Source organism: Malus domestica, chromosome 14 (genome assembly GCF_042453785.1).
Source record: "Malus domestica chromosome 14, GDT2T_hap1".
Lineage (NCBI taxonomy): Eukaryota > Viridiplantae > Streptophyta > Magnoliopsida > Rosales > Rosaceae > Malus > Malus domestica.
Window position 1 is genome coordinate 17,745,097 of NC_091674.1, and position 62,089 is coordinate 17,807,185.

Genomic DNA, 62,089 nt, shown 5'->3' on the forward strand with positions numbered 1-62,089 from the left:
TTTTTAACTTTGTTTCTTTTTGTTTTTGAGTCAGTTTAGAGGTTTTAGCAAGCCCTCCTAATCCCCGGTTTAGAACGATCCCTACTTACATACTTTGCTACAATTGTCAAAAAGAGGGTTTAATTTGTGTGTCAAGTAATTTTTTCGCACCACTACGTACTTGTCTTGATGTCACACACACCAATGACTCGAGACTAGTCACTCTCCCTGAGAGAAGACACAGCACGTACTGATCTTAACGGACTGTCAATGCCCAATTGGCAATCCTATGATCAGGAACGTTTAGGATGTGTCTACGAAAGAATGGTCTCATGAATCTAACTTCTTTAGATTGCATTCTCCCAATCACATATTCCTTGGACTTATCGTTTAAGCATATAACATTTATATGAGACGGCTCAAACAATAATGTTTGCCCTTGATATTAAACTAGATTAGTTTCACATGTGAAATGTCCGTAAAGTATCATCATATGATTGGTTTTAGGGCACATTTCCAACAACAAGTTGAAGTTGTTTAGTTACCACCAGAGCCAAAAAGCCTTACCTTTTGCATATGTATTGTAGGTTTAACCCATTTGAGCCTTATTTAGCCTATTTTCTTTTTTAGCCACATTATCCTTACCTAGCCTAGAATAGGATTATCCATACCCTTGTTCTTGAAGTATAGTGGAGCATGACTTGTTGGAAATGTGCCCTAAAACCAATCATATGATGATACTTTACGGACATTTCACATGTTAAACTAATCTAGTTTAATATCAAGGGCATAGATTATTGTTTTAAGCCACCTCATATAAATGTTATATGCTTAAACGATAAGTCCAAGGAATATGTGATTGGGAGAATACGATCTAAAGAAGTTAGATTCATGAGACCATTCTTTCGTAGACACATCCTAAACGTTCCTGATCATAGGATTGCCAATTGGGCATTGACAGTCCGTTAAGATCAGTACGTGCTGTGTCTTCTCTCAGGGAGAGTGACTAGTCTCGAGTCATTGGTGTGTGTGACATCAAGACAAGTACGTAGGTGCTCAATAGAGAATGAGTTCACTGAACACGATCAACGAAGAGTTCTCATATTCATGTCACATGAGAACTCATGGTTGGGATAATGCAAAGTAGTCCTTTGACCTGAGGCATCACAGCTGTCTTGTGGTTAAGTCCTTGATCTTTGATTATGTCAAAGTCACCCCATCCGCGGGTGTCCACGGCATCGTTGGGGTTAAGCTACTTAGCCATGGAGGCAAGTGAATGCGCAACAAGGGATCTCTAACCTTCAAACCGTTTGAGGGAGAATACTCTATGATATGATTAAGAATCTTTGGCCAAAGTATGAATGAGATTTAGGAAGGCGTTCCAAATCACATTCAAGGTAATCATATAAGCACACAAATCACATTGGATAGTAGACATGAATAAACTATCAAACCAAACAATGTGGTCAAGAGTATTGTATTAGAGAAAGACCGTATTGCATTTGTAATCCTAAACTGAATAGGTTCTCCACCTCTTCTGATTAGCTTGGATAACCATGATATGCTGCTAGGTGTCACTCATGGTTTGTGGAAGCCCTAAACGTGTATAATCACTAAAGGGAGAATTGAAAGTAAGTTTCAATTCACAATCGATTTGAAAGAGTTTTAATCGCCCACTGCCTCGCTAAAAGGAGCCTAATGGATCGTACACCGTGTAAGGTGGAGATTGAAGAAACAATGGAGATGAGTAAGAATAATTAAAAGGTTTAATTATTTATGGCAAGGATTAATTAATATGTTAATTAATTAAACGAATAAGTTCGTTACAGACCTCGGGATAGTTTTGGACCTTAAGGCCCAATGGGCTTCGAACGTCAAGCCCATTGACTGAAGTTGTATGACAATTTAATGAATAAAGATTCACAAAAGCCCAAAAGCCCAAATCCCTAATTTGGCCGGCCATATGTGTTGAATTAGGGTTTTTTTGGTTCTTTAGGTCATTTATAGAAGTGACTATATAAAGAACTTTATAGCCTAAAATTCAAAAAGGGTTCTTTTGGAGAAAATTGGTGAGAACATGTCTCTCCTTTTTCTCTCTAGGAGGAAGGCCCCCTTGGAGGGTGTATCTAGCCATACTACTACTCCAAGGTCACTCATTTCTTCTCCAATCTCTCCTTGGTGAAGAGACTTAAAGGTTCTCAATTTTGGGAACTTGGAGAAACCTATTCTTCCATCCAAATCCATAGATTTAAGATGCAAGGAATGAAGGCCCTCTCTTTGGGTGATTAGCCTTTGCTTATGCAAAGAGGAATCTACAAAGGTATAAATTTCAACTCACTTTGTTTTGAGTTGATTCATGGTTCACCAATCTACTAGGCTTTGAATTTCATGGGTAATGTTTTGTTTTTGAATGCATGCAAGCATGATTCCGCCTTTTAATTGTTAAATGCATGTTATAGATGTTATTCAAATGAACATGTTTTCACAAAATCATCCTTCAAGTGGTATCAGAGTCTAGGTCTAGTAGTTGGTGAATCCTTTTGGGTTTTGTGGTTCATAGTTTGTGATCTAAAAGTTGTAATATGTTACAAGCTTTATTCTTGTTTCTTTGAATGTAAATTTTGTTAGAAAATTTGCCATCTCAAATGTTGTAGATGTAGTTCTTATGAGCATGAATATTGGAGCTAAAATTTGGTGCCATGTTTTTGGGAATTTTCGGCCAAATACATAGGGTGATTTTTTGGGTTCTTGTTTGACTTGTTAAAAGTGTTTTAAAGTGACTTTTGGAACCCCTATGTACCCTAGTTTGGTTATATGTTATTTCCCTAACGTTTGAATGGTTTTGGAATGTTTTTTGGGTGAAAAATGTTCTGGAAATTTTTTGAGTTTTTCATGAATGTTCTTCATTGTTCTTGACATTTTAGCCAAGAACAAAAAGTTTTGTGTTTTGATTCCAAGTTTTGATTTATTTCATAAAGCTTATGTTTTATGATTTTCAAATGTTTAAATGTTTTAGATATTTGTTTAAATGGTGTAAGAGATATTGGTGGGTGTGTAAGGATTAATTTCCTTTCACACACACCACTTGCACCACTTGATTGCTTTATGTCAAAACTCACAAATCAACACACACATCACTCCATTTCTTCTTCCAAAACCGGCCACCCCCTAGTGGGGGTACTTTTGGGGTCTTTTATGCAATTACATAAAGTTTTGATACTTTTGTGTATTTGCACTTTGGCCCAAAAGTTTACGTTTTTACGTTTAGGTCCAAAAACGCTAAAGGACAAATTGTTTTGCTCCTTTAATGAAGTTTTTACATTGTTTAAATTTTGGGTTCTAGTGTAATTACATGAAGTAGTGGACTTTTGTGTTCTTACAAAGTGACCCCAAAAGTTTATGTTTTTGCAATATTGCCCAAAGGTTGTGGTAATTGCATTTTGGCCCAAATTAGGTAGAGAACAAAATTGTTTTGTCTCTTTAAATGAGAATTGGATTTTCATTTCATTTAGCTCCATTTAAATCAATTTTATGGATACAAAAACCAAATGAAAATGTTGCATTCAATTTAATTAGTTAAAGTGTTAATTAATTAAAGGATGATTATGAACCTAAGCCTAATATAATTGAGCTATGTGAAAGGCCGTTTCAAGTTTGTTTGAACCATGGGAATGTGTAGATTAGATTTTGGTTGTAATTTGATTTGATCAAATGTTGTAAAAGGGCATAAGCCCTTCTTTACTTTAAGGTAATTTGTTTTATACAAATGTTGTAATGAGCATAAGCTCACCTTTACTTTGAAGTACTTCTTTCTTGCTTTATTTGATATGCATGAAAATGAAGTAGTTGGGTCCAACGCCCCTAAGACAACACGCTTTAATGTGATTAAACGCGTAACTAAAATCAATCTCCATCCCTAGACCGAGATTCAACACAAGGCTCGTGTTGAATCTAAACAAAGGTTCATAGTCATCCTAAGGCCCTAAGGCAACTATATAGTCCATCAAATGAATGCAAAGTTTATGTTAGTAGTATCATATACTCTTGCTTTAAAAACCGTTTTATAAGCATAGTGGGAGTATTATATACAACTAAAACAATCATATGGACCAATAGTTGTAATAGGACCAAAATTGTTTTAATAAAGATTAAAATGAATATTTATATGTGATGAGACCTAAAACCCTCAACCAAACCATTATTAAGTTGATAAGCGTGAGAGTGCTTTGAACACTCTTTCGTGGCCTTCCACCATGGTAGCTCCAATCGTTTATGACTTGTACACCACCTTCACCCTATCATGGGGGAGTGCAAAGTGCATGCTTATACTCAGGAGGAGTCTATATACATACTTGATGAGGTGAGTGTAGGCAACGAGGATGGCCGATATCATATCATTGTGAGGCTATTCTTGAACCCCTTCATGAACTAAGCATGGTGGGAATGACTTAACTAAGTGCAATGGAACCAATATCATATCATTGTGAGGTTACATTCTCTAGAGGCCAAATAAGATGGGTACTTGCAAGAGATGCAAATGAGTAAGCGTACTCTCTCATTATTATTAATGCTAGCAAATATCATATCATTGTGAGGTAGGCTTGGTAGTAGTGAGTCTCCCATACCCTACTAAGAGTTTCATCCAAAACTCTCGAATTCCAATGAGGGATATGGAATTTGCCAAAAATAGTGGGTGGTGCTATTTGATTTAAAGACCCGGATCAAATGGCTTAAAATCAATCAATTTATATTCGTTATGTATTTGTTTACCAATATATTTGCAAACGCTATCCAAAACTTGACAAAGAAAAGCCGAATGCTTTAGTTTCCGGACTTGGTACAAAAATCCCAAAGATTGTCTTAAATGGATTGTATATGTACCTAAGTAGTCTCATCCTCACAATCTTCCTATTAATAATGTATCATTAGAAGAATATGTTAGAAAAGGTCTATCATAAAGAGGACAACACTTTTAATGTCATAATTCTTCAATTACAAATTGTTGTATGAAGAAATAAGAGTTGCTTTGAACAACCCTTAATCAATACAAACATTAGTGCTTGTTTCTTTGTTACAAGAACAAGGAACTTTAGAAGAAAGCACAAGGGCATGGACACTTAATGTGCCATGATTCTTCACTTACAAATTGTTGTATGAAGAAATGAGAGTTGCCTTGTACAACTCTTGAAAGTTTGTAATTATGTTTAGAACATAATGGTTGGTTGACAAAAATAGTCCATCAACATGGACTTATGATGATTTTGAATCATTGAGTGTTGAAGTGTTAAAACCACTTAACGAGACGGAAACTAGGCAAGGACTTCACCTTTGTTTCCTTATCCTAATGGTTCACTAAGTTTATTGTAAACTATGTAGTGAACAATAACCACATGCTCTCCAAAATGTTTGATGTGTATAACACAATTGAAATAAGTTTCAAGAGAGATAGTGGGAGTTTAGGGACCATGACTAATGTAGTCAAAGGTGAAAGTCAAATAAAGAAGATAAAAATAACTCCAAGGGAACAAACTTTCTTTATGAAAGGATGGACATTGGAAGGGGTATTTGCAAGAAATGTCTTGCAAGTGTCAAGAACACACCTTTCGAATGTGTTGTAAATTGTTCTTGAATAGTTCAAAACAGTTGGTTCTTCTACTTGAATGCTTGATTCCGTATTAGTAACTATGTTTTACAATCGTTGTAAAAATGTGACTAATAAGAAGTAGAAGATATATGAGAGAAGAAAAGGTGCTTCACATTCGGAACGTGAATAAAATATAGATCTCTGCGAAAGCAGATAGTACTTACTTCCTCATATGAACTACCAAAGAAATTGGAAAAACCAAAGATAGTCTTTACATTCCAATTTTAAGGAACTTAATTCTGTCACTATAGTAGAGATGGATGAATGCTTTGTTTGACAAAACATTGTTCTTTATTAATCAATGATTGGATTATAGTAATCTAATTGATTGTCTCTATAGTAGAGATGATATGGTAGTGTTAACTGTTTAGAATATAATGATGCTTAAAACCCAAAAGGTTGCAAGGTAGTGACTAATCCCAACTGAGTTGTGATACCTCTAAAACATAAGTTATGAGTTGGTGAAAGATGGATGCTTTGGATTGTTAGATCCGGATCCAATACCTTCTTATTAAAATTGTATAGAGGTGAAATGTTTGAATCTTTATTCTTTTGGAAAGAAGAAAGAATCACAAAGTTGTTGAGGTTAATTCACTTAGATGTTAGTGGCACTTGTCCACAACATAATACTACTCATGTTATATGACATTCACCGAAGATCACTCTCGGTTGGACTATATTTTATTTTAATAAACACAAGTCCGAATACTTTGCAAAAGGTTTCAAAGAATTCAAGAAATGTAAGTTAATGAGTAAGACGTCTAAAGTATTTACCTCCTTAGATTTGATCCAAGGAAAAGTAACACTTTAGATGAGTTTCCTTGAAAGATATCAAGGAAAGAAGCATCATAAGATAATGAATTTCTCCATTAGGAGAAGAACGAACTTGAATAAGATTTAGTTCGTTAGATGTTATCTATTACCCATATATAGGATATATACTTCTAAAACAATATGATTGTAAATTAGAAGATCTTTCCAAAAAATTTCATGACTCCATAAGATGTAGTTGGAAAGAAAGACAAATCTTAAGCATGTTAAGATTTGGGGTTGTGTGCTAATTAGCAATATTTGTTTGATAACAATCTTGTGGGATATCCTTAAATTAACTTTTGGATATCGCTTCTATAACCCAACTAACAAATGTTGTTTTGTTGGGTAGTTCATTGTAATCCTACAATGTGATTTGCCTAAGAGCTAATGAACGAGAGATAGAACTCAAAGGATGGGTTCTTTGAGAGACAAGAAAGTAATCAACAAATATAACAACCTAGTTCCTATACCAAAGGCTCCAAGGTAGTCAAGAAGGATTTATAAACCGTCTCAGTTGAATGGTTTGAACTTTATGACTATGTCATAGAGTTACACCTCTTAATTCGAAAGAAATAAGAATGAAAATCCTTATGACTACATTGAGTGTATATATGATATATACTCAAGGAAATGGTAAAGTACCATTTGACCCGAAATAATGAAACCTTCATAAGCTAATTGGTAGCTTAAGGTGACTACAATCAAAGAGAATGGTTGACTTTGAAGAAACCATCTTTGAGATAGTCTAGGTTTCAATTAATTCGAAGATTGCTAGCTACAACTAAATTGTGATTCAATGTTTGGACATTATATGGGTTTCCGAAACCATTATTAAGATAGTCTTGATAATATATATGTCTAAAACTATGAATTACAAGACATATAAGTTGTAGAGATCCAACCATCATGAATCTTAGCAAGCTAGTGGGAGCTATAAGCATCTTGTGAGAAAATGATCAAATCGTTTGATTTCTTATAAAGATATAAATGAATCTTTTGTTTACTAGGTTTACAAAAGGTTAGTGGGAGTTAATCATGTTCCTAAAATTTAAATATATATGATATATTAATTTTGGAAATGAAAAGAATACTTCTTCATTAAGTTATAACTTTAAAACATTATATGAAGATAGAATGTATATGGGAGTTAATAATGTTCCTAAAATTTAAATATATATGATATATTAATTTTGGAAATGAAAAGAATACTTCTTCTTTAAAGTTATGACGTTAAAACATTATATGAAGATAAAATGTATATGGGAGACATAGTATATATACATGGGATGGAAATCTATATTGATAGATTTTAGGATATAATTGGATTATATCAAGCCCTAAATATAGACAAAAGATGATAGGAAGTTTCTCATATGATGATGAACTTCAATCAAATGGACAACTCTAGTAAGACTAAGGAGTTTCTCTTCTCAAAGAGAACGTACTCTTTGACTCCCAAAGAAATAATGCGTATATAGAATCCTTTATGCTTACGTAGAAATGTGATTTATGTATTTCATATTGTATGAAAAACATTGATATGAGTTGTACCTAGAAAGGTGCAAGACGATATCAGTGCAAGCCCAGGATCAGAACCATGGCAACTGTCAAGTCAGTCCTTAAGTATTTAAAAAATACTAAAGGATAAATTCCTCAAAGATCGAGGAAGAATTAGAGTAACGTAATGGAAGCGTAAATGTATTAGATTATGAATCTAATCCATCATTGGATGTTTCTTCATTATGAATGAAGAGATAAACAAATATCTCTTTATTATGACTAAAGAGATATTTGGATGGAAACATTAAAGTAATGACTTTACTGTGTTCCATTATGAATGCAAAATATATTGCCATATAGAAGTTTACAACAATGTTGTTTGGATGGGAAAGTTCATTTTTGAACTCTCTATTCGGTTCTAACCAGAAAGTGTATGACACTAATGGGGCGATAGCTCAAGCCAGGGAATCAAGGTCTCATCAAGGTCCGAACTCAAATGAGAGACTGAACCACATGATTGAGAATCATGTATAATGGTGACGTCGTTATTCTCAAGGTTGCTTCTTTGGATAACATATAGATATCCATTGTCTAGGCCTACTACTCAGCCATTTATGAAATGACTACAGAAGAGGTATCATCACTGATGAACAAGCTGATTAGCTTTAGTGCAAGTGGGAGATTGTTGGAAATGTGCCCTAAAACCAATCATATGATGATACTTTACGGACATTTCACATGTTAAACTAATCTAGTTTAATATCAAGGGCATAGATTATTGTTTTAAGCCGTCTCATATAAATGTTATATGCTTAAACGATAAGTCCAAGGAATATGTGATTGGGAGAATACGATCTAAAGAAGTTAGATTCATGAGACCATTCTTTCGTAGACACATCCTAAACGTTCCTGATCATAGGATTGCCAATTGGGCATTGACAATCTGTTAAGATCAGTACGTGCTGTGTCTTCTCTCAGGGAGAGTGACTAGTCTTAAGTCATTGGTGTGTGTGACATCAAGACAAGTACGTAGGTGCTCAATAGAGAATGAGTTCACTGAACACGATCAACGAAGAGTTCTCATATTCATGTCACATGAGAACTCATGGTTGGGATAATGCAAAGTAGTCCTTTGACCTGAGGCATCACAGCTATCTTGTGGTTAAGTCCTTGATCTTTGATTATGTCAAAGTCACCCCATCCGCGGGTGTCCACGGCATCGTTGGGGTTAAGCTACTTAGCCATGGAGGCAAGTGAATGCGCAACAAGGGATCTCTAACCTTCAAACCGTTTGAGGGAGAATACTCTATGATATGATTAAGAATCTTTGGCCAAAGTATGAATGAGATTTAGGAAGGCGTTCCAAATCACATTCAAGGTAATCATATAAGCACACGAATCACATTGGATAGTAGACATGAATAAACTATCAAACCAAACAATGTGGTCAAGAGTATTGTATTAGAGAAATACCATATTGCATTTGTAATCCTAAACTGAATAGGTTCTCCACCTCTTCTGATTAGCTTGGGTAACCATGATATGCTGCTAGGTGTCACTCATGGCTTGTGGAAGCCCTAAACGTGTATAATCACTAAAGGGAGAATTGAAAGTAAGTTTCAATTCACAATCGATTTGAAAGAGTTTTAATCGCCCACTGCCTCGCTAAAAGGAACCTAATGGATCGTACACCGTGTAAGGTGGAGATTGAAGAAACAATGGAGATGAGTAAGAATAATTAAAAGGTTTAATTATTTATGGCAAGGATTAATTGATATGTTAATTAATCAAACGAATAAGTTCGTTAAAGACCTCGGGATAGTTTTGGACCTTAAGGCCCAATGGGCTTCGAACGTCAAGCCCATTGACTTAAGTTGTATGACAATTTAATGAATAAAGATTCACAAAGGCCCAAAAGCCCAAATCCCTAATGTGGCCGGCCATATGTGTTGAATTAGGGTTTTTTTGGTTCTTTAGGTCATTTATAGAAGTGACTATATAAAGAACTTTATAGCCTAAAATTCAAAAAGGGTTCTTTTGGAGAAAATTGGTGAGAACATGTCTCTCCTTTTTCTCTCTAGGAGGAAGGGCCCCTTGGAGGGTGTATCTAGCCATACTACTACTCCAAGGTCACTCATTTCTTCTCCAATCTCTCCTTGGTGAAGAGACTTAGAGGTTCTCAATTTTGGGAACTTGGAGAAACCTATTCTTCCATCCAAATCCATAGATTTAAGATGCAAGGAATGAAGGCCCTCTCTTTGGGTGATTAGCCTTTGCTTATGCAAAGAGGAATCTACAAAGGTATAAATTTCAACTCACTTTGTTTTGAGTTGATTCATGGTTCACCAATCTACTAGGCTTTGAATTTCATGGGTAATGTTTTGTTTTTGAATGCATGCAAGCATGATTCCGCCTTTTAATTGTTAAATACATGTTATAGATGTTATTCAAATGAACATGTTTTCACAAAATCATCCTTCAAGACTTAGAGGGAATTCCTTTTTATCAAACATATTGTAGAAAAACAAGTGTGGGGGAAGGTTATTTCCAAAAGAAAAAAAAATCGTGAAAAAAAAAAATCATGAAAAAGAAAAGAAAAAGAAAGGAAAATAGTTCAAAATAAGTGAGAATGAGCTCACAAGTATTGGGTGTTGAAGAAAGGGTTCAAAAGTTTGAATCTGGCCCTAAGTATTGTGTGAATCTCCCCTTCGTGTTTGAAGTTAGTTGCTGCATTCAAAAGTGAATTCTAAGTGTCAATTTCATTACTTTGCTTACTATAGCTTTAAGTACCTTTGTTTATCCTTAACCTTTCTTTGTTAGCCAATACCTTGAGCCCCATTACAACCCTTTGACTTCTATCTTGGTTGTTGTGTGTTTCAATATGTGGAGTTTGAAATTGGTACGAGCATATGGAATCCCTGGTTCTCTCTTCTAAGTAGTGGCATTCCGTTCATGAGATCATATATATACACGCATTAATAATTCCAGAAAATGCCTTCTTTGATTTTAACATATGTGAGTGTTAGTCTACATGTTTACATCAATCTTCTCACATATACTTAGTGTAGTGAGTGTAGTTAGAAATTTTGTGTGAAAATAGAGAGTATATCCAGTGAGGAATTGAGGGAATTCTCTAAGGCATGTTACTACCATCAAAACCACCATGTTTTAAATTGATTAAATGCAAGCTAGTGAGTGGTGACTACGATTAAGTATGCACTCGAGGGTAGGGATGGCTAATCTATGTGAGTATTGATTTTTAACATGTCATGTTTTATTGGAAATCCCTGAGGCAATTGTTGGAATGTATAGGTTATGTTTTGTTTGTTTTGTTTTCTTTGTTTTGCTCAAGGACTAGCAAAAGCTAAGTGTGGGGGAATTTGATAGGAGCATATTTATGCGACTTAGTTAGCTTGTTTTCTTGCATTTTCATAGCTAGTTCCTATTTATTATAGTGATTTAAGCTATTTTCGTGTGTTTGTAGGTCCAAATGACAAAGTTGGCAAGAAAGTGCAATTTGGAGCATTTTGGAGCAGTTTTGGGCCAAGAATGGATAGCACATGCATGAAGCAAGGTGGATGGACATTTTTGAAGTTCAAAAGGCTAGGAATATGCTAATGAGATGAAGAAAATAAATTCAAGACAAAAAAGATAAGGAATCAGCTTAAAAGAAGGAACATTATCCAAAACTTTATCCAACCTTATCTTATCCAAACTAACCTTATCTTAACTTATCCTAACCTAATCTTATCATACCTTAAATCTCGCTGCAAGGGAACCTAAATATCTGATTTCTAGAAGGTTTATCCCTGCCCTAGACTTATGCCACACCACCCCTTCTAGAACCCCTAGAAAGGTTGCACCTCTCCCTCTTTTATAAGCTTAGGAATTTGCCAAGGAATCCCTAAAAGAGTGCCGCACCCTTGTTCTTCTAGAAGTCCTAAAATCTGCTAAAAACCCTAATTCTTTTCCCTCTTGGATTGAGCCGTGCCTTTCCTTGTTCTCCAAGATGTTGGTGCCGCAAAACCCTAGCCCTATATATACATGTTTATGCCGCATAATTCACACCCCCACCCCCCATATAATTCTACACCACAATTCACGTCATATACACAGAAACTCATCAAGTGCCGCAGCAAGGAACGAAGAGAGAAGATGAGCCTTGTGCCGTGCCACCATCCAAGGGTTGTGCCGCAAGTCACCTGCAACCATTGGAGATTTTCAGATTTCTTTCTTCCCTCGTTTCGTTTCCATGTTTATTTTATTTTGCTTTTCAATTATTATGAACATGAGGAACTAATTCCTTTTTAGTTAGAGGTGAATTCGAAGCCATGGACATATGTTTAATATCAATTGTTACCTTCAATAATTGTTTCGTAAAACATGAATGTGATTTATTTATCTGCGTTATTGAGAACTTATTCTTGAGTGTTTATTAAGGATGCATACTTAGTTTGCATGCAGGGATTTGATGCTAAATTATAAGGGAATTTCACCTAATCGTTATGAGCTTATAATTATAAGTAGTGGAGATTGCTAGTCACAATTGTGTGAAGTAAATTCTTGGCAAAAGTATCATGCAGTACATAGTTACGAATGCCTTGTCAATGCTTATGATTTTCATAGAACTTAATGATCCTTGATATGTATCTCTATCATGCTATTCATATAAGGAACTTGAGAAGAATAATTTGGTTGCGATGCGCTGTCCATTCAACTCAATGAACTTAGGAAAATCTGAAAGTTAATTAGTGCATTCACAATTGATTTGGGGCATTGTCATTCATGGTTGAAAGAAACAATACTGGAAATCAATTTGTATGCATATGTTTCATGTGTGGAGAAGGACCCTCTGGCTAAGTTTTCACCATTCAAATCACCTAATTTACTTTGTTTTGCAATCTGTTTAGTTTAGTTAAATTTCGTCCAAATCAATTCCCCATTTAATTAAGTGTGTTAGATTAGTTAGAAACGTGTTCAAATTTGTCCAATTAAGTGTTTTGAGTCTTACTAGTCTTAAATTCGTCCAAATAACTCCCTAGAGTCTGTTTTGAGTCTAATTGCTAATATTGTGCTGTTTTAAGTCAGTTTGTTTAGTTTTGAGTCATAAGAGTCTAGTTTTGTGTTTTTTAGTCTAGTTTAGTGTTTTAGAGTTTAATTTGTATAGATTAGCAGGTCTTCTAATCCCCAACCTAAAACGATCCCTACTTTCATATACTACAATCATAGGGTTTTAATTTGAGTGTTAGAATATTTCACATCAATAGTTGGATGTATCTTTTGGTTTTTCCATGCAATTGACACCTTGCATAATTAGTGACTAAGCTTTTAAGTTGGAAGGATTGAGGTGGAGGTGTCATTAAGGTTTCATACAATAGACAAGAGTGTTTGTGACTCGTACTTTTACAAGTATAAGTTGTCAAAGTAACAGGAAAGGTTATCCAATATGGAGTTTATGCCGCCCATTTTATCCAATGAGAAAGAAGAGATTTCATATTACTTTACTTATAAATAGGAGCAGCACCACCTTAGTTTCAAGTGCAGCAATTATATAGTTGAGAATTCGCTGAGCTTAATGTATGATAATGGCATACAATTCATGGAATTGTTCACGTAGAGAGAGATTATAAATAAAAGAGAGTAGAAGAAATATATGGTGTTAGAATTGATTAAGGAGCTTCCTCAAGTACGTGGAGCTTAACTATTCTGGTAGTGATGTAGATCTTTGTTTTAGCTTTGGAATCGAGGTATTGGTGAGGAATATTGCTTGCTTAGCTTAGAGACCAGGTAAGGGATCCTCACTTACCCTTGTTATGAAATTTTGTGCATGTATGTATATGTAAACATACAAATGCCTGTGAAAGTTGCATAGATTTTGTTGTGATAGAACCATGAGGAAAATGGTTATGTTTTATATCATATCATGATATGCATGTTGTTTTATGCTACAAATTAAAGTGATGACTTGAGAGTGAAGGGGGCATAGCGACTGCCTTGGGTTTCGATCCCCTAAACCTCTGGAGGGGCTACTACGAAGGGATTAGTACCGCTACCTTTCTAAGAGAGGTACTAGGATATCTAAGGGTAGAGCATTAAAGGACACTCTTGCTACACCTTACCATAAGTATGTTCGTTCGGAGTTGGTCCAGGTAAGGTGGTAGTTGGTCAATAGACCGGTCATCAGGCATGTAGCGATTTATTGGAATCCCTGTTTTCTTTTTAAAAGGAAATTGTGTGAGCATACAATCTATATTCAAAACTAAACAAAGCTTTTTTTGTGCATCAATCATTTTCCTATAGTATATATAGTGTTGTATACTATTTTTAAACCTAGCTGGGGTGGATTCCCTGAGAGGGAGCGATGAACGTTTGTGATGCTCACCCCTACTTTATTGCAGGATCGATCACCTACAAATAGATGATCTAGACTAAAGTTAGGATAAGTGTTGTTTGTTACTTGTCAACTTCTTAATTGCTCATTGACTTTCCACAGGTTTTTTGTTTGTACATATGCTTGATTCCCTCCTTCTTGAAGGAATCGTTTGAAGCTAAACTTAGCACTTTGTACTCCCCAAAATCGTACCTAAGAGTTGGTTTAGTATGTTTACTTACTTTAAACTTTTTGGTTTTGTTGTAAGTTGTAAACTTCGTCTGTGATGTAAAAAAATTATCCAAATTCCGTTGCCCTTTTATTCTTCGTTTTACCAAAATGATTTCCGCTTCCATACTACTTAAAAATAAATTATTTTACTTCCCCTCAAATAGCCTTACGTTCTATTGGGAATGTAAAGTTATACTATTGGAATTTAACATTATAATATTGCATTGTTAATAGAGCATGGCACTGTTAGGTGCCCCTTTTTGGAGCGTGACAGAAAAATGGTGTCAGAGCAACGGTTGATCTACTTCAATAGAGTTTAGTTGTCTCTCTTTGCCTTGTCCTTTGTATTCTAACTTATAATTCATTCGTTGTCGAGTCAAGTCTTGAAAGAGTTGTTGATTCAATCTCTTTCATTTCAGTTACTACTATGTTGACAAGATGCCTCGTACTCCGACAAGTCCGAAAGAAAATAGCACACCATTTGATGCACAACAAATAGCTAAGATGTTTCGGGTTTTCCAAGCATCGATGAATGCTGATTTGCACACTAATGAAGAACATATACATGATTGAAAGATGTCTTATCTCGATTGTTTTATGAAAAATAAGCCGCTCAAGTTTTGGGGAGTGCCTGAAGCTTAAAAAGCTGAAAGTTGGTTGGAACATATTAAGAAGAAAATGAGAACTCTCCATGTACCACCAGAAATTCAAGCTAATCTAGCTTCACATGTCTTTGAAGGTGAAGCAGATTTATGGTGGGGTATTATATGTGCTCAATATAACATTGAAGAGATGAATTTTGAAGATTTTGAGCAACTCTTTCTCAAGCGTTACTTTCCTAATGCAATGAAGCACACTAAGATTCAAGAATTTCTTGATCTTAAGCAAGAGAATATGATTGTGGCTGAGTATGTTGCCAAATTTACTAAGTTGAGTAAGTATTCTGATGGTATTGCTAATGATCAGAAAACAAAGGCAATTGAGTTCAAACAAGGGCTTAGAGACTATTCGAAGGCACATTTTAGGTCAATGACCTAAAACTTATCATGAAATTATGGAAGCAGCCTACGAGTTAGAGCAAGATTATCTGTTTACTCAGAAGAATCAAAATCAGTATAAAGGATTAGGATTGATAAAAGTGACTAAGAAGTCTATGAAGAGCAAACAAGGGAGTAGTAGTGGCAGTGGTGGATATGGATTTAGAAAGCCAGGGCCTATTGAGTGTTAACATTGCCATGAATTTGGACATACTAAAGATAAATGCCTAAAGAGAAAAGCTTCAGGATCTATTGCAACTCCACCAAATCGCTTTCAACAACCAAATAGGATGGAAATTGTACAACAATCTAATCGTCCTCAACCAGGACAACAAAAACAACAACAACGTATCCCACAAAGACAAAATCAAGGAAATCGAGGCCGTATAGCTGAGGCTCGTGCATCTGGAAGCGGTGGTAGGGTGTTTGCTGTGTCAGGTAATAATGTTGGAGAAAATACTAATAGAGCACTTAATGGTATGCTTTTAATATCTAGTATTGAAGCTCATGTTTTGTTTGATACTGGTTCATCTCATTCATTCGTATCTTTCTGGTTTGCATACATTTTAGGATTTCAATCTGAGACACTAATGAGACCTTTGTATGTAAGTGTTCCATTAGGATATGAGGACGTTGTTAATCGAACTTATCACTCGTGTCACCTTCTGGTTAATAATCAAAGGTTAACTGCTGACTTGTATCCTTTGGAACTGAAAAAGTATGATCTAATTTTAGGAATGGATTGGTTAAGAAAGCATTATGCTATCATAGATTGTAAGGAAAGAAAATTAAAGGTGTGTACCTTTAAAGGATATGAGGTTATTATAAAATTGGATGAAAAGATTATGTCCCCAAGTTCATTGTTAAAAGTTAGTTTACAAAACAAAATAGCATCATTGTGTTATACACTCATAGAGAAGTTGAATTTAAGATTGACTTGATACCCGGAACGTAACCAATTTCGATAACAGCTTATTGTATAGCGCCAGCTGAACTAGTGGAACTTAGGAAGCAGTTGGATGATTTACTTAGAAAAGGTTTCATATGAGAAAGCATTTCACCTTGGGGAGCACCAGTGTTATTCGCTAAAAAGCATGATTTCACATTACGATTATGTTTTCATTATCGGAAGTTAAACCTTGTGACTATCAAGAATAAGTACCATTTGCCAAGGATTGATGAGTTGTTTGATCAATTATTTAGGGCGAAGTACTTCTCAAAAATTGATTTACGATCTGGCTTTCATCAATTACGAGTATGGGAAGAGGATATACCAAAGACTGCTATTCGCACTCGTTATGGACACTTTGAGTTTGTAGTCATGCCATTTGGCTTAACAAATGCACCAGCGGCATTTATAAATCTTATGAATCGAGTATTCCAACCGTACTTGGATAAGTTTGTTATTATTTTCATTGATGATATCCTTATTTATTCTAAGACTAGGGAGGATCATGAAATGCATCTCCATATAGTCTTACAGGTTTTAATGGACAACCAGTTGTATGCTAAGAAGTCGAAGTGTGATTTCTGGCTAACACAAGTACAATTCCTTAGACATGTAATATCTAGAGATGGAATTTATATGGACCCTAGTAAGATAGAAATGGTATTGAACTGGGAGCAGCCTAAGAGTGTCTATAAGATACGAAGTTTTCTTGGATTGGCTGGCTATTATAGAAGATTCATTCAGGATTTCTCAAAGATTGCAACTCCACTAAACCAAATCACAAGAAAGGGAGTAAGATTTGAATGGGATGATAAGTGTGACTCATCATTTGAGGAATTGAAAACAAGACTTACCACAGCGCCGGTGTTAGTATTGCCTAATAACCAAGATCCATTTGAGATATACACAGATGCATCTGCACAAGGACTCAGATGTATGCTAATGCAAAATGGAAGAGTTGTAGCCTATGTTTCAAGACAGTTAAAGAATTATGAGAAGAATTATCCAACACATGACTTGGAGCTAGCTGCCGTAGTACATGCATTGAAGATTTGGAGATGTTATTTGTACAGCAATAAGTTCAATGTTTACTCAGATCACAAAAGTCTTAGGTATATATTTACTTAACGTGATTTGAATTTGAGGCAAATAAGATGGGTGGAGTACATAAAGGATTATGATTTTGAATTGTCCTATCATCCTGGGAAAGCAAATGTAGTTGTTGATGCTTTAAGTAGAAAGACCAAGAGCACTTTGTCTTGTCTGATGTTGGTGAATAAAAATATGTTTGATACAATACAAGATTATGATCTAGAAGTACAACATGATGACATAAGTGCTTATGTGGTGAATCTTAATCTAGCACCTCAGTTGGAGCAATATATAGTGCAGAAACAACATGAAGATCATGAACTACAAAAAGTAAGGCAGAAGATAGTTTCAGTAGAAGCACTTAATGAATGGAAGCTTCATGAAAATGGTAGTGTCAGGTACAAAGACCGAATGGTTGTACCTGAAAACGAAGAAGTCAGAAAGAAAGTATTAGATGAAGCTCATAGAACGCAGTTTGCTATGCATCCTGGAGGTATTAAAATGCACAAGGATTTGAAAAGGCAATATTGATGGAAAGGTACGAAACGTGATGTTACTATTTACATTAGCCGATGTGTAGTGTGCCAACAAGTAAAGGCATAACACTAGAAGCCGTTTGGAATGCTACAATCACTACTGATCCCAGAATGGAAATAGGACAACATCATGATGGATTTTATTACCGGCTTACCAAGATCAAAGAAATAACACAATGGTATTTGGGTGATAGTTGATAAACTTACTAAGGTAGCTCAGTTTCTACCTATGAAGATGGATTTGTCTATCAATTATTTTTCCAAATTGTATATTGAATGGATTGTTCAATTACAAGGAATTCCAAAGACAATAGTCTCAGATAGAGATATAAGATTCACATCACGACTTTGGAATAAGTTACAAGATGAGCTTGGAACTCACCTTTGTTTAAGTACAGCTTATCATCCACAGACTGATGGACAGTCAGAGCAAGTAATTCAAGTATTGGAAGATATGTTTAGTACATGCATACTTGATTTTAGTGGAAAATGGCACAAGTACCTACCACTTGCTGAATTCGTTTATAACAATAGTTATCAAAGTAGCATTAGTATGGCACCATATGGAACACTTTACGGACAACCTTGTTGATCACCATTGTGTTGGGCCGAGCATGAAGATCAAATTACTCTTGGCCCAAAAATCATTAAAGAAACGATTGAAAAGATTAAGGTTGTTCAAGATAGACTAAGAATTGCCCAGAGTAGGCAAAAGTCTTATGTTGATAAGGGAAGACAACCTCTTGAGTTCCAAGTTGGTAATTTTGTATTTCTGAAGGTTTGTCTTCAAAAAGGAGTGAACCGGTTCGGGGTGAAAGGGAGGTTAGCACCCAGATACATAGGTCTGTTTAAGATTAGTGAATGCATTGGACCTACTGCTTATAGATTGGATTTGCCACCAAAGTTATCATACATACATAATGTTTTTCATACATCTCAATTAAAGAAGAATGCACCTAATATCCAACAAATTATGCCTTGGGTTAATCTGCCACGGGAGCAGACTGTGTCCTATGAAGAATGACCGATTTGTATACTTGATCGAGAAATGAAAAAGCTTAGGAATTGGGAAGTGCCTCTAGTGAAGGTTAAGTGGCAACATCATGGGACTGAAGAAGCCACATGGGAACTAGAGTCCGAAATGAAAAAAAAGTATCCCTATCTTTTTCTATAGCATTGTAAATTTCGAGGATGAAATTTCTTTTAAGGAGGGTAGATTGTGAGATCCCATATTTTTATAACATTATTTTGAGATATTAGAGTGAATTGTAGATGTTTACTACATTTCAATCATGTTTTCCGTTATGCATGTTGCAAGCTAACTAATTTCATGCTTACAATTACATGACTAAGCTTTATAGCTTAGCCAAATGGAGAGGAGATGGATTTGGATTTGCTTACAAAGGACATATGTGTATGTGACTCATGAAATTTAAGTAAGAGGTGGCCATTTGTGATAAGACAAAAGTGCTTAGTGAGCACACTACGTAGTGACTATGTAAAGCTACATAGGTGGATGTATCTTCTGGTTTTTCCATGCAATTGACACCTTGCATAATTAGTGACTAAGCTTTTAAGTTGGAAAAATTATGGTGGAAGTGTCATTAAGGTTTCATACAATAGACAAGTGTGTTTGTGACTCATACTTTTACAAGTATAAGCTGTCAAAGTAACAGGAAAGGTTATCCAATATGGAGTTTATGCTGCCCATTTCCTCCAATGAGAAAGAAGAGATTTCATATTACTTCACCTATAAATCGAAGCAGCACCTCCTTAGTTTCAACTGCAGCAATTGTATAGTTGAGAATTAAGTAAGCTTAATGTATGATAATGGCATACAATGCATGGAATTGTTCACGTAGAGAGAGAATAGAAAATAAAAGAGAGTAGAAGAAATATATGGTGTTAGAAGCGATCAAGGAGCTTCCTCAAGTACATGAAGCTTAACTATACTGGTAGTGATATGGATCTTTGTTTTACCTTTGGAATCGACGTATTGGTGAGAAATATTGCTTTCTTGGCTTGGAGACCAAGTAGGGGGATCCTCATTGACTTTCCACATGTTTTTGGTTCATACATATGCTTGATTTCCCTTATTGTCTTGAAGGAATCTTTTGTAGCCAAACTTAGCTCTTTGTACTTTCCAAATTGTACTAAAGAGTTGGTTTAGTATGATAATTACTTTAAACTCTTTGGTTTTGTTGTAGATTGTGAAGTTCTTTTCCTATGTAAATATTTTGTCCAAATTCAATTGCCCTTCTATTTTTCATTATACCAAAATGATTTCTGCTTCTGTACTGCTTAAAAATATATATTATTTTATTCCCCTCAATAGCCTTACATTCTATTAGGAATGTAGTGCTATAGTGTTGGATTTTAACATTATAGTATTATGTTACTAATAAAGTGTGGCACTATTACGTGCCTATTTTTAGGGCATGACATGCGTAACCTATGCAGCCGTAGGTGTTGGTGTAGAACTTTGCAAAGTTGTTAGTCATAGGGTTGGCAGCCGGATGCCTTACTTACAGAAGCAGACAAGTCCACGTAACAATTAGGCTGTTAACATTGGCTTTCTCATATTCCGTAGGTTGCGTAGCAAGTACCACAACACTTTAGGATTTGGTGTAGGTTGTTCAGCACTTAGCAATGGTGAAGCTTATCGACTACGTAGCATGTCGGCAGTGGATAAGGCTTCGTATATGCACGCTAGCTTGTTTAACCTTTCACACGAATATGCTATTGTATAAGTCTAACGCGGCTTTACTGCTCGAAGGGCAAGCCGTAGGCAGTCTTCTGGAAACCATAGGCTACCTAAGTGCACTCGGTAGCAGCTTTAGGTTTCCAGGGCAACCGTCCATAGGACGTACTGCATAATGTGCCCCATCCATCTCTAGGGCCCGTTTCCCCACGGATTAGACCAAGAGACCCAAAATCCTTTAGTTAGCTAAGCCTTGAAAATGACCATTGTGGCTACTTTTAGGAATCTCGGCGCATGCCATCGTGCATCTAGTTATACTAGGGCAGCCTGGCTCATCCACGTATTAGATATTCGGAATGTAGAGTTTATCCTCCTTATATGGAGAGCAAACCCATGTGGGTGTCAAGAAATTGGTTTATTCTCTCGCACTAAAGAGCATGGTTAGTCCCTTGGGAGGTGTAATTACTGCAATGAGTCCTTAAGAAATGAGCGGTCTTCTTTTAAAGTGCAGGAGAGATAAGTTGTTGTAGACATGTAGTCGAGCCAAGTTATAAATTACTTTTGAATTCCTCATTGAAAAACAAGTGAAACGAAAGAATAACTTAACTGTAAAGATTGCATAACAACTGGATAATCCAAGTCTTGCGAGGTGGTGCCCGTTGAGCTGCTTGAGTCTTTAGGTCTTGATATAGCAAGAGGTCACACATGGTACTTCCTCAGATTGTAGGTGTTCCATTGCTTCTCAATCTCTTTGTCATTCATGGTGGTGAATGTGTAATTACCCTTACCGTGTACTCTACTAATCTTGTACGGACCTTCCCAGATGGGATCCATCTTTTTAGAGCCTTCTCTGTGAGCAATGATGAAGGCTTTTCTTAGGACTAGATCTCCAGGTTGGAACTGCCAAATCTTGGCCCTTTTATTGTAGCTGGAGAGGAGCTACTGCTAGTAGGCTGCGACGCAGATGATGGTCTGCTTACGCTTTTCCTATGCCAGATCTAAACTTGTGGTTATCTCCTTACTATTCTACTCAATGCTTGGCAGTAGAGTGCTGATGCTTGGTACAATAATGTTGGGATGAATGATTGTTTCCAAACTAAATGCCAAAGAGAAAATAGTATCACCGGTTGTTCGTCTTTTGATGGTACGATATGCCCATAAACATTTAGGGAGTTCATCTGGCCATTTTCCCTTCTTGTTAACAAGGGATTTCTTGAGGCAGTTGAGGATCATCTTGTTGGATGCTTTGGCCTACCCAATGCCTTGAAGATATCTTAGCGTGGACATATGCTGCTTAATGCCATACTTTTGGAAGAACTTCACCAAGTTTTTGCCCATAAATTATGGACCGTTATCGGTGACGATGGACAGAGGGATGCCAAATCGGAAAATGATGTTCCTCCATATGAAGCGCTCTATTTCCATCTAAGTTGTGGTCGTCATGGGCTTTACTTCTACTCATTTGGTGAAGTAATCGGTTTCCACAATCATTATGTTTCTGCCCCCAATAGTAGGCGGCATAGGTCCTACCAGGTCGATTGCCCACTGCATGAATGGCCAAGGACTCATCTGTGGGTGTAGTTCATAGTTCACTAGCAGGCAATGCTGGTCCTGGCTTGTAGCGTTGGCAGCAGTTGCACTTTTGTACTAACTCCTTAGCATCTTAGTGCATGGTAGGCCAATAGTAACCTACATTAAGAACCTTATGTTCTAAGGATAGGCCTTCATAGTGGTTTCCACAAACGCCTTCGTGGATTGAGCTTAGAACCTTCAAGTTATCAAGAGGTGTTAGCCAGCGGAAATGTGGTCCATTGTAAGATATTCGGATGAGAATGCCATTCCACATGTAGTAGCATGCTGCCTTTATTTGGAGCATTCTAGACTCCAATCTTTTCGTAGGGAATGTGCCGTTAACCAGGTAGTCTATAATAGAACTTCACCAATTAGGAGTTATACTAACTTGTGACACCTCGATTGCCGGCTCTGTCTCTATGATTGGCTTATCTATATACTTCACCAGAATCAAGCGTTTGAGTTAGCAGTCGAGGGCGGAGGCTAAGTCGGCTAGCGTATCCATGTTGGCGTTGTTTGCCCGCCGAACTTGAGTGAGAGTGTAAGTCTGAAATGCCTCAAGCTGCTCGTGTACCTTATCTAGGTATTGTGTCATCCTTGCATGTTTTGTAGTGTACTCCCCAGTAGTCTAGCCAGTGATTAGCTAGGAATCGAAAGAATTGCCAGCTTCTTAACCGCCAAGTCTTTTGCCATACAGAGGCCTGCTAGTAGGGCCTTGTACTCTGCTTCGTTGTTGGATGCTTTAAAGCTTAGAGTGATTGCCTACTTGAGCATTGAACCGTCTGGGTTGACAAGGACCACGCCTGCTCCTAAGCCTTTGTAGTTGGATGTGTCGTTGACATGCAAATGCCAAAAGTCTCCATCGAATGGAGCAGGCGCAGCTAAGGTGTGATCGGCTGCTTTTAGGGCATCACTGGGTTGCTCTGTTGCGTCGCCTAAGCTAGGCGTGAATTTCGCTATGAAGTTCACCAAGGGTTAAGCCTTTCTCGCCAAGTTCCAACACCTACTTCATCACTCATTGAAAAGCCTCCGGACCATATAAGATTGATCGTAGAGGATATTGAGTCATGACGATGAATGTATGAGCTTGAAAGTATGGTCTGAGCTTCCGAGCTGCAACAACTAGCGACAAAATTAATTTTTCAATCTTCAGATATCTTGTTTCCGTATCGAGAAGAGCTTTAGAAGTGTAGAATACTAGCAATTGGACCCCCAACTCTTCTCGTATAAGGGCAAAGCTTACTGCTACTTCTGAGACTACCAAGTAGATGTATAAGTCCTCCACTACTTCCGGCTTGGATAGTAAGGCAGGTGATGTGAGATACTTCTTCAGGTCTTGGAAAATGGCTTACATCGATCGGTGGACTATGAAAGAAAGCAGTTGAGGGCAGCTGCTCATCCAGTTAAGCTTTAGATCTCCTTCAAGGTAATGGGAGATTTCATTTCAATGATCACTCGGATTTGCTTGAGATGTGCTTTGATTCCTCATTGCATTACTAGGTACCCTAAGAATCTGCCTGAAGATACTTTGAATGTGCATTTGGTAAGGTTGAGCTTCATCTTGTACTTTGTAAGGATGTTGAAAGTTTCCACTAGGTTGTGGCTATGGTCTGACCGTTGTTTACCCTTTACCATGATGTCGTTGACATAGACCGCCATGGTTACCCCAATTTTCTTCATGAACATCATGTTTACTAACCTTTGGTAAATGGCACCCGCGTTCTTAAGGCCAAAAGGCATGACCTTGTAACAGTAGGTGCCTCGCTCGATCACGAACACGGTTTTCTCCTTGTAAGGCTCGTACATGGCTATTTGGTTGTAGTTGGAGTAGGCGTCCAAGAAGCTGAGCAACTAGTTCCCGAAAGTTAAATCTACCAAAAGATCAATCAAGGGAAACAGATAAATATCTTTTGGGCATGCTTTGTTGAAGTCAGTGTAGTTTACACAAACCCTGCATTTGTCATTCTCTTTTTTTCACGACTAGCGCGACGTTGGCAAGCCATGCTAAGTGTGCTACTTCTTCTATGAATCCGGCCTCTAGTAGCTTGTCAATTTCTGTCTTGATGATCCCTACTCATTCGGGTGCGAAATGTCTTCTCTTTTAGATCACCAGTTTAACAGCGGGATCAACATGTTGTGGTAAGCTATCTCAGGATCGATGTCGGGCATGGCGAAAGGTGACCATGCAAAGATGTCTCAGTTTTCCCTAAGGAAAGTTATGAGTTCTTCCTTTTCATCTGGGCTTAGACGTGAGTCGATTCTAGCCGTCTTTTCCGACTGCTAGGGATCAAGAATGATGTCTTCGACGTCTTCTTTGGGTTTCCATCCTATCTTACTTGCTTGGGTGCAATCTTCTTGATCTGCTTGCTGTAATTGCTATTTGGTAGCTTCTTCGTCCCTTTGGACCTCAGTAGCCTCTACAGGGGTAAAGGTCTATTCTTGACTCCTTCAATACTTGCACAGTGCATCATCAAGATATGGCCTAATCAGACTTGATCTCTCCAACTCCTCCTCCCAGGATGAGGAATCAGATCTTTCGATACTTGACGTGAGTGACAGAATCGAGCTTGATCAAATAAGGTATTCCAAGAATCCCATTGTAGGAAGATGGGTTGCTTACGATCGTGAACGTCTACTTTAAGAAAACTGTGGTGTTTTCAAGTCAAGTGTAATGTGGTCGATGGCAGTCGAGGTGTGCCCGTTGAATTCGGTGAGTAACTCTGCTTGACGTATGATTGTGCCTTCCAGGCCTATCTTTTGAATGACTGTGAGTTGAAGTAAATTGACTGCACTTCCATTATCGACTATCATTTTGTCGACTACAGCATGGGCTAGTTGGACAGATACTACTAGTGTGTCATCATGTGGAAAATCGACGCCTTCTGCATCCTACTCAGGGAAGCCATTAATGGGTCCAGGTTGGATGTCGACTGCTTGGACTTGTGAGACTAGAATAATCTGCTGGATCTTCCTCTTTTTGGAGTTGTTAGTGGCCCCCAAATGCTTGGACTCGGCGAAGATGCCATTGATTCGAATCATCTTGGTTAATGGCTTTTCGTAGTCGTCTGTGTTCTTTCTAGGCTACGCAGCTGGCTTATCCAAGTATCTGTCGACCTTTTTTTTCATAAGCTTCTCTAGGTAGTTCTACCAAGTATAGCAGTTGTCAGTTGTGTGACCGGGACCTCGGTGGAATGCTCAGCGGTGTGATCCAACTTGGAAGTATCTCTCTTTGATTGTTTTGGCGACTTGAACCATGGTTCTTTCTTGATGTTGCAAAGGATTTGGTGGATCAAAATTGAGAACTTATAGTAGTTCTTGGTCGTCGAGCCTTCTTTGGTCGTGGGTCGGTCCCTACCCTTAGTTTCCTGCCTACTTTTGTTGGACTGCTTCCCATCCTCATTCTTTTGAACCACTGCCGATTCTTTTCGAGGTAGCTCAGGCCCCTTATCTACTCGTCGAACCTCGTCCTAAAGTGCATGCTTTTCTGCCAGAGCAAAAAAATCTGCTAGGGTTAGATATTCTTTCATGAACAATTCTCTAAATAGTGGGTGGTCTGATGGGAGTTCTTTTTTTAAAGCTACACTTGCTATTAAGTCGTCACATCTGAGTATCTTCTCCTTCTCTGCTTTAAACCTCTTCACGTAGTCACAAAGCGACTCATTTGGGTTCTTCTTCACGTTGAATAAGTAGTCGAACTTTTTCTTGATCGAGTGGTAGGATGAGTATTCTTTGGTGAAAACCAAGGAAATATCAGCAAAACTTCGGATTGATCGTGGTGGCAAGGTGTAGAACCAATCTTGAGCTTCGCCTTGTAAAGTGGTGGCGAATATCATGTACATGAGAGCGTCGTTGTTCCGATAAAGGACCATCGTGCTTCGATAATCCTTAATATGCCTCTTTGGATCTCCATCTCCTTTGAAAAACGTGAAATGTGGCATGCTAAACTTATGTGGAGGCTCTGCCTGCTCGATCTCATCTGTGAAGGGTGACCTGCTCATGTTGGTCATGTCTCATCGTAATGCTTCATCAGCGACTTCGTTACATTGGAAATCACACAAACACTCATTAATGAGCCTCTCTACCTCTTCCTGATTTTTTCTTTGTTGGGGTAGCGGAGCTTTTAGCTGTCATCGGTCTTAACCTGCTGGTTTAGGCTGCTCTTCTACGTGATCAACTCATCTATGTCGCGGCTACGATGCATGAGGTAAGTTCCTAGTAGGCGAAGGATTTCTTCGCAGGTTGCTGGTTGAACTTGAGCCGAATTAAGTGATTGCTTATCTCCGTCCATCGAGCTGCCTACTCTAATGTAATATGAATGATACTCATTACGGGTCTAGCTGTAAATGGATGCTTTACCTAGAAGGCTGCTCATGTTGGTTATCGAAGTGTGGTCCCAACCGTGAGTGTATGCTCGTATGTGGGCCTAGTCGAGAGTGCATGCTCCTTTGCATGTTAAGAGGAGAGTATACATTATCTCGGAGGCCCAATCAGGAATGTACACTACCCGAACACTTGGTTAGTGGCTGGTCGCGTGGCTGCTTGCCAAGACACTGCTGGAGAGGTTCTTCGTCTGCCTTTGTCCTACTTCAGAACACCTTGTCTGGGGCACGCTGGATCTTGGTGCACTGCAAAAGTACTCGTCAACTACATGACTTGCCGAGATAAGTGTTGTTCGCCATTCAAATTGGAAGAGCTTGGAAGGAATGCATCTCTTTAAGCAATGGAAGGGTGGTAGACTCCGAGTGTGAGAGTTAAGTTGGGAAATATCAAATCCACAGAGAAATATGGTGAAAATGTCCCCGGCTCGATCAAAGATCCTAAAATTTGAAGCCAGGATGGTTGGACTAACCTTGGGTCGACTTTGGCTACTTGGGAAACCACGGGAGTAGGCTGGGCCATGGAAGTGGGCTACTCAGCGTGTGGTGCACACGGGTGCAAGGCTTGTGCTTAGCTTGGCAACGCATTAGGCTCGCCTTGCGATTGGATGGCACAGGCTGGCTCACCTAGGGCTTGGGCCCTTGAAAGTTGAAGTGGCATGGCTCGAGCCGTGGTTGTGGCACCATGAACCTTGCCTTGGGTGGCTGCCACGGTGATGCCTCGTAGGGGTGCCACTTCACTTACTGCTATGTTGAGCCTTGTAGATCGCCGCGGTCCTAATCCTTGAACGTTAGAATTTTCGTTCGTCGAGGTTTCCGAATCTCTTCCCATTGTAATTTTCTTTTATGTTTTATATAAGGAATTTTAGAAATAAAAATTCCTAGAATAAGAACAATAAAAAAATCTACAAATAGACAAAGAAACAAGAAACCTTAGATACGAGAATCTTCTACAAGCGTGTGACTCAACTCTCAATGAAAGCACCAATTTATGGATGCAAATTTCCTCCTCCTTGTTCTTGGACAAAATTGCACCTACAAAACACAACAAACGCCTTAGGTTAAGGCCAAGAACCTCATGCACCCACGGTGAATGGGGGGGCTTTAGCCGAAGAACCTCTGATGCCAAAGTTAGAATTTTGAGGGAAAAGTGTTTGGAGAATTTAGAGAATTTACAAAGAGAACTAGAATTAAGTTTTGGATAGAATAAAGGTGTTTATATAAGGGTGTCGCCGGTCCCTTTAGGTGGAGATGGACCAGCCACTTGGATGGTTTTGTGGGTGAAGTTCATGATTTGTGTTTAATTAGTAAATTAATGGAATAATAAATCAATTAATTAGCTAATTAATATAATAAAAAATAAAAGATTTGAGGGTTGCCTTGTGGAGAAGATTTGATGAGGATGGATGAAATAGGTTATAAATAAATACCTATTTTGGGCACTTTTTACTTGATTGAGGGATGATTGTCCACTGCTCACGCGTAGGAATTTCGGTGTTCCTTAAAGGTAATTTTGTCCTTTTTACCATAGAATCCACGTGTTGCCTTCATATTTTTTTCAATTATTTTTGGCTCCACAGTAGTGTGCTGCCTTTATTTGGAGCTTTCTGGACTCCAATCTTTCCATGGGGAGTATGCCATTGACCAGGTAGTTTATAATATAATCTTGCCAGTTTGGAGTTATACTAACTTGTGACAGCTCGACTGCTAGCTTTGCCTCTATGTTTGCTTGTCAAGATACTCTACTGGAATAGAGAGTTTGAGTTGATGGTCGAGGGCGGAGCCTAAGTCGGCTAGCGCTTCTGCGTGGGCATTGTATGCCCGCGGAACTTAAGTAAGGGTGTAAGTCTAAAACGCCTCAAGTTGCTTTCATTGCTTTTGTACCTTCTCTAGGTATTGTGCTATCTTCGGATGTTTTGCTATGAACTCCCCAATAGTCTGGCTGGTGATTAGTTAGGAATCAGTATGAATTATAAGCTTTTTCACCTCCAAGTCTTTTGCCATTCGGAGGCCTACTAGTAGGGCTTCGTACTCCGCTTCATTGTTGGATCTTTGAAACCTAAAGTGATTGCTTGCTCGAGCATCAAACCGTCTGGGATGACAAGGACCACGCCTGCTCCTGAGCCTTTGTAGTTAGATGTGTTGTCAATATGCAAATGTCAGAAGTCTCCATTGGGTGAAGCAGGTATGGCTAAAGCATGCTCGATTGCCTCCGGAGTGTCGATGAGTCGCTCTGTTGCGTCGTCTATGCTACGAGTGAATTCAACTATGAAGTCTACCAAGGCTTGGGCCTTTATCGCCCTGCGGGGTCGATAAACTAAGCTGTATTGGCCAAGTTCCAACGCCCACTTCATTACTCGTTGAGAAGCATCTGGACCATGTAGGATTGATCATAGAGGATACTGAGTCATTACAATGACTGTATGGGTTTGAAAATATGGTTTAAGCTTCTGAGTCGCAATAACTGGCTCCAAAATTAATTTCTTGATTTTCAGGTAACTAGTTTCTGCATCGAGAAAAGTTTTAGAAGTGTAGAATACAAGCAGTTAGGCCCTAGCTCTAATCATATGAAGGCAAAGCTCACTGCTACTTTTGAAACTGCCAAGTAAATGTATAAGTCCTATGTTGCTTCTGGCTTGAATAGTAAGGGAGGTGGTGTGAGATACTTCTTCAAGTCCTAGAAGAAAGTTCTTTCGCATTCATCATCCCATTTGTCTCGATGTGCCCTCTTGATTGCTTTGAAATAAGGTTTGTATCAATTGGTGGACCGTGAAAGTAAGCGGTTGAGAGCGGCTACTCGTCTGGTCAAGCTTTGGATCTCCTTCAAGGTAGTTGGAGATTTCATCCCTAGGATTACTCAAATTTGCTTGGATATGCTTCAATTCCTCATTGGGTTACTAGGAACCCTAAGAATTTTCCTAAAGATACTCAAAATGTGCATTTGGCAGGATTGAGCTTCATCTTGTACTTCTAAGGATATCGAAACTTTTTGCCAAGTTGCCAATGTGGTCTGATAACTGTTTGCCTTTCACCATGATGTCATCGACGTAGACCACCATGGTTACTCCAATTTGCTTCTTAAACATCATGTTTACCAGTCTTTGGTAAATGGCTTTCGCATTCTTTGGTATATGGCTTTCGCATTCTTGAGGCCAAAAGGCATGACCTTATAGCAATAGGTGCCTAGCATGATCAAGAACGCGGTTTTCTCCTTATTGGGCTTGTGCATTGCTATTTGGTTGCAGTCGAAGTATGTGTCCAAGAAATTGAGCATCTGGTTCCCAAAAGTTAAATCTACCAGTAGATCGATTTGAGAAACTAGATAAGGATCATTCGGGCATGCTTTGTTAAGGTCGGTGTAGTCTACGCAAACCCTACATTTATTCTTCTCTTTCTTCATTACTAGCATGACGTTGGCAAGCCATGCTGAGTGTGCTACTTCTTCTATGAATCCAGCCTCTAATAGCTTATCAATTTTCGCTTCAATGATTGCCACTCGTTCGGGTGCGAAATGTCTTCTCTTTTGGATCATTGGTTTGGCAGCGGGATTGACGTGCAGCTTGTAGCAAGCTATCTCGGGGTCGAAGTTGGGCATGTCGAAAGGTGACCGTGCAAAGATGTCATGATTTTCCCGAAAGAAAGTCATGAGTTCCTCATTTTCTTTCAGGCTCAGACGTTAGCCGATTCTAGCAGTCTTCGTCATCTTCGGGCTTCCATCACATCTAGTATGCTGGTGCGTTGATTTAGACACCATCTTTTTTTTTTTTCCATCTGCTGTAATTGTTATTTGGTAGCTTCGTCCTCCCTTTGGACCTCAGTAACCTTTACGAGGGTAAACGTCTTCTTTTTTTACTCCTTCAATACATGCACAGTGCATCATCGAGATGTGGCCTGGTCAAACTTGATTTCTTTGATTTCTCATCCCGAGATGCGAAATCAGATTTTTTTTTATACTTGACGAAGGTTACTGCGTCCAACTTTATCAGCCAAGGTCGTCCTAGAATCTCATTATAGGGGTCGCTTACTATCGTGAACATCTACTTTGAGACAACTGGTGGTGTTCTCACGTCAAGTGTAATGTTGTCGATGGCAGTTGAGATGTGTCCGTTGAATCAAGTGAGTAGCTTCGCTCGGCGTATGATTGTGCTTTCTAGGCCCATATTCTGAATTACTGAGAGCTGAAATAGATTGACCGCACTTTAGCTATCAACCATCATTTTGTCAACTATAGCATGGGCTAGTTGGACAGATACCACTAGTGCATCATCATATGGGAAATCGACACCTTCGGCATCCTGCTCGGTAAAGCCCAGGTTGGACATTAACTACCTGGACCTGTAAGACTAGTAAAGCCTGCTGGATCTTCCTTTTCTTTGAGTTGTTGGTGGCCTCCAAGTGCTCGGATTCGGCAAAGTTACCATTGATCCGAATTGTCTTGGTTGGCGACTCTTCATCGGTCTACGTTTCTCCTAGGATGCACAGCTGGCTTGTCTAAGTATCTGTCGACCTTGCCTTCTTTCACCAACTTCTCTAGGTCGTTCCTCCAAGTGTAGCAGTCGTCGGTTGTGTGACCGGTATCTTGATGGAATTCGCACTACTTGGTATGGTCTAACTTGGAGGTATCTCCCTTTTATTGTTTTGGCAGCTTGAACCATGTTTCGTTCTTGATGTCGCAAAGGATTTGGTGGTTAAGGATCGAGAACTTAGAGTAATTCTTGTGCATCGGGCCTTCTTTAGTCGTGGATCAGTCCCTACACTTAGCCTCCTGCCTGCTTTTGTTATTGTACTGATTCCCTTCCTCTTTCTTTTGAGCTACTACCAATTCTCTTCGAGGCTACTCGGGTGCTTTGTCCGCTCATCGAGCCTTGTCCTAAAGTGCATACTTATCTACCAGAGCAAAAGCGTCTACCAGAGTTAAATCTTCTTTCATGATCAATTCTCCAAACAGTGGGTGGTTTGCTGGGAGTCCTTTTTGGAAGGCTGCACTAGCTATAGAGTCATCACATCAGACTATCTTTGATGGAGTTAGGCTTTGAACCTCTTCATATAGTTGCGAAGCGGCTCCTTCGGGTTTTTCTTGACGTTAAACAAATGGTTAAACTTCTTCTTGATCAAGCGGTAGGATGAATACTCATTGGTGAAAACCAAAGAAAACTCATCGAAACTCCAGATGGATTGTGGCAGCAGGATATGGAACCAATCCTGTGCCTCACCTTGTAAAATGGTGGTGAATATTTTGCACATGAAAGCATCGTTGTTCCAATAAAGAACCATTATGCGTCGTTATTCCGATAAAGGACCATTGTGCTTCAGTAATGCTTCAAGTGTCTCTCCGAGTCACCATCTCCTTTGAATGATAAGAAATGTGGCATGCTAAACTTGCATAGAAGCTCTGCCTACTCTATCTTGTCTGTTAAAGGTGACTTGCTTATGTTGGTCATGTCCCATCGTAATGCCTCGTCAATGTCCTCGTTACGTTGGAAGTCGTGCAATCGCTCGGTCAAGAGTCTCTCTACTTCTTCCTGAATTTACCTTTGTTGGGGTAGTGGAGCTCTTGGCTACCCCCGATCGTGACCTGCTGGCCTAGGCTACTCTTTCATGTTTTCGACTCATCTATGCCGCAGCTATGATGCATGTGGTACATTCCTGACAGACGAGTGAATTTCTCGCAGACTGCCGGTTAAACTTGAGTCAGATTAAGTGACTGCTTATCTCCATCCATCGTGCTGCCTATTTCGATGTAAGGTGGAGGTTGCTCCTTGCGGGCCTAGCCGCAAATGAACACTTTGTTTGGAAGGTTGTTCATGTTGATTATCGGAGTGTGGCCGAAACTGTGAATGTATGCTCATCCGTTGGCCTAACCGAGAGTGCACACTCCTCCGTGCATTAAGATAAGAGTATATACTAACTTGGAGGCCTATTCGGGAGTGTACACTGCCAGAAAGCTCGGTTCATGACTGCTCGAGTGGCTACTTACCAGAACGCTGCTGAAGAGGTTCGTTGTCTGCCCTTGTCCTACTTCAAGACACCTCGTCTGGGGCATGCTACATCTCGATACGCTACAAGAGCTGATTCACCAAGGTCGTCTGCTGCATAAGGATGCTTGTCAAGACAAGTGTTGTTCACCATTTGGATTGGAAGAGCTTAGACGATATGCGTCTCCTTGAGTAATGGAAGTGTAATAGACTACGGGTGTGAAATTTAAGTTAGGATATGTCAAATCTGTGGAGAAATGGGGTGAAAATACACCTGATTCAATCGTCGACCCAAAAATCTGAAGTTAGGACGATTAAACCAATCTTGGACTAGTTCAAACCTCGAGGTTAGATCGTTGGAGCGAGTCGGGCCACTGAAGCGCATGGGCGTTGGGTTCCCCTCGACGCAGCTTAGGCTTGTGGGTCTTAAGCTCACACTGGCCTTGGGCCCGAAAGTGTTGGGCTACTTTAATTACTGCAGCTGTTTAGGCCTCAGCTGCTATTACAGCACCATGGGCCTGTTGAATGTGGGATGCTTTGCACTAGGCTGGCTACCTTATGGCACAGGCCTAGGTCTACTGCTCCAAGGTGACTGGTTCACCGTGGGTAGTGGGCTCGCCAAGGGCTGCTATCGTGGTTGCATCCATGGTGGCTGCCATGATGGTGCCGCTCTACTCATCGTGGCGTTGAGCCTCGTGGATCGTCATGGTCCGAATTCTTGAAAAGAGGAAGTTCGGTTCATTATAGTTTCTGAATTTCTTATCATTATACTTTTCTTTTACGTTTATTCAAAGAACTTTATAAAAAAATTCCAGGAATAAGAACGTATGAAAAATCTGCAAATGAACGAGAAATGAGAAACTTTGAATGTGAGAGTCTTCTTCAAGCGTGTGAATCAAGACTCTCATTGAAAGCACCAATTTGTGGATGCAAATTTCCCCCGTCTTCTCCTTTGATGAAAATGCACCTGCAAAATAATAACACCGAAGATTAAGGCCAAAAGCCTCATGCGCCCATGATGAATAGGGGGGCTTTGGCCGAAGAATCTTCAATGCCAAAGTTAGAATTTGAAAGAGAAAGTGTTTAAGAATTTGTGGGTGGAGAATGGCTTAGCTTTTTAGTTGGAAAACATGACTATTTATAGGGGAGTGACTAGCCCTATTTGGAGAATAGGGGCCGGCCACATATGGTCAAATTGTGAGTATAATTGCAACATATTATGTGAAAACCTTGCAATCAACTTGACAATTAATCCTAAATTGAATAGGAAAATTGGGAGTTACCTTTTGAGTGGGGATTTGATGAGGAGTGATGAGAATGATTTGAATACATACCATTTTGATCACCTTTGACTCTTCCTTGATTGAGCCGTTATTGTCCATTGCATGCTCATGGGAATCTCAGTGTGCCTCGAGGGTAATTTTGTCCTTTTAACCCAAAAGTACACGTGTCACCTCCATAATTTTCTTGATTATTTTTTGCTCCACAGTCACTATAACGCCAAATGACCGACCGACCCGTTAGCTCAGCAATATGATCGAGGTTGCTTCTTCTTTTGTGCCTATAAATAGAGCACAGTCCTTCAAGCTCAGGACCTTCTCAAATTCACTCTCTACAATTAAATAAAACTTTGAGTGATTCTTCAATCAACCCAACTACCTTTTAGCACAAACACAATTACTCTTGAGCACAACTCTCTTACCTCTTCAGCTACAATCTCAAAGCCTTCTTTCGAAGAAAACACTACTTATGATCCTTGATATCAAAAAAATTTACAATTTTGCCACCCCTCGTGGTATAAGTAGGTTAATGTAATGTACAATTTGAACCACCCAAATTTCCTCTCTGAGGGTGCATGTTTTGTACTAAGTCCAATCTGACACCATTGATTTCGGTGGACTCCTCTAGCTTTATCTTTCCCTCCATGGTCTAAATTTGGGGAGAATTTTACCGCTTTCTTTACATTTCTTGTCAATTTATATTTCAAGTTATATAGCTCGGCCAGTTGTCCTAGATTTTGCTTTTGTGAACATTTGTAATATTGATTCCATCATGGAATGATTACATCCTGTTTCTCATTTTAGTTTCTATGTCACTTTCATTTACTTTTTAGGCAAGCATGGACAAAGTCACACTGAATTTTAAGTCCTCTTTGGCTCGAGGAACATAAAAAAACTTAACCAAACTAGCGTTCCACTCAATGCACAATCATTTGGTTAAGAAGTCTGATGTTTTTTATTTGAACTTTGAACACATCTTAAACCACACTCATGCCTAAACAACTAAAAATGCTTAGATGTACTCGCAATTTTCACACTCACTGTATGTTGGCAGCCTCCAACAGTGGTGCACCTATTCTCTCTCTCTCTCTCTCTCTTTGTCTCAAATCATCTCATGACATTGAAACCAAAAGTAATACTCGTGGCAAATGTTGGCAGGCTCCAACAGTGGTGCACCTATTCTCTCTCTCTCTCTCTCTCTCTCTCTCTCTCTCTCTCTCTCTCTCTCTCTCTCTCTCTCTCTCTCTCTCGAATCATCTTGTGACACTGAAACCAAAAGTAATACTCATGGCAAATACATGTTGAACCTAATCCAGACTCCATCCAAATTTTGATACCAGCACAAGGGTTGGCAGCTGCCCACCTAGACTTGATTTTTGCCCACCCAAACCAAGGTAAGGCGAGACGGAATTGATGGCTGCCAGCCTAGGCAAGATCGGCAAGATCGGCAACGCAATGAATAAAATGACATGACTTTTTCTTATTTTTTTCAAACCTAAGACGAAACGACATTTTCGTCTATAGTATTTTTAAAAAAAAAGGAAATAGTCAGCTTTTCCATTTAAAAAGCTACATGCATTTGTTTTCAACGGAAAATGATCCTCTCCGGATCCTCTTTGTGGGGATCCGAGGGATCAATCAATCGCATTCGTTCATTGTATATCATGTAGTCAGTTTTCGTTAGATACTATTTATATTTAATTTTAAATTTTAAATTTTAAATGATTTATAAACGCACGATATACAATGAACGGACATGATTGATTGATTATCATCTCCTCGACCTAATAGAAGGCGCCAGTTATTCCCTTTTTAATTTAATTTCAACCTAATTCACCTCTTCAACTCAAAACTCTTCATTCCAATTGTGAGGCTAAACCCACCTCTCCTTTTTAGGATAGATAATATCGTTTGTTCAAAAAAAAAATATTTCATTCCAAGTTTCTTTCCCAAACCTCTTTAGTGTCTTACCACTAAGATCCACCCACCAACGAAGCAAGTTGAGCAACTTAGTTAAGATTTAACAACACACGTAGTGTATAATCTTATTACATTGGTTTTGGTGTTACCAACAAGAGATTAGAAGAAGAAAAAAAGTTTTGTCAAGGTAGGATACGTTTCCTATCATGAAGGCTTTTGGGTTTTGTTTTTTTTTTTTTTTTTAATTTAGTTAGATATGAGTTTGAGGAAGAAAAAGAAAAATAAGAAGGATGAAACAAAAAATTGAAGGAAAAAAAGGATTTGGTGATTGGGGCTTCCGAAAAAAGGCGTTAGTTTCAGTTGGGCTTTCGAAGAAGATTAGCGTTTGTTTCAATTGGACTTTGAAAAAAGAGGCGTTAGTTCCAACAAATTTATTTATTGAGCTTCCGAAAAGAGGCATTAGTTCCAATAATTATGATTTGTTAGTTGGGCTTTTGAAAAGAGGTGTTTGTTCTAGTTGGGCTTTCGAAAATATTGGTGCTAGTTCTAGCTGGACATTGGAAAATAGGCGTTAGTTCTTACAAATTGCGATTTGCTAAGCTTTCAAAAAATTGGCGTCAGTTTCAACGTATCAATGAAGATTTCCTTCTTGGCAAACTCATAATTTCACACCATTAGTTTGGGGGGGGTGTTCGAAAATAAAAAGGGAACGTATTTTAGGGATATGATTTAATTAGTGATTTTATATGATTTAATTAGGTTTGATATGATTTGATTTGGTTAGGTTTCCTTGTCTTGTTGACAAAGGTTTGTTTTGATTTATTTTCTAGTATTGCTCCTTTGTAATCTTATAAATGCCTCCTTATGGAGAAGAATAATTATGGATGTTGTTATTCAAGAATTGTGAGATTGTAGAGAATTCTAAGTTTACCTTAAACCCTTTATTTTCAACTTGGTATCAGAGCCAGCGAACGGGCCCGCACTGTACTGCCACGTGATGGGTGGGTCATCTTGGCCCAGCGCAATGATGGTGGGTCCTTTGGCCCTGCGTGTAGGGTGAGTCTCCTTGGCTCCACGTGGTTGCCGATGTGTGGATCTCCACATGTGACCCACAAAATGTCTCACGTGCGAGGGCGTGTTGAATCCCACATCGGTCATACGGAAAGGAAAAAACCAATTTAAATAGGATTACCCTACTCTAACTAACACCGAGACCTTTTGTGATAAACCCCACACCTGACCGATTGTGCAACTGGTAATTACCAAATTGGGGACAGTATCGGTGTTGGTGGAAGTGGGCCTTTGGCCCTTCTCTCTGATAATTCTACAAAGTTTACTTCACAATAAAATGGGAGATCAATGGTTGAGTGATAGCTTGCTTGTTTATATTGAGAAAGTTGTTTTTGCTTATATTGGATGTTCCTAAAAGTTGTTTTTGTTTTAACAAGACAAACATGAACCCAAAAATCCACCCTTTGAATTTGGCCGAATTTCCCAACATACATGGCACCAAATTTTAGTTCCAATATTCATGCTTAAATGAACTACATCTACAACATTTGAGATGCTAAATTTTCAAGCAAAATTTATATTCAAAAGCAAGAACAAAGCTTGTACCATTTACAACATTTAAATCACAAACCATGAAAAACACAAAACCCAAAAGGATTCACCATAAACTAGACCTAGGCTCTTGATACCACTTGAAGGAAAAATTTTGTCCTAGCTAAGAACATGTGAGAATATTTGAACACATAAGCAAACTATTAACACATTAAAGTAGGCATGCATTCAAAAACAATTCTAAAACCCATGACTTTCAAAGCCTAGGGAATGGTGAACCACAAGACTCTTTAACAATATTAAAAAGAAGGAAGGATTTAGAGATTCATTACCCTTGAAGCTCATCCTTGTTTACACAAGGGATTTACCCAAGTGGAGGGCCTTCAAGTCACCTCCTAGTTCCTTGGATCTTCCTTGTGTTTTTCTTCCTTTTGATGCTCCTTTGCTCCTTGAGGATGTGAGGAAAGGATCTCCAAGAACACCAAAGATTTGGTGTCTCTAAGTCTCCACACCAAGGATGAGGTGTGAAGATGAAATGGATGACTTAGAGAAGAAAAGATTGCTAGCTAATTCTTCCCTAAGTGGCCGGCCTCCTTTTAGAGACAAAGAGAGAAAGTGTTTCTCTTCTTTGCCTCAAGAAAACCCTAATGAGAAAAAGCTATAAAGTTGACTTTATACTACATCACATGTGAGTGGCAAACTTGTAATTAATTCAAGTTTGCATCCACTCACCCTTATGGCCGGCCTTGTCTTTGTTATTGGGCTAATTGCCCATTTTGTTTTAGTTGTCATACAACTTAAACATAATAGGCCTTGTGGACCAAAACACTTTTGGGCCCTGAAAACCCAAAACCAACTTAAAAGCCCAATACGAACCTTTCGTAAAATTAATTAACTAATTAATTAATCTTGACCATTCTCAATTAAACCATTTAATCGTTTATCCATCTCATTTATATTTCTTCACTTTCATCCTTACTCGGTGTACGATCCATTAGGTTCCAATTAGCGAGGCAGTGGGCGATTGTTACTCTTAATGATCGATTGTGAATTGAAACAACATTTTAATTCTCCTTTTGTTGAAGATTAGTGTTTGCTAATCTTCAGGGCTTCCACAAACCATGAGTGACACCTAGCAGTATGTCATGGATACCCAAGCTAAGTAGAAGTGGTTGGAGAACCTATCCAGTTACAATTAAAATGCAATATGGTCCTTCTCTAATACAATACTCTTAATCACATTGTTTGAGTGATAGTTTGTTTCATGTCTACTATCCAATGTAATACTTCTTTATATGATTCAATTGAATATGATTTGGAACAAACTTCCTAAGTCATATTCATATGTTTTGGCCAAAGACTCCCAAATCATATCTTGGAGTATTCTCCCTCCATCATGGAAGGTTAGAGATCTCTTGTTGTGCATTCATATGCCTACATGACTAGATATCTTGACCCCAACAATGCCGCGGACACTCTCGATGGAATGCCTTTGACATGATCAAAGATCAAGGACCTAACCATTAGACATCTATGATGCCTTAGGTCAAAAGACTACTTTGCATATTGCAACTAATGAGTTCTTAAATGACATGTATGTTTGAACTCTCTTTTGATCGTTGTTCAGTGTACTCGATTACCCTTTCAAGCACCTACGTGTTTGTCTTAGTGTCCAACACTAAATGACTTGAGACTAGTCATACTCACACTTGAGTTGACATAACACATACTAACCTTAGCGGATTGTCAATGCTCAATTGGCAATCCTATGGCTAGGAACGTTTTAGGAATGAACATAAGAGAAATGTCTCGTTAATCTAACTTACTTAGATCACTTATCTCTTAGATTAAATACTTTCCTTGGATTCCCTTATTGCTTAAACACATGATACAATAAATAGTGATTAACAATAAGCTTTGCCCTTCATTAAACATATAATAGTTTAATACAATAAGTATTCCAAAAGCCATTACATCAAATGAGTGGCTTTATGGGCATACTTTCAACACCTCAAGCCTTAAGGGTAACTGAGAATAACTGAGGCAGCCACCCCGCCCCCGATGTTTCCAATTTGTTTGTCTATTGCCAAATTCTTGTAGAAAACAAAAATGGTACCAACATATTTGACTAGTTCAATTCACTCCAAAACTCAATGAAACGATAGCCAATAATTCCATAGCTCAAGCCAGAAGAATAATACCAATACAATCATTAATAGTACCATGGAGTGCAGCCTTCCACTCAATTTCCTCACCTGCAAGCACTGGGAGTGAGGAGACTATGGCTTGGTACCAATCTTCTTTTGTAAAAGATAAGTCATGGACAGAAGGAACAACTAAATCCACCTTAGTGAGCAATGCCAATTGACTAGGCTATTTGTGGTTGTTGTTTTCAATGGTTTGTGTGATCTTCTTTATCCTCCTAGCTCAACATTTTCTCAACATTGCCCATATTTTTCACAACCACGTATACTAGATGCAAACTCATTCCCCCAAAACCAACATTCTTTGAAAGTGTGTTGTCAAGTGCTTCCATGAGTATGACAACAGACTCGCATTTGCAAATTGATGCAATGAAATCGGTAACCATTGAAACAATATGTGTTAATTTATTTGTGTGAGTGAGGTTAACAACCTGTTCACCTAAACGTATCTGTTAGAGTGTAAATTGTGATCTGATATGGTAGTGGTAGTTCTAGCTCATATTGCTAGAATAATTAGCTAAATGTTGATTTGGTTGTATCCTTCTTATTTGAGTCTCATAGCCAAGTGTCTACATCTCATAAGGTGTAAGATGGAGGGCTGAGATTGTCCTTGTTGTATTTTGAATATTGCCAAAAGAACCGTTAGAATATGGGGGTAATATTCCTACTCTCTCTCTAGTGGATGTCATGGTGAATGTGTGTGAATGAAAGAATCAGAGTCACATTCTCTGTTGCTTCTCTCCTCTCTCTTCTCTCTCACATCATCATCTTCCATCTTTGTACTAGAATTCTTCTAAATTCCTTGTGAATCTATATAGTCATAGCTCACAGTGTACTGATTTATTTACTCTAACATGGCCTCAAAGCCAGGTTCAGTTTGAAAACTCTGGTCTTTGATTTTGTGAGTGTTCATTCTCACAACATCTCATTGCAGAAAAATCATGGAAAGCGAGAGGTGCGATCTTAGTCTAACATGGTTGGGTCTGGTGGAGGGGAGCTTCGAGCTCCGATATTCAACGGATAGAACTTTGATTTCTGGCAAATTTGAATGAAAATAATTTTCCAATCTCACGAGTTATGGAGTATTGTTAAGACTGGTTTTTCTTCTCCAGCAAAGGGGAGGAAGAGATACAGAGGAGGAGATGAAGTTGTATCGTGAAAATTTGGTCAAAGATGCAAGGGCTCTTGGAATCATTCAAGGAGCCGTATCAAATCAAATTTTTCCATGCATTGCAACTCTAGAAACTGGAAAAGCCCCATGGGATATTCTGAAGCAAGAGTTCGTAGAAGACAAACAAGTACGATCTATGAAATTATAGGGTCTTTGTCGTGATTTTGAGTATACTCATATGAGTAAAGGTGAATCTCTAACTGCATATTTGGCTAGGTTGTTTGATTTGATAAACCAAATGAAAAGTTATGGAGAAGATCTTAGTAATCAGAGAATTGTGCAAAAGTTGTTTATCAGTTTACCTAAAACATATGATAGTATAGCTTCTGTTATAGAGAATACTAAAGATATTGAAGTGATTGATGCTCAAGATGTGGTTGCTATATTGAAAGGGTATGAAGTGAAGCTAGCTAGACATGGAGAAAGTAGTACTAAGCGTGCATTTGCAAGTCTGAATATCTCATCTAAGAATGGTAAATTTGGTAATCAAAATACCAATGCTGGTGGAACAAAATTTCAGAAGAACTTCAAGTCCAAAGGGAAACAGTGAAATAACAAATCCAAATGGAAACAATGGAATAACAAGTCCACTCCAGGTGTAAGAAATGAAACTAGCAACATTGATGGTGCTTGCAAATACTATGATAAGCTACACTATGGAGAGTGTTGGTTGAAAGGGAAGATCAAATTTCATAAGTGTGGCAAACTTGGCCATATTGCCAGAGTCTGCAATCTCAATAAGAATGTTCAGCAAGGGAATTTTGCAAACAAAGTGGAGGAACCTAGAAACCTTTTATTGGTTAAACAAACAACTGAAATGAAAGCTATGAGTGACATTTGGTATATAGACAGTGGATGTAGCAATCATATGACCTCCAAAGAGGATCTACTTGTGGACATTGACAAAAGTATAAAAGCAAAAGTGCAAGTTGGCACAGGGGTTCTAGTTGATGTGAAAGGCATAGGAACTTTTGTTATTGACACTAAGAAGGGAAAGAGGTATATAAGAGAAGTCATGCTAGTACCTAGACTTGCAGAGAATTTACTCAGCGTCGGACAGATGACAGAACATAGGTATTTTCTGGTGTTTAATGACTATAAGGGGGAAATTTTTTATTACAGAACACTAACAAACTTAGTGGTTAGTGTGAAGCAAAAGGGGAACAAGTGCTTTCCACTTGTGTTCAAATCCAATAATCAATGGGTATTAAAGGCTAATGTGCATTAGTGAGCTACAATGTGGCATAAAAGGTTTCGACACCTGAATTATAGGAGTCTGAAGTAATTGCAGGAACATGATATAGTTCTTGGATTACTTGTGATGCATGACGGTAAAGGTGTGTAAGGATGTGCATTGGGGAAGAATCACATGGAATCTTTTCCAAAAGAATCAACTTGGATAGCAAAGATGCCATTGGAGCTAATACACTCAGATGTGTGTGGCCCTATGCAAACACCAATAGTGAGTGGAAATAGGTACTTCATCACATTCATTGATGACTACTCGAGGATGTGCTGGATCTATTTCTTGAGACACAAGTCAGAAGTCTTCCATGTGTTCAAGAAATTTAAAGCTATGGTAGAACTCCAAAGTGGCTATTATGTGAAGAAATTGAGAACAGATAGGGGAGGAGAGTTCACTTTAAGTGAGTTTGAAAAGTTCTGTGAATCTTTGGGGTTGGAGAGGCAACTCACTGTTGTATATTCTCCGCAACAGAATGGAGTTGTACAAACGAAAAACAAAACTATAGTGGAGATGGCTAAATACATGCTGCATGATAAAGGTCTTCCATATAATATATGGGGTGAAGCAGTGAACACATTTGTGTATTTACTAAACAGATGCCCCACAAAAGCATTGGAAAATATTATACCCTTTGAGAAGTTCAGTGGAAGAAAACCTGGAATTAAACACTTGAGAATGTTTGGCTCAGTGTGTTATTCTCTTATTCGAGGAAATCTGAGAAATAAACTTGAAGAAACTAGTGTCATTGGTATCTTCATTGGATATGGCACTTGTGAGAAAAGGTATAGAGTGGTTAATCCTGAAACACAGAAGGTGATGCTCTTAAAGGATGTGATTTTGAAGAGAATGGCAAATGGGACTGGGAGAAACATAAAGTCAAGGAAGTGTGCATTCCCTTTTCTGCAAATGAATATCTAGAATGAAGTTAATGAAGATCCATACTTCATGGAACAGGTTCTATCTGGAGGTTCTCAAATTCAAATTGATGGCTCTCCAACTACTATTTCTGGTGAATCAAGCAGTTCAATTTCTACACCTCAATTTGATGATACTACATTGAGATATAGAAACTTGAGTGAGATTTATGAGAGATGTCATGTGTGTATCATTGAACCAGAGTGCTATAATGAAGCTGCACAAGATGAAGCATGGAAGAAGGCAATGGAATATGAAATTGGTATGATTTAGAAGAATCAAACTTGGAAACTGGCAAGAAGACCATCTAATAAGCCTATGATTGGGGTGAAATGGGTGTATAAAATGAAGTTGAATTTAGATGGCTCAATTCAAAAGAACAAAGTCAAGCTTGTTGCAAAAGGTTATGCACAAAAGCCTAGGGTAGATTATAATGAAACCTTTGCACCTGTTGCAAGGTTAAACACAACAAGGACTCTGATTGCACTAGCTGCAAAGAACAAATGGAAGCTATTTCAACTAGATGTGAAATCAGCCTTCTTAAATGGTGTGCTAGAAGAAGATGTGTATGTAGATCAGCCAAATGGGTTCATTGTGAAATGAGAGGAGGATAAGCTTTACAAATTACACAAAGCCTTGTATGGTTTAAAGCAGGGACCTAGGGCCTAGTATGGAGAGATAAATTCATACTTTGCACTGTATGGTTTCAAAAGGACCACTAGTGAGGCAACACTGTATACTAAGTGTAGAGGAGACTCAAGGATGATTATAGTATCAATTTATGTTGATGATATAATATACACTGGAAGTTGTCAAGGGTTAATGGATGAATTCAAAGCTAATATGATGCATAGATATAAGATGATCGATCTGGGACTTTTACTTCATTTCCTTGGTATGGGAGTAATGCAAACTGAAGAATGCATTTTCATACACCAGAGAAAGTATGCCTCATCTTTGTTAAAGAAATTTGGACTCCAGGATTGTAAACTTGTGAGCACTCCACTGGTACCAAGTGATAAACTTAGGAAAGAATATGAAAGTGGAGATGCAGATGAACCTCAGTATAGAAAAATTGTACACAATTTGTTGTATCTCGCATCAACTAGACCTAACATAATGTATGTTGCATGTTTGTTAGCAAGGTTCATGCACTGTCCTACTAACAAGCATTATGGGACAGCAAAGAGAGTTCTAAGATATGTTCAAGGGACTCTTGATTTTGGCTTGGAGTACAAGAAAGGTAAAGGAGCAATTTTGATAGGATTATGTGTGATAGTGATTGGAATGGTTCAAAAGAAGACATGAAAAGCACATCTGGGTATGCTTTTACCTTTGGCAATGGAGTTTTCTCTTGCACTTCAATTAAACAACAATGTGTTGCTTTATCCACAGCTGAAGCAGAGTATATTAGTGCATCTAAGGCAACAGCATAGGCTACTTGGCTAAGGTTTGTTCTGAAGGACTTTGGTGAAGTGCAATATGTTGCAACACAATGAACTATGACAATACTTTAGTCATAGTTATCACTAAGAATCCTATCTTTCATAAAAAAAAAAAAAAACCAAGCATATAAACAGAAGGTACCACTTCATTGCAGCAAGGAGTGATCTATTTGGTTCACTATCCTACAAAGGAGTGAGTTGCTGATATCTTTACAAAGGCATTAGCAAATGAGCTATTCACCTATCTCATAGAACTTCTTGGAGTGAAGTCAGTTCACAATTTAAAGGGGGCTGTTATGTGTAAATTGTGATCTAATATGGCAGTGGTAGTTCTATCTCATATTGCTAGAATAATTAGCTAAATGTTGATTTGGTTGTATCTTTCTTATTCGAGTCTCATAGGTCTTAAGTAAGCAAGTTGTCAAGTGTCTACATCTCATAGGGTGTAAGATGGAGGGTTGAGATTGTCCTTGTTGTATTTTGAATACTGTCAAAAGTGTATAACCATTAGAATTTGGGGGTAAATATTTTCATTCTCTCTCTCTAGCGGATGTCATGGTGAATGTGTGTGTGTGAATGAAAGAATCAGAGTCACATTCTTTGTTGCTTCTCTCCTCTCTTCTCTCTCACGTCATCATCTTCCATCTTTGTACTGGAATTCTTCTAAATTCCTTGTGAATCTGTGCAGTCAAAGCTCATAGTGTACTGATTTATTTCCTTACTCTAACAGTATCGCCTCTAGGTTCCATACTGCAGCCGTCAAGTCAAATGTAGCCTTAATCTGGATGCGGTAGCTATTTACCGTGGCAAGACACTTATTCCTGTTTATGATTGACCTCCCACTGTGAAAACTATAAATCAAAAAGGAAAACTCCTCAGATCTTCTCTTCATAGCGCTAGGCTCAGATCCTCGTTGCCCATCTTCCTGGTCTCTCAATGTATAACCCAGCTGCCAGAAGAAAACCTTCCCTTTAAGCATATGAGTCATTGCAGACATAAGCACCACCATCCACAAGTCTGTCACAAACTTGAAAGTTTTTGGAGCTCTTAAAATCAGTTGAAGGGCTTCATAATGGCAAAATCGAACAAACGGAGCAGCTGCTAACATTTTCTCTGATTTTTCCACAAGGTTTTTATTGGTTACGTACTCAATTATACCAGGTAGTATGATCTTGTCAAGTTCACACTAAAACTGAGGTGGTAACGTAACCGAATAACCTGAAGCAACAGTAATAGAACAAGATGCTTGAGAGAGTTCACTTCATACCGCTCAGTCTCGTATAGGAATGTCTCTATTTTGCCAAACATCAACTGGACTGAACCATCCAGCCAAGAGACTAGTAATAGCATAGCTACATGATGCCAGCCACCATAATACTGCCTTGGACAAAAGCAAGACTATTTCTTACCCATTCGCCTGCCCAGTCCATGATCCATAAGCTTCTCCTCACACCGGAAATAAAGCATCAACTTTATAGCTTTACCCGATGCATCTCCCGGATCCCATACACACTAGCGGATCCATTAAGGGGCAAGGGGGGTCAGCTGACCCTCCGAACTTCGATGAACGTCCATAGATATCTTAAGTGCTGACCCTCCGAATTTCGGTGAATGTTCATGGATACCTTGAGTGTTGCCTTTTTGAAGATTAGAGTTGGCTTCATACTTGCCCTCCAACCGACTTCAGGCCTACCAAAACCCGATGAATGTCCATGAATACCTTGGGTGCTGCCCCTTGCATACATTAACATGTCTGTAGTATGCATTTTCAAATGACTTCAGGCCTAACAAGACTCGATGAAATTGCGATATGCATGCTATTTTTTGTATAAAAAAAATTGCACGCTCTGTGCGCTACTCTTATTAACCCCCTTAATATTATTTCCTAGATTCGCCACTGCCCATACATGCTGAAATTCACGTATAATACTGCAAAAATGGACGAATGTCGCATGTAGATCAACACCGAAAGCATCAAAGTAGCTCCTCATCAAATCAGATGTAACAATGCAGTAAAAAAGTGGTTTACACATAGTCAAAATTTTCACATCCACTTTTCTTGCCATTAGAGAACAACTGCTTACAGAGGCGTATAACCTGCAACTTGGCTTCTAACTGCAGGAGCGAGAAACTCATACCTTTGTCTATGTCATCGCAACCATTCAGATAGGGTGGTGAATCATCGGAGTTGATAGAAATAGAGACCACCGGCGGCAGCACATGAGAAGGCAGACTAGTATGGCCAAAAGGCAACGAAGTAATCCGCTCGGTGGCGGCGGTGTAGTTGGCCTCCACCACGGTGGTGGTAACAACCGTCTGCACAGGTGCTCCCGGTGCAAACTACAACCCGAAATATGTAAATGGGCTAAAACTATACTAAATGGGTTAGGCCCAATAACAACACCCCTTCCCAGACATTTGCAAACAGCTTCCAATGGCAAACGCCCAGCACATTCACCGCCATCCTCCTCCCTCACTGACCTTTCGACTTCCTCAAGAGTCAAGAGCCACCGCAAACCAGTAATTTAATTTATTTATTTATCTAAGATAATATTAGAAAAGTCAATCCCCACTCTCAGCTCCCAATGTCTTCAGGTCCGAGCTCCACAAATTCAACTCCCACTCTCACTCCGATTTCCCCTTCGCCTTCTTCAATCTTGATCCTCGTTGCATAAACCCTAATTTTCTCTAATTCCGTTTCTCTTTCTTGTCTCGCAAGCTACAGTTCGCAGGCGAATGGCGAACCTGGCCAATTCCGTGTGCTTCAAGCACTCTGCTGCTCTCCGGCTTCCGCAGCAACACCCAGCTGATCGCCGTTCTTCTCCAATCGGATTCAGGACCTTCCGCCGAAGCTACGTTGTTTCGTCCTCAGATTTCACCAACGAAAACCGAGAGTCAGTCGTTCAAAAATTCAATATTTTCAGCTTTAAATTTGGATTTTGCATCAATATTTGAATTTTTAGTTTTGGGTTCTCTGGAATGTGTGTGTTTGCAGGTTTGTGATTGTTGGTGGCGGCAATGCGGCTGGCTATGCAGCTAGGACTTTCGTCGAACACGGAATGGCCGATGGACGCCTCGCAATCGTGTCGAAAGAGGTAAATCAAATAAAAATTTTCCTTTACTTTTTCTTTTGTAAATTTTGTTTGATTTTTGTTGTTAGAATGTGAAATTGAAGTTAAGTTTTGGTGGGTTCTGTGAACAGGCCGTTGCGCCTTATGAGCGTCCTGCTTTGACGAAAGGCTATTTGTTCCCTTCGGATAAGAAGCCAGCACGATTGCCTGTAAGCTGCAATCACACCTTGAGTTTATGAATTTTGAATATATTTACGAATATGTTTTGGAGTTTAGAATTTGAAACCTTATTATTGTAGGGGTTTCATACTTGTGTTGGATCCGGTGGTGATAGGCAAACACCTGACTGGTATAAAGAAAAAGGGATAGAGGTAAATTTTATAACTTTTTCGCGACTCCTGAAACTGCTAAAAAGTTCATTTTTACGCATATTTGCAACTGTAATTCTAAGATGTTGCTTTTCCGCAATTCTGTTCAGATGTTCTATGAAGATCCCGTTACAAATGTTGATATTGAAAAGCAGACACTGACTACAAATTCAGGCAAACTGCTCAAGTTTGGATCACTTATAATTGCTACAGGATGTACAGCCTCAAGGTTATTTCAATCAACTTCGTAAATTTCTGATTAGTTAGATGTATTGTAAGTGCTACTAGATTGTACGAATCTAAACTGAAGCATATCTGCTTCCTTGCCTGTTATGTATTCAGATTTCCTGAGAAAATTGGAGGAAACCTACCTGGTGTTCATTATATTCGGGATGTTGCAGATGCTGATGCACTAGTATCATCATTGGTAAATTTGATATTAACTTGTTTTTTCTGTTTGTCATACTAATTATTATGATTGTTTCTTTCCATGTTACAATTAATAACTGAAATGGCTATATAAATATTGAAATGCATCCAGCTCATTAATTTTTGACACAACGTTATGAACATTACCTGAGATTATTGAAATGCATCCAGCTCATTAAATTTTGACACAACGTTATGAACATTACCTGAGATTAGGGTGAAGTCCCACATAACTTTCACAACCGTATGCTATTTGAAGCTTAGTTGAACAGCCCTTGTTGAGTTTCGTTTGGCGCTTTGAACGTACTTTATTCAAATAAGGCTGACTAGTTTGCTTTTGTTCCTATCTTGTAGAGTTGGGGTGTTTCCTTACTACTTGTATGACTTTAAAGCCTGCGTGTTTTGGCGTTCCATCTGCTTTAGGAGTGTGAAGATTGTTGTTCCCTGCAATTTATTCATTTATAAAGGAGACGCCCTACACAAATTAAGTGCAAACCTTGTAACTAGTTTTACAAAGTTTAATTGTTCAGCAATTTTCTTTTGTTAATTGTTATCTGATCACTTGCTCTATTCTTGAACTATGTTTTATCAAGGTTTGCTTTGTTGTTTGGAATTTGAACTATGTTTTATTGAGGCTTGCTTTGTTGTTTGGAATCATATGGCTTGTTCGTTTCAGTAAAATTTCTCATCTTCTTTCCCAGGAGAAAACACGGAAGGTGGTTGTTGTTGGTGGTGGTTATATTGGTATGGAGGTTGCTGCAGCTGCTATTGGTTGGAAACTTGATACAACGGTATGTGTTAAATTTAACTTGGTGCTTTTTATGTTTGTTGGGTTGAAGTAACAAAATCAGATGAAGTAATATAAATTTCAAGTATGTAAAGTCTTGACCTACATTTTCGATTTTCCTTCTCTTATTTTTTTTCCCTTTTATGAAGATCATATTTCCAGAAAACCATCTGTTGCAAAGATTGTTTACTGCTTCGCTTGCCCAGAGATATGAGGAATTCTACCAAGAGAATGGTGTTAAATTCGTAAAGGTACTTTCTCCTCCCCCCCCCCCCCCACTTTTGTAAATTTGGCACCTATCCTCTGTGTAGTAATTGCCATTCAGCCTGGCCTTTAAAGCTCATTTTATGATGGACCAGGGTGCCTCAATTAAAAATTTAGAAGCTGGTGCTGATGGACGTGTAAATTATGTTAAGCTTGAAGATGGAACTACTATAGAAGCGGACACAGTGAGTTTTCCATTCCCACACATCTTTTGATATCTGGCTTTTTTATTATTGTGTCACCTTGCGCCTTACATCTTGGATAACTATTGAAGTTTTTCAATGATTTTCATGTTGATTAAAACTAATAAAATAAAGTATATGAGGAAGTTCATGAAATTGGAATAGTTTTGCTTCTAATTCTTTCATTTTTTTCAGGTAGTTATTGGTATTGGAGCAAAACCTGCTGTTGGTCCTTTTGAAAGTGTCGGTTTGGATTCCAGTGTTGGTGGTATACAGGTGCAATTCTTATGCTGTCACAAGACTCGCAACTGACACTTTGCATTTTGTTTTTTGAGCATATGTATTATGAAAATCATGGACAAATTATTTGCTTTTTATCAATTGCAATAACCATCTTAGACAATGGATGGACTCATGACCATATATGGGTGGCATGTTTTACATTTTAATGTCCCGATAAGCTGAATTTTGATCAGGATAAAAGAAATCCTGCATTTAGCAATTTATCTTGGAACAACAATATAGTCAAAATATGATTGCCAGGTTTAATTCAAATTGAATGTGCATTTGCTATTTTGTATTACTTATATCTTTGTACTTTAAACCAAGGTTGATGGTCTTTTCCGGACGAGGATACCTGGAATCTTCGCAGTTGGAGATGTTGCAGCATTTCCATTGAAGGTATGTTTTTGTTAAATCAAGCAGAAAATTCTTTCGTAATCAAAATTCTGAAAGAAAAATATGTTTTGCAATGAGCAGATGTATAACCGTATAGCACGAGTTGAACATGTAGATCATGCTCGTCGATCTGCACAGCATTGCGTTAAGGCTTTAGTGAGTGCACAAACTGACACGTAAGTTAGACTCTCCACATGTGTATCTTATTCTCTAGATAGAGTAGTAGATGAATTTCGCTTTTCCTGATTCGTTTGTGTTGACACTTCCTTATTGATGATTTTTATATCTGAACAAATCCAGATATGATTACCTCCCATCTTTTTACTCGAGGGTGTTTGAATATGAAGGAAGCCCCAGGAAAATATGGTGGCAATTTTTTGGGGACAACGGTACGAATCTCTAACATTGCATTTTTAATCTATAATTTTTGAGTTTATTTTTTGCTACATCTCAGTTAGTCCCTTCTCGTAGTTCACACTGTTATCATTTTATTGAACAGTTGGAGAGACTATTGAAATTGGGAATTTTAATCCTAAGATTGCTACTTTCTGGATAGATTCTGGTAAAGATTCTGTTTCATACACGCACATATTCCCTCTGTCATTCTCTGCATATGTATTGGTGTATTTAATTACAGCTGACATGGTAAGTTTATTCTTGTTGCGCTTCAGGCAAATTGAAAGGTGTTCTTCTTGAGAGCGGAAGTCCCGAGGTACCTTTTGTTTTGTTTTACTTCTTGGCCTTCCCCAAGGTTTATGAAAATAGGAAACAGATTCAACTGACTATCAAGGTTTATGGTTTAGTTGTCCAAAAGGAGAAATTTTAAAGTTTATATTTTGATGTGATGTATTTTGCCAGCATTGTCCTAAGACTCGTAACATCTCATGTTGTGTTGTATAGGAATTTCAACTCCTTCCGAAACTTGCAAGGAGCCAGCCTATTGTCGATAAAGCCAAGCTTCAGAATGCATCTTCGGTTGAGGAGGCACTGGACATTGTTCAGTCGTTGTTATAGGTTGAAGTTGCGGTTTAGTGAAGAAGATTGCAGCTTATTTATGTCAATCATAACGCGGAGTTTCACATCTATACATGCTGATGTTTCAGTAGGGAATAAAAGCTTCTTCCATGGCCTCAAGCTTCATTTAACTTTGGTGAAATTTACGGTAGTTGGTGCAGCGATGCATATCGGAAGAACACAGATAGAGAGAGGTGTAGTTTTCCATTGTTATGGGGCTACTTGTCAGTCAGTGTTCTTTATCAACAGTTGTTTGCTGCAAGTTATGTAGCTTGATCGAACTACTCATGTAAACGTTTCTATTCGATTTTAATACAATTTCAACCGTTCAACAAAAAAACTTACCGCAACTACAATCAATTAAACTATAGCCGCATAATTTAATTGCAATGAAGTTATTAAAATATAATCACAACTATAATTCATAATATTGATGAAACTGGTCTGGCAGATGACATCAGTGCTTATGATGGATGTGGAGATGTTGGCGTTCTGACTTTTCTAACTGGATTAGAATGGGACATAATTTTTTTTTTTTTTTTTTTGGGGTCTGAGATTAAGACATAATTAAAAGAAATTATGTTAAATTATTGAAAAATATAAAAGAAATTATATAAAAGAAATTGTGGAGTAGATGACACTCGCCATCGATATCCCAATTGCTGATATAATCAACAAATTCAATATAATTTTGTGATGCAATATTAAGTATTTGATGGGGAAATTTCATTGGTGGTTTTATTTTATTAAAGTTGTGACAGAAGAGACTTGTTCTTCCCCCTCTTTTCTTTTTCATCATTTCACTGTCAACCAAGTTGGTTTTAAAATTTGCTTCAAATGGCTCATTTACTTATCAACTATGAATTAGCCATACCCTAATGTCCTTGAAGTTTTGACCATTTTTTTTAACATACAAAAATATCACTAGACTTCACACCACGTGATAATGCATAGGAATTTTTGAACTAAACAAGTTTATGATTTGATCAATGAATCATAACTGCCTCTTGCATACTTATATGATTATGAACATTAGTATTCGTCGTATAACTTATTAAGATATATAGCAATTAATAACTGTGAGCCACCTTTGTATTGACGACTGGCACTAATATCTCTATTATCATATATTGAACTTATTTTTATTTTATTTTTAATGAGATTGGACATATCACTTATGCTGAAATTGACAATGCAAGTAGGTCTGGCAAACGGATTGTGTCAGTCGTGTTCATGTCGTTTTCGTCAAACACCTGTTATCTTAACAGGTCGTGTCGTGTCACACTCATTATCTTAACGGATCCTTAATAGGTCGGGTCACTTTAAAGTGACCCAACCCATTATGATCCGTTAAGAAAAATATATTTTTTTCTTAAATTTGCACATACCACACATTGCCATATAAATATTATTTCAAAACATTAAAACATATTTGTCGTTTAAGTACTACATCTACACCCGAAAATAGAGCCTAATAAACAAACATCCATACACTACTATTCTATTACAAAATATTAAATGTGCAAGGATATGCAACAAAATGAAAGAGTTTTTGTTTTCACGTTGTGAAGTCTTTCTCAAAAGTTTAAACATTGTCAATGGAACTCAGAGCTTGCATGTTCTTCTTTTTACAAAATCCTCAATTTTCATCTATCATCATGACATAAAATTTTGTGGTATCTACTAATGTAAATATTTTAAATTGAAGATCGAATTCATTCATTGTATTCATATAGGGTCAAGGAGTGTAGCTGTAAAAAAATCATCAAAATCGAAGTTAAAATAACCGTTAAATCATGATTTTTCGTTAATAACCGTCGAAAAGTATTGTCCCGTTACTTGATCTATGAATGTTTGTTTTGGTGATTTTTGGCATATGCGATCTTGAAGTATATACAAACAAGTTTGACGGTTAGATCGTTGAAATTAGTTAGTTTCGTAGAATTTGCATCCCATCAAAACGATAGATTCACTAACACTTAGAGTTTATTTATACTTTCATTAAGTATAAATATAAGATTTTGTGGTATCCAGAACTGTAAATATTTTAAATTGAAGATCGAATTCATTCATTGTATTCATATAGGGTCAAGGAGTGTAGCTATAAAAAAATAATCAAATCGAAGTTAAAATAACCGTTAAATCGTGATTTTTCGTTGATAACCGTCAAAAAGTTTTGTCTTGTTACTTGATCTCTGAATGTTTGTTTTTTCCAATTTTTGGCGTATGCGATCTCGAAGTATATACAAACATGTTTGACGGTTGGATCATTGAAACTAGTTTCGTAGAATGCGTATCCCATCAAAACAATAGATTCACTAACACTTAAGAGTTTATTCATACTTTCATTACTAGTATAAATATTTTAAATTGAAGATCGAGTTCATTCATTGTATTCATATAGGGTCAAGGAGTGTAGCTGTAAAAAAATCATCAAAATCGGAGTTAAAATAACCGTTAAATCGTGATTTTTTGTTAATAATCGTCGAAAAGTTTTGTCCCGTTACTTGATCTCTAAATGTTTGTTTTTTGCAATTTTTGGCGTATGCGATCTCGAAGTATATACAAACATGTTTGATGATTTTATCGTTGAAACTAGTTTCGTAGAATGCGTATCCCATCAAACAATAGATTCACTAACACTTAAGAGTTTATTCATACTTTCATTAAGTATAACATAAGATTTTGTGGTATCCATTAGTGTAAATATTTTAAATTGAAGATCGAGTTCATTCATTGTATTCATATAGGGTCAAGGAGTGTAGCTGTAAAAAAATCATCAAAATTGGAGTTAAAATAACCGTTAAATCGTGATTTTTCGTTGATAACCGTTGAAAAGTTTTGTCCCGTTACTTGATCTCTGAATGTTTGTTTTTTGCCATTTTTTGCTGATGCGATCTCGAATCATATACAAACAAATTTGACGGTTGGATCATTGAAATTAGTTTCGTAGAATGCATATCTCATCAAAACGATAGATTCACTAACACTTAAGAGTTTATTCACACTTTTATTAAGTATAACATAAGATCCACTAGTGTAAATATTTTAAATTGAAGATAGAAGTCATTCATTGTATTCATATAGCGTCAAAGAGTGTAGCTGTAAAAAATCATCAAAATCAGAGTTAAAATAACCGTTAAATCGTGATTTTTCGTTGATAACCGTCGAAAGGTTTTGTTCCGTTACTTGATCTCTGAATGTTTATTTTTTACGATTTTTTACGTATGCGATCTTGAAGCATAGATAAACAAGTATGACGGTTTTGAAATTAGTTTCGTAGAATGCGTATCCCATCAAAACAATAGATTCACTAACCCTTAGGGCGTGTTTGTTTGACCTTCTTAGGGGGGACTGGACTGGACTACACTAATTGGTATTGTAGTCTGATGTTTGGTAGGGGCAAGGATTAGGTTTAATGGGATTAGATCCGACTCGCACGGATTAAACCCCTCGCTAGGAGTTCTTAGCGAACCACCCCAAAAACGTCCGGATTCGTAAGACCTCATCCCTCACGTCGTCCTCCTCATCTGATTGCGCTCTTGCGAGAAAGAACCTCGGTCATCCTAGGAGAGAGTGTCGTCGACGTCCTCCTCCCTCACGTCGACCTCCTCATCCTCATCTCTGCGTCCTGCTCGCCGTCAGCTGCATCCTGGTCGCCCTCATCTGCATCCTGCTCCTCATCTGTTCCTCTCGTCGTCCGCTCCCTCGTCTTCACATAACAGATCTGCTCGCCCTCATCTGCCTTCAGTTGTCTGGTAAGCTTCGATTGTTCGATTTTTTTCGTCGATTTGGGTGGATTTTTTTCGTCGATTTGGGCGGATTTGTTTTGGGTTTGAGCTTTATTTGATTCTGCAGTTGAACAAATTTTAGGGTTTTGATATTTAGGTGAAATTGAGATTAGAAATTGGGGTTTTCATAAAGCTTGGAATTTGGGGTTTGAAATTTGGAATTTGGGGTTTTCATAAAGCTTGGAATTTGGGGTTTGAAATTGAGATTAGAAATTTGGAATTTGGGGTTTTCATAAAGCAGTGTGTGTGTATGCAGTGTGTGTGCGTGTGTATGTATGTATGCAGTGTGTGTGTGTGTGTGTGTGTGTGTATGCAGTGTGTGTGTGTGTGTATGTATGCAGGGTGAGTGTGTATGTATGCAGGGTGTGTGTGTATGTATGCAGGGTGTGTGTGAGTGTATGTCAGTGTGTGAGAGTGTGTATGTCCGTGTGAGTACAGTGTGTGCATCTGACCAGTGTGTGTGTGTGTGTGTGTATGTATGCCGTGTGTGTGTGTGTATGTATGCAGTGTGTGTGTGTGTGTGTGTGTGTGTGTGTATGTATGCAGTGTGTGTGTGTGTATGTATGTATGTATGCAGGGTGTGTGTGAGTGTATGTCCGTGTGTGAGAGTGTGTATGTCCGTGTGAGTATGTGTGTGAGTGTGTATGCAGTGTGTGAGTGTGTATGCAGTGTGTGTGTGTGTATGCAGTGTGCGCATCTGACCAGTATGTGTGCAGTGTGTGTGTGTGTATGTATGCCGTGTGTGTGTGTGTGTATGTATGCAGTGTGTGTGTGTGTGTATGCAGTGTGTGTGTGTGTGTATGTATGTATGCAGTGTGTGTCTGTGTGTATGTATGTATGCAGTGTGTGTGTGTGTATGTATGTATGCAGGGTGTGTGTGAGTGTATGTCCGTGTGTGAGAGTGTGTATGTCCGTGTGAGTATGTGTGTGAGTGTGTATGCAGTGTGTGAGTGTGTATGCAGTGTGTGTGTGTGTATGTAGTGTGTGTGTGTGTGTGTATGTATGCAGTGTGTGTGTGTGTGTGTGTGTGTTTGTATGTATGTATGCAGGGTGTGTGTGAGTGTATGTCCGTGTGTGAGAGTGTGTATGTCCGTGTGAGTATGTGTGTGAGTGTGTATGCAGTGTGTGTGTGTGTGTGTGTGTGTATGCAGTGTGTGTGTGTGAGTGTATGTCCGTGTGTGAGTGTGAGTATGTCCGTGTGTGTGTGTTAGTGTGAGTGTGAGTGTGAGTATGTATGTGTATTTTGCACATTTGTCCATGAGTGTGTGTGTGTGTACTTGGTTTATAACCATGATATTACAATGTGAATGTTTTGTATTGTGTGGGGTTGATGCTGAATTGCAATTTTTTGTGGTTGTTGGTTGCAGAGAAGAGGAGCATAAACGGAAGGCTAAGGCTAAGGCTACTGCATTACAGGTGTCCTTTAATTTCCCTCTTCACATGCAATGCCTAGCAATGATAGCAATCCTCATACTAGTGTTCTTAGACACATGTTTATAGATGTATAAGAGTAGAACATTTTGAATATGATGTCTCAGGTTAATGATAACCTTTTTTTTTTTCAACGCCACCTGTATATTTGTTGCCTCGGGTTAATGATAACTTTTTTTTTTCAACGCCACCTGTATATTTGTTGCCTCGGGTTAATGATAACTTTTTTTTTTCAACGCCACCTGTATATTTGTTGCCTCGGGTTAATGATAACTTTTTTTTTTCAACGCCACCTGTATATTTGTTGCCTCGGGTTAATGATAACTTTTTTTTTTCAACGCCACCTGTATATTTGTTGCCTCGGATTAATGATAACTTTTTTTTTTCCAACACCACCCGTATATTTGATGCCTCGGATTGTGACTTGCTAGTTACTTTGATCTAGTTCATTTCGTATCATAATCACTTCATTTCCATCACCCTTAATAACAGTAAATATTACATATATAATGTCCTTAATTTGTTTTTTGTTTTTTTTTTTGTTTGGATAGATATGGATCGAAGGAAGCTTTTATTGATCTTATTGTTAGAGATGTCTTATTTGGAGACAATTTGCATTTGTACGATTCTTGTGTTGATTATGCTACGTGGCAAATAGAGACATGTTGAACGACCCACATTGACTAACCGTTCACTTATTAGACGAGAGATTAGTTTGTGTTATCTGAATGGTATAATAGGGAATACTGATACTGAATGTGTCAACGAATTGAGAATGGATAGAAGGACTTTTGGCATATTATGTGACTTACTTCGATAAGATGGGAGGGTAAAAACTGATGGTTTGGTGTCTGTAGAGGAGTAGGTGTGTATGACTTTACAAATATTAGCACATCATACTAAGAATCGTAGTGTTGGCGGTAGATTTTATAGGTCGGGAGAGACTATAAGTAGGTATTTCAATATCGTATTGCAAGGAATTTTGCGATTACAAGGTATCCTACTAAAAGTCCCTCAGCCTGTGCCTATTGATTCTACATATCCTAGGTGGCGATGTTTTAAGGTATGATGAGAATTTTTTTTCATTTTCCCTAAGCTTTAACTCTTCATTCCCTTTGTATAAATTAACAAAAACTTTTTTTTTTTTTTTTTTTTAAGAATTGCTTGGGAGCATTGGATGGAACACACATTGATGTGCATGTACCTGAAATTGACAAACCAAGATACCGAACAAGAAAGGGTCGAGTCGCAACTAATGTGTTAGGTGTGTGTTCAGGAGATATGCAGTTCATATATGTGTTTCCGGGGTGGGAGGGTTCCGCATCAGACTCTAGAGTGCTACATGATGCAATTATTAGGCCTAATGGTTTTAAGGTACCAGCGGGTAAGACTATTACTTAGTCTCAACTTTGTAAGTTAGGTCTAGTTCTTTTTGTCAACTACAAAACACTAATAAGGTCTGTTTTTTTTTTTCATTAGGTTATTATTACCTTGTAGATGGTGGTTATACAAATGGTGAAGGATTCCTTGCACCCTATAGAGGAATACCTTATCATTTATCTGAATGGGAGGGACGAACACCTTCTAATAAGGAAGAATATTTTAACATGAAGCATTCTAAGGCAAGGAATGTAATTGAACGCTGTTTTGGCTTGCTAAAAGGAAGGTGGTCGATACTAAGGAGTCCATCTTTCTATCCGATAAGGACACAAGGTCGAATAATTACCGCTTGTTGCCTACTACACAATCTTATTAGGCAAGAGATGTCTGTAGATCCAATCGAGAATTTGCCAATAATAGAAGATGGACAAAATACAGAAGAAGGTGAATATGTTGGTAGTGTTCAAACATCTGACCAGTGGACTGCAAAGAGGAATGACATGGCTCAGGAAATGTATAACGAGTGGAGAGCAATTAGGAACCAGCAACCGAACTAGCTATATGTGTTAATGATAACATTTTATTTTAGTATTCCTTTTTATCATGCATTTGTTAGATATTAGCACAATGATTGGATGGTATGCAAATTAATTGGATATTATGCAAGTTGATTGGATATTATGCAAATTGATTATTTGTATGGTATTTTCCTTCATTAAAATATTTTTTGTTTAGGTATGGATAACGAAAATATTTTGAATGCTACTCAAGAGCCAAAAGGAAGAAGGCGTAAATGAGAAGCATTTGAGGAAGAAGTATTACTAGGAGTTCTTGAGGATTTTGTTGCTCGGAAGCAACGGTGTGACACCGGTGCTTTCAAACAAGGTACTTTGGTTGAAATAGCAAAAGCTGTCAATGTTTTATGTCCTCATTCAAATATAAAGGCAAATCCACATATTGAGTCCAAGTTGAAGAAATGGCAAAAAACATATAGTATGGTCGTTGACATGATAAACACAAGTGGATTTGCATGGAATGATGTCAAAAAGTGCGTTGAAGTTGACAGTGATGACTCATGGCAAACTTATGTGCAGGTTCATATCCTATTTTATTTATACATTAGTTATATTATTGCTGCTATATTTGGTACGCATGCTAAATTTTAGTTTTGCTATGTTGATATAATCTTAGAGAAATAAAGAAGCCGATGGATGGAGAAGCAAACCTTTTCCACTGTTTGATAGATTTGCATATATATTTGGAAAAGATCGGGCTACGGGTAATGTAGCCGAAACCCCTGCTCAAATGGTGGAGGAACAAAGTCATGATCATGTTGGTGAAAGTGATATTGGAGGTGAAAATTTTGTTTCTTCAATGAACCAACAAAGCCAACAAAGCACCCCATCTGAAAATAGCCAAAGAAAGAGGAAAAGAGCTGTGGGAAGTTCAAGTGATGGAACCAAGGTAATTATCAGTGGACTGAAAGATTTTTATGTTGAAAGTGGGAAGAGGATGTAAATGGTAACTGAAGCTTTAGTTCAAGGTACTGCAGATCATACTGACATAGCTAATGAACTTGAAGCAATGGGTCTCTCTCCTATGGATCAAATTGATGCATTGTCTCTTATTTTGGATAAACCAAAAAATGTGGGAGTGTTCAGGGCAATCAAACCGGAACTCAAGAAAGTGTTCGTCCAAAGGCTTTTAAGCGACAACGCAAGCGGATGAGGATTTTGGCTAATGTTAACATGGATGTATTTTATTAATGTTAACATGGATGTATTTTATTAATCATACAATCTTATGTTATGGCTTATAACTTAGCTTTGCACTAGTATTTTGGCTTATGTTAACTAGCCATTTTGTAAATTATGGAGATCTATTTTGGCTAATGTTAACTAATGTTAATTAGGATTTTCTAAATTATGGAGATCTTCTTATGTACTTGTATTTGTTGAAGTTGCATGTATTGGGCACTATTATTTTTCTTCTGTTGGGTGATAGAGTTTAAACCAAGCTACATTTGCAAATTAAACCCAATTCTATTAGCAGGTAATAGAAACAAAACAATTGTCAATTTTTTTTAAGATTCATAATATACATGGCAAAAATATGCTCCAATTAACCCATATCATGAGATTTGTAGCATTACTCTATTACACAATGGCAAAAATTTGTAGTCCTAGTCTAAGCAAACACAAATCTGGTGAACAGTACTGTTTTTCTTATCCTGCTTCTTAGTCCGACATTACACTAAACGCTTCACTAAGTTAGTCTAGCTTAGTCCAGTCTAAGCCAGTCCAGCTTAGTCCCGGCAGCTAGTCCAGTCCGAGACAGTCCGGCGCAACAAACGCACCCTTAGAGTTTATTTATACTTTCATTAAGTATAACATAAGATTTTATGGTATCCACCAGTGTAAATATTTTAAATTGAAGATTGAATTCATTCATTGTATTCATATAGGGTCAAGGAGTGTAGCTGTAAAAAATCATCAAAATTGGAGTTAAAATAACCGTTAAATCGTGATTTTTCGTTTATAACCGTTGAAAAGTTTTGTCCCGTTACTTGATCTCTGAATGTTTGTTTTTTTTTGCAATTTTTGGCGTATGCGATCTTGAAGTATATACAAACAAGTTTGACGGTTGGATCGTTGAAATTAGTTTAGTATAATGTGTATCCCATCAAAACAATAGAGTTACTAACACTTAAGAGTTTATTCATACTTTCATTAAGTATAACATAAGATTTTGTGATATCCACCATTACAAAATATTTTAAATTGAAGATCAAGTTCATTCATTGTATTCATATAAGGTCAAGGCGTATAGCTGCAAAAAAAATCATCAAAATTGGAGTTAAAATAACCGTTAAATCATGATTTTTCGTTGATAACCGTCGAAATTTTTTGTCCTGTTACTTGATATCTGAATGTTTGTTTTTTGCCATTTTTTGCTGATGCGATCTCGAATCATATACAAACAAATTTGACGATTAGATCGTTAAAATTAGTTTCGTAGAATTCGTATTTCATTAAGTTCAATGGTATATATATATTTATTAAATAGATTTAAATTTATTTATTTTGTACATATAATACTTAAGAAATTGAATGGTATGTATATTTAAGCCGATCCAATGGTCACCAATTTTTAATATTTAATTCAATATATATATAATTATTATAGTTTTTAGGGGTATAAAATTGTTAAATTAATATATATAATTATTATAGTATTTTTTTAGGATTATAAAATTAATATTTTTCGTATCGTGTATCGTGTTACCCACATGTATACCTGAACCAACCCGTTATCTTAACAGGTGCTTATCGGGTTACTCGATAACGACCTGATTCGTTATCGTATTGACTTGAACACTTGTTAATTTCGTGTCATGTCATGTCGGGTTATTGGGTCGTGTCAGGAATTGTCAGGCTTACATGCAAGTGAGCATCCTTCTTAAAAGAAATGTGATTCAATCGATTAGTGTGGCGCATACAATATTAATTATACTAAACAAAAAAGTATTGAAGTAAATGAGTGAGGTTAACGTTGAACTTAACAAGTGAGACTTTACATTAAAAGAATCGAACTTTAAACCTATCATAATCTTGACAGCTATTTTACAATCCCTCACTACTTTGGGCTAATCCCAACTCCTAAGGGCAGTGAAGCCAAAGCCGACCCTGAGGGTGTGCAAAAGGTGCCACCGCACAGGGTCCCCAATTCAGAAGGGCCCCTAAAGTTTCTTTACATATAAACAGATGCCTATTATATACTTAAATGTGCAAGATAATAATAATCACCACTCTAGCGCTAGTGGTGTGGGCCTTCAATCCCCTTGTACATGGCCCGGGTTCGGAAAACAACAAAGAAAATACAATATTAAAAAATGAAGGGCCTCCATCTAAATCTTGCATAGAGCCCCTAAATTCTCAGAACCGGCCCTGAGTGAAGCCTACTTCACATCACATGCAAGAAAAGAAAGGACCATCTACTTGGAATTATTGAGTCTTTTATGTAATCAAACTTGTGAGGTTCTTGCCGCCCTTCCTAAATAGTTACTTTTATATATAAGCACAAAATTAAAGGAAAAAAAAAAACAAAATAATCATGATGAGGACCACGTATACTTTAGGCAGTTCCCAAATTGAATTACTTGCTACAATTGGATT

The 62,089-nt window shown here is 37.9% G+C and overlaps 3 protein-coding genes and 1 long non-coding RNA gene across 4 annotated transcripts; 3 read left to right on the top strand and 1 right to left on the bottom strand.

Moving 5' to 3' along the window:
- Positions 1-25,558: 25,558 nt before the first annotated feature.
- LOC139191197 (uncharacterized) lies at positions 25,559-26,431 on the bottom strand. Its single transcript, XM_070811769.1, has 2 exons — positions 26,006-26,431; positions 25,559-25,891 (listed from the first exon to the last, which is right to left on the bottom strand). The coding sequence occupies exons 1-2, from the start codon at positions 26,429-26,431 to the stop codon at positions 25,559-25,561; spliced, it is 759 nt and encodes a 252-aa protein (XP_070667870.1).
- Positions 26,432-43,980: 17,549 nt separating this feature from the next.
- On the top strand, positions 43,981-44,510 carry LOC139191198 (uncharacterized mitochondrial protein AtMg00810-like). The gene is made up of 2 exons (XM_070811770.1): positions 43,981-44,317; positions 44,470-44,510. Exons 1-2 carry the CDS (start codon positions 43,981-43,983, stop codon positions 44,508-44,510), a joined length of 378 nt encoding a protein of 125 aa, XP_070667871.1.
- Positions 44,511-46,618: 2,108 nt separating this feature from the next.
- Positions 46,619-51,600, top strand: LOC103411764 (monodehydroascorbate reductase, chloroplastic/mitochondrial). Its single transcript, XM_070811594.1, has 16 exons — positions 46,619-47,413; positions 47,515-47,614; positions 47,722-47,799; positions 47,890-47,961; positions 48,069-48,187; positions 48,301-48,385; positions 49,089-49,178; positions 49,324-49,425; positions 49,534-49,623; positions 49,816-49,896; positions 50,230-50,301; positions 50,380-50,474; positions 50,599-50,687; positions 50,798-50,860; positions 50,970-51,010; positions 51,199-51,600. Exons 1-16 carry the CDS (start codon positions 47,256-47,258, stop codon positions 51,310-51,312), a joined length of 1,449 nt encoding a protein of 482 aa, XP_070667695.1. The 5' UTR covers positions 46,619-47,255; the 3' UTR covers positions 51,313-51,600.
- A 3,027-nt stretch (positions 51,601-54,627) lies between these two features.
- On the top strand, positions 54,628-59,837 carry LOC139191078 (uncharacterized). Its single transcript, XR_011575214.1, has 4 exons — positions 54,628-55,070; positions 56,471-56,519; positions 58,650-59,008; positions 59,106-59,837. It is a non-coding gene; the product is annotated as an uncharacterized lncRNA (long non-coding RNA).
- Positions 59,838-62,089: the final 2,252 nt, after the last annotated feature.

Coding starts and splice junctions, on each gene's coding strand:
- LOC103411764 (XM_070811594.1), top strand. CDS start 47,256: ATGGCGAACCTGGCCAATTCCGTGTGCTTCAAGCACTCTGCTGCTCTC. Junction 47,615..47,721: donor TCGCAATCGTGTCGAAAGAG/GTAAATCAAATA, acceptor TTCTGTGAACAG/GCCGTTGCGCCTTATGAGCG. Junction 49,426..49,533: donor ATGGTGTTAAATTCGTAAAG/GTACTTTCTCCT, acceptor ATGATGGACCAG/GGTGCCTCAATTAAAAATTT.
- LOC139191197 (XM_070811769.1), bottom strand. CDS start 26,431: ATGACCAACATGAGCAGGTCACCCTTCACAGATGAGATCGAGCAGGCA. Junction 25,892..26,005: donor GTGACGACTTAATAGCAAGT/GTAGCTTTAAAA, acceptor CATGCACTTTAG/GACGAGGTTCGACGAGTAGA.
- LOC139191198 (XM_070811770.1), top strand. CDS start 43,981: ATGCAAACTGAAGAATGCATTTTCATACACCAGAGAAAGTATGCCTCA. Junction 44,318..44,469: donor TGGCTTGGAGTACAAGAAAG/GTAAAGGAGCAA, acceptor CTTTATCCACAG/CTGAAGCAGAGTATATTAGT.